A 60,948-nucleotide genomic window follows, 5' to 3' on the forward strand; every position below is an offset into this window, starting at 1 on the left:
ATGTATTTAACTGGATAGTTCACATACTGATAACAATAGGCTAATGTCTCATTACACTTCAGGGGATTATAAACACCTTTGGCTTTGTCGGAATCATTTGGTGGTGTATGAGACAGACAATGGGATAAAACTGTATTCTGATACCAGTTTTATGTGTTTGTGTGGTGTGGCAGGGTATGTGTGCTGGGATCTTGCATGGGGACACATGCCTCAAGTTTACTCCCTGTTGTGTCCCAAATCTCTGCTTGCAGCAACCTTACATCCTGCCAATTTTTATGCAAGGCAAGACTGGACTGACATGTAGGCTGAAGCCACTATCTAAAAGACAGCCTACACATCCCTTGTGTTTGTCATTAGTTTCACATTCAGAATGATAAAATCATCTACCTTACTCTTTGAGCAAACATCGGACCCACCTTGACCATCTGGAGCTGGTTTAGGTGGGGAGGTCTGCTTCCCGAATCACAACGGCTTCATGGCTGGTTTTGGAGGAAGACTGGCGGTTCCTCTGCTAGGTGCCTTGGCTTTGGATTTCTTTTTGGCCTGTAAGCCTGCCAATGCAGAAAATCTCAGTTGATATGGAGGACCCTATGTTTGATTCCTGAGACGCTGACTAGTCCTCAGTGAATGATTAACGCTCGCAAGAAGTAATTCTTCAGGAGCAGAGGGGGGACCTTGGCATGCCAGTGTGAAAACTCTCCAGTACGGTTGATCTGATGAAGCCTGGAAATGGCAGTGTCCTGAAGTCAGTGGTTGATTAAAGTTAAATATGGCAATAGCATGATGAAAACAAACTTACTCTTTGTAAATGGCCTTCTTCTTCTGGCTCTTCTCCATGAAACCAAAACAGCTACTGAAGGATAACTAGAGTTTGTGTTAATCTGTGGCATAATAGCTCTTTCCCAGGATGCACGTTGAGAGCGTCCGGGTTCATTCCTTTGTGGCACAAGAGATAAATTATCTGCTACGCCATTGATGTTTCAAAGTGTTGTTGCAAAATTAAATGTTTTAATTCCTTGGTGGTTGGGTTATCTGAAGATTCAGCCAGTGATTTGTGAAGGAAGGACCTGCCCATGTGCATGAGACTGAGGCACTGAAAGAACTCATGTCTCATTGGCACACACCATGAAGTCAGAAGAGTGATGAAGAGAGCACAAACATCCTTAGTGACATAGTTTGTGAAGAAGTCCAGAACTGTAAATGATGCTAGCTCTGAATGTCATGAGCTTTGTACCTGTCAAAAAAATTTGTTTGTCTACTGATATTTTGTGAGCCCTAAAGAGAAAAAACCCTCCTTTCGTTATTGTGTTTCTTTAATTTGCCTCTCCAGGTGGTACAGTTTTCTACACCTAAATTTTGCACGTCTGTTTTGGCTCTTAGGAAGTGTTTTGCCTTGTTTGTGGATGTTATACTTGATTAAAAGTAGTTCAAACCTATGTAGCTGAACTGAAGTACGCTTCTAGCATGGATCCACTTTTGTGGCCTCCATCTTCCCTGTAACTGGCTTAGCTTGCTAGCTTCTCGTGGCAGTTTTCCAAAGTGATTGGAAGGCAGGTGAGCCATCATAACTGGGCCTGCTTTAAGGGTTTGTGCATCTCTACATCCTCCTATGGGAATGGTATTCAGGCTGAAAAGGCCCTGGGGCTTGTTCTTGCTTCCGTATTGGGATTACTACTCTTCAGGATGTACTTGCAAAGCCATTCATATGAATATCCTTTACCTGTTTGGGCCACAACCAGATTGGTTGAGTGAACAGCATGAAACTGCCTTTGAAACAGTATAGGTAGTCATCACTTACACAGGTACCTGTGTGAGCAAGGGGTACCCTCCTGTAAGGAAGGGCAAACAGTTGATGGGGGGAGCAGGTAGTTGTCTCCTTAGTCAGCCCAGCTGCGGCTGTTGTATGAGTTGTATGAGTTGCACCTTTAGAGACACAAAGTCTGGTTTATTGTTACCTTGCTTTTTATTTAGCTTCTGGTAAGTGTGTACAGTAGTCATAGTATTCCGCCAGACCCAAGAAGCAAAGTGGTACATTTACTTCATGCTGTAGGTGGCATGGTCACCTCTGTGTTGGAGGTACATTGGGCAACAGTAAACCCAAAAAAAACCATTTTCCTTTAAGTCACTTTTTTTTTCCTTTCTTTCTTCCTTCTGCTGGACTAGAAACCAGAACTCTGAAGCTTTTCTGGGTTAATGTTGTCTCCCTGTCTTGTCTGACTAATCTAGTCCATTGACTAGATGGTGTGGTTCTTGGGTATTAGGAAATCAGCAGGCCTGACTCAAACACCTCCACTGGTGTTTGAGTAGAGATGATGCAAATCCTCAGAGGGAAAGTTGAAGTAGAGGGGAAAGGAGGGAGAAAAAGTTGTTCTGTTCTTTAATAGCTGCTAGCCCAGGATAAGTGTTTGCCTGTGCTCTCAGTCGCATCCAGTGCATTTCAAAGCAGGAAGGCATTTCCCATCCTTAAAGGGCAGCCAAAGGGGATCTGACTTGCAACTTGGACATGCGTGTAGAATTCTCTCACCCTCTTAAAATGCCGCATCCTCTGACTTTTCTGATTAATCTTAGTCCTAACATCTGGCACACTTCTCACTGATCACCACTTCATGAGGCTGCATGGGCCAGTTCACACAGAGTGAACTCACACAAGTTCTGAGGAGCTTCAAGAGTCACCCTGAAATGACTGTATACGAAAAAGAGAAGGAGGAGGGAGAAAATAAAATTGTCAGTCACACATTGGTTCAGATAACTGTACCACTACTCTTGGGATGGAAATCTGTTACTTTCAGGAAGGAGGCTGGGAAATGCAGGGGAGGATGGAAGCAGGTCAAAAAGCCCCACAGTTAGCTGAGGTAAAAATACTTCTGTTATCTTCCAGCTCTACTTGGGCATGATCGTTAGCTCTAAAGTAGCTAAGTTAAAAGCTTATGGTTGGCACTTCGAGCTGATCGAGACTAGATTTAATTAATAGCCATTGAGCAGATTGACCGTTACTGTATTATGTGTCTCCAGAGTGCTCATCTCTCTTTGAAGGAGGGGGAATACACTCAAAGTATCTTTGCTAAAGTAGTTACTTGAATGGAACCTGATGGCGTAGTGGTTTGATAGTATCTGTGGAGCCTTTCATCTTTTAGTTGATCAGGGTAAACATCGTCTGGATAAATATAAATGAAATTTGCATTATCTAACAGTCCTCCAGGAAACAGACTAGACTGGTATTGCTGGTAGTTCTTTGGGGGCCAGGAGTTTGTAGGATTACAGTGGAAGCTGGGAACTAATGAGGTGTGGAAGCTGAATGTTTTGCCACCTGAAGCAGTGATCTTTCTCCGTCAGACTTGAGGCTCCCCAGGGAAGCTGTGGGATGAAATTTATCGGCCTGCTGCGAGGGCTCTTACTGCTTTGCAGCCAGGTGGAGGCTCTCATTTTTCAGTATTGTCAGGCTCCTGGGCATCTGTCTTTTTTAAAAGAAAAAAAGTTGACAGAGAAATGAACCTGTGTGATTCCTACCAATCAGATGACTTTGGAAGAGGGGGGCAGCTAAACGTACTTTCAGGGATCATAAAGAGGGAAGCAAAACGGCAGTTTTCTTCTCTTCATGCAGTTTGCCTTCCCAGTTGTTACAGTTTGCTGCTGCCGTAAAAGATGGGAAGGGGGAAAGACTGGTCTGGTGAGCAGTGGAATGGGATGGAGAAACCTGTGCTTTAATCCCACAGAGAGTCCAAGTGACCTAAGGCAAAGCACTTAAATATTTCTCATTTATTTAATAAATAAACATGGGGTAATATTGATTCTCTTTCCCTCTTTGTTGTCTCACACTCTGGCACAGCCTGTTTTCAGTGACAAACTCTCAGGTGGACTGCCTAAACCACTCAAAGGGAGAGGTTTATGGGGCAATTAGAGAAGAACCAGACTTGTTACATCATTCTCAGTGTGGACTATTATGTACTTTACCTCTTTGCGCATAGCTTTATGGATCCCTTGTGCATCCTTGAATCTAAAGCCTGTGCTTAGGTATCAAACCCTTCAGCATCCAGGGACTGTAGCTATGATAATGGGAAATGAACTTGCTGCAAAATCAGGTCCTAACACAGTGTTGTCTGTGTGTCAGCGTGGATTTTGAACCTGATGCTGAAAGGAGATCAGCATTCTCCATCCCCACTGAATTCATTATTGACGATATGTAGTATGTTCTTTGTTTGGCAGCCAGATTCATTCTGTGCTTGGCTGTTGGATTCATGCCTAAGCGCCTAACATTAGAATTAATCTCTTGTAAATATACTGTGCATACATTTTCTAAAGTGTTTGATGGTGCAAAGAAGTACAGTTGCATATGGGCCTTTAAGCTGTCACTGTTTGCTTCCTGATCTAATGTATCATTTTTTTCTCCCCAGTATGGAGTAGTCCTTGATGCTGGATCCTCTCGGACTACAGTCTATGTCTATGAATGGCCAGCAGAAAAAGAAAATGACACGGGAGTAGTAAGCCAAACCTTCAAGTGCAATGTGAAAGGTGAGCTCAAATGGAAGTTCCTTATTTCTTTCTAGCCTCCAGGAAGAGGTTATTGGGAAGCTTATACTGTTTTTTCCCCTCTGTGTTCCCTTTTCAGTGCTGGGGAGCAAGAACTGTTAAGGCTATGTCTATATCTGTCAGCGTCAGTCCTTCTACTGATACAGCAGAGTGCTCTAATCTGCAATGGAGAGAGGAAATTGTAGCTAAACTTGGTTTACTCCACTGCAGTGCATGATTGGTGGAGACAGAAAAAAGGAAAGTATAGAATATATTTAAAAATAGCTTGGAATAAAAAGTCTTTGAGGAGAATGGGGATCTAGCCCTTGTTAGACGTTAGCCATTAATTTTGATGGAGGCAAAAATGGGTGTCAGCTATGCTACAGGAGTTTGACAAATTAGTTTTTATTTTCCAGAAGTCTTAGTGAAGTTTAAAAAAAAATCTCTGCTGTTTGAGCCACGTTTCCTAGAGAAACAAGGCTTATGCAGTTCATCTGGAATTGTTCTGTAATTACTTGGAAAGAGGCAACCGAGGGGAAATTATGAAGGGCATGCAGAGGATGAACAGGAAAAGCTTCTCCATACTACAGAACTAGGAAGTATGTAATAAAACTATCAAGTAAAGTAGCTAAATTGCAGAACTGTTTCTGATGGGATGTCATAGTCGTATCAAATATGCAGGTCTGCCCTTTGGCTCAGGAAGACCTGTAGTTGTGCACAGCTAGAAGGTGTCCCACAACACGTACCACTGCCTACATGCCTTGTGTTTTGTCTGAGGTTTTGCATTGATTCTTCTCAGAGAGAGGATGCTAGACTAGACTGACTTTTGCTCACACTCTGGTATGGTTAAGTGTATGTTCTAATAGCTTGTTGTGGATTCCTTCATAACAGCTTTTGAATCTCTTAGTCAACTTCAGTGACATTTGACTAAACTTTCAAAGATACCAAAATTCCACACATTTTATGAAGACAGGTGGCCAGGCAGCAGAGAGAAATCCGCATTATTGAACAACAGCTAGTCCATAAGGGATTTCTGCAGGAAGCCAAACTTTGTAAATTGTGCTACTCTGAGTTAAATGAGCTTTAGATTATCCTCTAAGATACTGACTTCAGTTGTACTGCTTTGTTTAGTGTACTGGTTTGGGTTTGCAAGTTAGGTAAGAGGAGAAGGTAGGGCAACTCAGGAAGTCTCAGTGCAGATTTTGTTGATCTCTGATAATAACTGTGGCGTTCAAAGAGAATTTGTCCCTTTCCTTCTCTCTCATTCATGATCATGCAAAATCCTGCGTCCCTATTTGTCCCTCTCTGTGTCTGGAAATAGATGCTGGAGATGTAGCCATAGAGGTCCGTGAGTAACTAGCAGATGAGTAGAAGGCAATGGTTTCTTAACAGCACCAACATTTCTATCTTCAGCGTTAAATATATGTGTGGACATTCTTAGCAATTTTAAAACAAGGAAAGGAAAGCAAGTGTAACATGCACAGAAGTAATGTACTGTCATGTGCCTGATGGTGTGTCCTTACAGACTGCAGGAATGGAAGCCAGCCTGCCGAGGTGGGGGGTACACTCTGCTAGCTCGTGTGACTCATTAGGAATGTTGCCTTCAGGAATTCTACTGTAAGAAAAATGCACAGAGAAACTGCGTTATTCTTCTCCTCAAAAAATGGCAGAGGAGTACTTTGTGAATATTTTTAAGTGGTTTAGATTTTGTTTTACCTCCCTGGAATACAAAAAATTGCAAAACGGAGGAGTCCAAATTGTTGTGAACTGTTCAGGTCCAGAGGGGCCTTAACCACGGTCAACCAAAGTACTTCTCATCTTCCAGTGTACGAAATGACCAGGGTTCACTGCTCCAGTCCTGGGTGACTCTGCACTGGAGGAGATAGAGGGCTCATGGGAGAGGTCCCCAACTAAGCCGTGGGGGGCAATGGTGAACACATCTGTCAGTGTTTCTTTAGTGACCCTCTAACCATAGTCTTAAGCACTTAAATTGGGGAGGGTTCTGGGCATACTGAGACGCAGACTTTCATGTACCTACTGAACTTGAAAGTCAAATGATCAACAGCACTATAAGTTCCATGGTGGTTTTGTGATTTCATTTCTGCCTTTATTAGGTATCTCTGCCCCTGTGTGTAGGAGCCAGCTGCAAATCAAAACCCTTTCTATATAGCGCAGTTAATCTGTCCTGGTCAGGCTCTAAGCATCGGCAAAGCAGGCTTTGTCCAGAACAAAATGGTCACTGCCTTGTGACCTGCTCTGTCTGAACACGGGGAGATGGAGGTTGCTGCCACCAAGGGAGTGTGAGGCAACAGCAGCTGCTGAGGATGTAAAACAGCAGTTGCTGCTCTGTTTTCCTCTGGTAACAGCTTTCCTTCCAGCTTCAGGCCTGCCTGTGCTAGACTTAAGTCTTTTAGAAAATCTTATTCCAAAGCAGGGCTGTGAACATCTAATGATGACATGGTAATGTTTATGTTTAAGTTCATACTGTGGAAAAGGGAGTGGTGGAGTGTGGAGTCTGTAAAGTCTTACCTATTTTTTCTTCTGTTTTTATCAATGCAGTGTGGCTGAACATAAATGGTTTCTCATTTTAACTCTGTAAGAGCCACCTTTTGCTTAGCGTGGGATCAGGTTGTGAGAGACATGGCTGTTACAGGAGAACTAGATGGAGTTCTGGCAGAGTTGTTCTCTGTGGGGCAATGGCTTCATGGGAATGCCTGAATTTCTCCCTGTGCAACTTCCTCAGCTAGGGAATTTTAGTAAGGAATGTTTTTATTCACACCCAAGTTGAGCCTGAACAAGTTGCAATCCTGCTGGTCCTTGGAGTGTTGAGCAAGGGAGGAAAGACTTCGATGTTAATTGTTCAAATAGTTATGCCTTATTCAGCACGGTGTGACTCTCATTCCTGTTATTTGAAGGCTTTGGAAATTTGGAAAGCTGTGAAATACTTAGTAGTTCATGGACCAGCCTAGACTTGGACCTCTATGACTTCAAGAGCCATTTGTGTGCATCTTGAAATTTCACCAGCAATTCCTTGGAGAAGTTTCTTTATTTTATTTTCAGTTGAGAGCAGTGAGCTGTAGAGATGCCATGATGTCCACGACAGTTGTGGCAAACCAGGTTAGGAAATCTTTATCTTAGGTTGTGGAAAGAGGGATTTTGTATACTTTAGCAGATCAGAGAAATTTTACATCCATTAGACATGCTATTTTCTACAGCATCTGCCATGAGTAAACCTATTTTCCTCATGAATATAGAACTGCTGTCATTGTGTTGTTATATGGTTATACTGTATATCTTACTCTAGGTATGGTGCTATAGGTGTATATGTATACATACAGAAATACAGGTGAGCAGTTTGCAAGTATCTGCTCTGTCTCACACAGCTGATACAGTCACTACATTGTTTATTCCGTAAGCACTTGTAGTTTTCAGCCATTCTATCCTTGTTTGCAATTACAGGAGGGAAGGGGGAAATCTCTTTCTCATAACACCTGTTTGCTAATTGGGCTATTTGTAGTTGGCAAAGCAGAATTAAATCAATCTACTTGTTCTCTTTTAGGCCCTGGTATATCCAGCTATGAGAGTAACCCTGGAGCTCTTGCTAAACCCTTTGATGACTGTCTGAATAAAGTCAAGGAGAGAATCCCAGTTCATCTGCATAAAACCACTTCTGTTTATCTGGGGGCTACAGCTGGCATGAGACTCCTGAGGTATGGCAGAAAACTCGAACTCCTCTGTACGCGTACTAGCGTAGAAGTCTGTGAAAACAGAATGTGAAAAATGTACTGGATGCATTTTTATCCATTGGAAATTGGCTATCTCAAAAGGAAATGGAGCCCAGCCAATTTAATTTAATTAACTTTTTTGATAGGGATAGTGGGGCTGTAAAAAAATCCTCTGTTATGCCATATTGAAAAGAAATGCTTGCTTTATTCTGGAGAAGGCAAGAGTTTAGTTTTCTCTTCCATATCTGTCTTAAAATTCAGTGTTATGTAAACAGATAATGTTAATGTGGACAGCAAAGGCAGATTAAAGCTAGACACTGCAGAGTTTTCCAAGTGTGAATGTGGTGTGATGTGGCCATGTTTGTTCTGTGGCTAAACAGAGTGGGAAGAAAGGCTCCAGGACTGTTTTAAAGAGCAGCTGTCATATAAGCACTCAGTTCACTAAAAAGAAAAGTATATATAAGAAACAAAGCACCCACGAACTTATATGATAAAGAGTGAAGTTTGCACATAGTGGGAGAGTTGCTTGCTGAAACGATGCTGGATACTTGGCTGTTCCCTATCATAAGTTTCCCCTTTAGAAAAACAATGTCAATTTTTTATTAGGTGATTGTAGGAGTTTTCTTGAATTGCTAGTCAGTGAACAATACACATGAAATTGCCTTTCCAGATGCTCAGTGTCTCATGTTTTGTGAATTGCTTAGGTTGCAAAATGAAACGGCAGCCAATGAAGTCCTTGCAAGCATTCAAAACTACTTCAGAGCACAACCTTTTGAATTCAGGGGTGCGCAAATCATAACTGGGCCAGAGGAAGGTGTGTATGGATGGATAACAGCCAACTATTTAATGGGCAATTTCTTAGAGGTGTGTGGAAAAAACTGCATGCTTTTCTTTTCGCTGTTTCTTTCTTATAAATGATAAGTTTGAGAGGACATGCCTGTTAAAACATCATAGCTATAACTTCCATTTTCACTGAAATACATAACAGGGTCTTTTTGTGGCAGTAATAGGAAAAAACCAAACATAAATCAAAGAGTATAATGTTACAGGAATGTGATATGGCAAGGTAAAATTGTTCATCCACAAAACAGGGCCCTTCCCTAAAAGGCATCAGATGCCTTACCTAGAAACAGAAGTTGCATTGCTCTTAAATGCATTGGTATGTTAAGTGCGACAGGTGTTGATTGTCTTGACAGTGGTGCCAACTAAAGATGTTTTCTTCTGCTTTTCTGTGATTTCCTCAGGTGGTTGCTGTCCCTGCAGCTCTACTGGTGAAGGATCTGCACAGCTTAGGGGTCTCCAAATTGTTTGACAGTGTTGGCTCACTTGTCTTAAGCAGACAAGACGCTTTGAAGCAGTGAAGATGGTTAAGTTGATGTGGCCAAATGTGCCTCAGCTGAGCCAGAAATCACTCATATACAGTTCATTCCAATACTGCTGAAAAGCTGCAGGCTATGAGCAGTGGGCTGTGATACCAACTGCCTTGTGCAGACAAAGTGATACCAAGATAAAGATACTTATGCTGTTCTTGAACTCAGAATAGGATCAGGCAGGAGCCTTATAGCAGAGAGGGAGTCAAATATGTTGGAAGATCCCTTTTTATATATAGGGATTCAGTATAATATCATTCCCAATAAAAGCCGTACCAAGATGATCAGCAACTGCTCATCTGCATTCATGGCAGCAGTGTGCTGCCCTTAGCATTAACTGCACTTCTTCCAGATAGTCTCGCTAGGTTGAAAGAAATTTCAACCAAACCCCTGAGTATTGTTAGCTGTCCTGGTTGAATGGTTCCTGTTAGATCATGGCAATTAATAAGCAGGAATTGTTGGTGATCTGAGTTATAGCTCATGGTGAATGTGTTGTTGACTCTTGCAAAGTTAAGAAAAACGGTATTGGAATCACAATGTTCTGGAAGAGTTTTTCTCATTGTGTGCATTTCATGCAACAAAAATGACATCATGAGCTTCAGGGTGATGTCAGTCTTCTACCATATGAATGTTAATAATCCAAATACCAAATTCTATATGGCAGATTCATAAGGACTACTGAAGGGACTGCAAGACGCTATGAAGCCAGTTTAGTATAGAGAGTTGTGTGAAGACCTATGTGTGCAATATCACTAGCAGGAGAGAGAAATTTTCACCAGTCTTGTTCCAATGGGCTAAGTGTCAAATTCTGCTAGGGGCTGTTAATGGGAACCTTTCACTGTAGAATTTTCTTGTGAGTATATTTGCTAGCCCATAGTTTCTTTCCCTTCTTGTGTATAGATTCATACCATCATGCTCAGTAAATAATACTACAGTAAATATTGAGATAGATAATCATACAAAATCTATATTCTGCACTGTCACTGTGTAGTTCAAATACAGAATTTAAGGAATGTTTTGGCTAGTAGGGAAAAATGCCAGCTGAATGGATCAGATTTTTTGCCACTGCAGTTTCAATGAAAGAAATGTGCAGATTAAGGGACCTTGTTCTTTTGACTTTGATGGAGTTTTCATTTGACTTTTCTGTGTTTTTCACTCTATTTTCACTCTCTTTTTCTGTGTGATCTCTTAATATTCTATTCTTTTAATAATTCTCGTTGCCTTGAAACAAGCAACTCTTCATACTATTTCCCAGATTTGTTCAAGATCTCATGGGTGTCTAGACTTCAATTCCCTGCATTCTAATACAGATATTGATCTGGCTAATCCTGCGCTTTGATCATTGTGCCGTCCTCCGAGTTGAAAGCTACACTGCATTCCTTTTTCCATCTTCTGAGATCACTTCACTCTGTGAAAGTACATCCCTGTTAACGTAAAAAACATCTGCATGTTTTCATCAGAGCTAAGATTTTTTGGAAAAGGTGCAGGACAAAGGGGGAGAAATCTCAAAAAGTTAAGAGTAGAAAAGCTTGAAGGGAGAACAAGCAGGTGATATTTATAATTAGCCTTGTTTTTATTTTTACATGTAGAGAAACCTTTGGAGGACATGGGTTCATCCTTACAGAAAGGAGACTATGGGTGCACTGGATCTTGGAGGAGCTTCCACTCAAATTTCATTTATCCCAGAGGACTCTCAGGAGAACTTCAATAGCATCTTGCAAGTGAAGTTGTATGGTTACAACTACAATGTCTACACTCACAGCTTCCAGTGCTACGGGAGAGATGAAGCTGAGAAAAGGCTTTTAGCGTTGCTGCTCCAGGTCTGTTTAAGACCCTTTGCTATGTTGCTCTTGCAGGTGTTCAGTAGGTTGTCTGAGCAGGTTTTTAGGCTTGTGTTCGCTTCCCTTTGGTGGAGTTTGGAGACCCCATTAAGAGCTCTGTTGTGCTTAGTTGTGGACAAACACACTTAGGTTTCATACAAAGATCTTCATATTTGTTAAAAATTGGTGAGAATTTTGTACCATTTGACAAAAAGGCCCAACCAGTCCTGTAAGTGTTTTGCTGATATTGCCAATGATTTTTTGAGAAAGGAGTTTCTATGAATTACAATGATCAGCAATGTTGTACTGATCAGCCGTGACAGAGAAGAGAACAAAAATACATGCATATGTGGTTTAAAAAGATTCCCATAGTTAATATCAAATTAGGTCTTTCTTGCTTTTGAGTAGCCATTATTGTTTGGTTGTTTGTGGGTTTTTGTTTGTTTGTTTGTTTTTTCCAGAAATCAAACACCAGTTCCAATGTGGATAACCCGTGTTACCCTCAGAATTATAATACCACATTAATGATGAAGCACTTCTCTGGCAGCCTTTGTACACAGTCTCTGAGACCAGCAAATTACTACCCAAACCAGCTTGTGAACTTCCATGGAACAGCAGACCCAGGTCTGTGCCAGGAGATGGTTTCTTTGTTGTTTAACTTCACTGCTTGCAGAGACAGAGAAGACTGTCCATTTGATGGAATACATCAGCCAAAAGTTAAAGGGAATTTTGTGGTAGGTTTGCAAACACAGCATTTCTTTTTGAGCTTGCTTGCTTTTGATTTCTGTAGTTCTGAAAGTAACAGGCCTGTCATCTGCTCCTTTTCTATAGGCTTTCTCAGGATTCTACTATACAATTAATGCTTTGAATTTATCTGGGCACTTTTCCCTAGCTGACTTCAATTCAAGTATGTGGTTTTTCTGTTCACAGAGCTGGGCACAGGTAAGTGGGTTGTTGGGTTTTTTTGGGTGGGTTTTTTTTTTCTTTTGTATCTGTGAAAGGGAGATATAAAAAGAATATGGACTGGACAGGTATTCAGAACTTTTCAGAAGGTCTGTATCAACCTCAACATTTGTTTTCCCACTGTTTACTGGGGGAAAATGTTTGTTTACTTCAAACCATGTAGTATTTCTAGCATGCTTAAAACTTGGACTAGGTTCCGATATTTCATTTCACAGTTTTAACCATGCTGTAAAGATGACATGGAAAATGTAGGAACCATAATATCCTCAATCTTTTATGTGCAGTTTTATGTTTATTTTCATTTTTTACCACATAAGCTATATCACTGTCAGGGTCTTTCTTTTTCTAAATCTCCGTATCTAGTTGTCCACAATTTTACTTGGTGTTTCTGAGAAATGCTAATAAATTCTAATTAGAATCTAAAGTGTTCTCTAGTTATAAAAAACAAAAGCATTTGTTTTTCATAATGTACATGTTTTTAAAAAGCCTTTTGCTTTCAGCTCCAGTTTATGCTACCTAAATTTGAAGAAATATATGCTAGATCCTACTGTTTTTCAGCCAATTTCATTTATTACTTGCTTGTACATGGTTACAACTTTGATGCAGAAACTTGGCCACAGATACATTTTCAAAAGGAGGTGAGTAATAATCATTTCCTCTTACTGTTATATTAATCCAAAGAAGTTTAGAAGGAGGCAGAAGATGCAGTAGCCTACAAAAATATAACAGTCGTAAACAGCCTTTGTAAATGATTGTCAAATGTTTGGCATAAGACAAAGCCACTTTTCAAGCCTCAGTAGCAACTTAGCCTGGTTCCAGGGGTTGCAGCATTACTTGGAGATGCTGCTTAGATTCTTTTAAAGAGCTTTAAGAAAGGATCTAATAATTGTGTTTTAAACCTTGCCCCAGTTTGTTGAAGTCGTGGCTCGCTCTAGGCAGTGATCTGCCTGAAACACCTTGCCAGTCAAGGTCAGTTTGAACTAACCCTGCTGAGCTGGACAGGAGAACTCCCGCTTTTCTGTCTACTGGCAGAGCCTTGGGGGAACCAGCAGAGCTGGTTTGTAGTCAGTGAGTGGTGATGAAGCAACTAGAGCAGTTTTCATCCTCAGCTGGCACATCCATCTGTGCCGTAATCTGGTTCTCTGGAATAAGAATGTATATTGATGGGGTATTGGCTTTCAGTTGGCAGAGAGAGAAGGCTTACAATGTTTGTGTAATAGCTGCATTTCTCTCTTCCCTGACCTCAGTTTTTCTCCTAAAAAACAGAGTACTTTGAACGAACTTGTATGTATCCATTCTAAAGCTACTGCTAAGAAATCTTTGCTTCCAAATCAGAAGGCATGGCCACTATCTAAGCTTGGCTGTTAACTTGGTCCCCACAGTGCTCTGTGACTCCATCCTTTCCTCTCTGCTACTGTGCAGAGAGCCTTATTCTAAAACCTTGTCCAGACTGTCTCTTAGTGTCCATACAGTTTGAAAATGCTTCAGCAGTTGCATGCAAAACCAACAAAACAGTTTGTAGATCTTCATGGAGTATTCTTAAATGCGGGGTATGCTGGCAAGCTGTGAATGAGAAATCGTAAGCAATGTTTTCTGAACAGTCATATCTATTACCGGTGCATTAAGAAATCAAGTAGGATTTTCTTGCCTTATTTTGTCCTCTGGTGGACAACCATTAGCAGCTCTGGAGGCGTGTCCAGAGTTTAGCCCTTCTACCAGGAAATCAGAGTAGAGCTTACTTTGGGATCTTGATCTCAACCTGGGGGGAGTGGATCTGTCTCGCTATTTAAATATACCTTGTGTTGTCCCCAGCAGATGGGAGCAGCCAAACACAGCAATATTTTTGTGTATTTAGCCAAGACTATAAAAATACTGAGCAAAATAAAAACCCAAAAGGCTTATTTGAAATTAATACCTTTGTTACCCAGATTTTGCACTAGGGTAATCATGAAACTCCAAAAGGAAAAATTACATTCTCTTAATTAGATCTGCCCCTACTAAAATAATAAGATCTAACGTTAACTGATCAGCTAAGCTACCCCAGAGATAACAGCACAGTTTCTCCAAGAGTGGAGGGTGGGGTTTTTTGCCTATGCTAGGAGTATATTTCCTTTTAATTAGTGAACACAACCAATGAAAAGAACCTTAACCCAATGCTGAGATCTGGGTGAGATCTAGAGCTAGATGATTTGCAAAAGTTCTAAATCTCGTGAGAGTTTTTCCCCTCTCTCAGCAATGAAAGACCACCTTGATCCATCTTACCTCTTTGCTCGCCTTTCATATTCCAGTTCCTGTTGCTGTAGCTTTTTTTTTATCAGTTAAACAAAAGGTATTAGGATATACCCAACTACAAAAAGGACTAAATATTATAGGCCCTTATGGTCTTCTACAACCAGTAGCTGACTGCTTAAAACTGTTCATTAAAGACATTAAATCATTTATTAAAGGTCATCCCTCAACTTCATCATGATGCTTTTTATACAAGAATAACCAAAGAGGTTTGGTTTCCCAGATTTGCTTTCCCAAATTTAAGCAAACTACTTACAGGCAGCCATTCAGGCAAACTCATCTCTGTAGTTGCAGAGTGGGATGACCTGTAATAAAGATGGAAAGCCAAACGAGTTTGGGAGAGCTGGTTGGTTGTAGAGGAACGCAACTTCAGCTTTGTCTGTCCTGTAGTATACCCTAGAACTACCTGGAGTGATTTGAAGGTGGTGCAGGCCCTTTGAAAAAGAAAGCAACCTATGCTAGAGTGTAAACCAAATACATATCTTGTATCTGGCCCTCTAGGCTAGCCCTCGTTTAAGAAGTTCCACTAATTTCTCTTGAAATGCCCCCCCCCCTTTTTTTTTCACTCTGTTTAACAATAGATTTTTTTTTTTTTAAGTTGTGATAGGGTTTGTAGGAGGCACTGATGTGTACTTACATGTTTTATGTAAATAGGCAAACCATTATTGGAGCTTGGACATGTGGGAGGAGGACAAGGGACACTCTATCTTCACCCTTTGATCCTGTGCTTATCAAGTGGCAGGATGATGATTTAATGAAAAAGACAGTGGAAAACTGATAAACTCTGTTGCTCAAATTAGAAGTGGGGAGAGACACCAAAACAGGAGGACCATGGAATAAATACAAACATACCCCCTTTGCTTTTGTATCACCTGTTCCTAAGTAATTTTCCACTTATGTTTATTTTTTAAATGGAAGAGCCTAGTGCTGTTCATTTGCAGGCACAAAACCAACCATGGAACAAAAGATGATAAACAGAGTTCCAGCTTTGGGGACTTTACCCTGGCCTCCTCTCTGTCCCTGTTGGTGGGACTCTTTGTGGGGTTTTTTGTTTGGTTGAACTAAATAACATCCTAGGATTTGGCGAAAATGAGGGGCTAATTCTAGGAACTAGCACAGTAGTTCTGATTTTTTTTTTTTTAAAGAGTGTTTCTTGCACAGAAAATCCTATAACTGGCTGTCTGCATATATACCACACATCCTTGTACCCATCCATCTAATACCTATGTCTCACTTCTTTAGCGTAGTGACCAATTTTATTAGCATCCTCTGGAACTACAAAAAAAGGGTAATTTAAAATGGTTCTGTATCTTTGTATATTCCACTAAAGTTTTCTCCTTGCTAACTTAAAGGGCAATTGCCAGCATCAGCATCAGCTTTTGGAACCTCTTTTCTTTGACTGAAAAGTCCATGGGAATAAAATTCTTCTGTCTTTATTTCAGGTTGGTAACAGCAGTATAGCATGGTCACTTGGTTACATGTTAAGCCTCACGAACATGATTCCAGCAGAAGGCAAGCTGATCCAATTACCTCTGAAACCTTCTTTGTTTGCTGGGCTCCTCGTCTTCCTCACAGCTATGGCATTGTTGTGTCTTCTCTTCCTTGTTTACTTGTGTATTGTATCACGTAATCGGAAGAATATCAGTCGTGTTGAACATGTATTTATTCCAGAATGAATGAACTTTACTGAAGACAAAACAAAAATTTTACAGTGCTATTAAGTTAAGTAGGACTTTATTTTTGAAAAATGGAGGGTGAAATAAAGACAGGCAAAAAGACTTCAGGACCAGAAGCGTAGAGACACAAAGGAATCTGTGATATGGTGAATTGGAGTGCTTTTGAAATATTTTGGCAATTGTTTCTGTAAAACTAGTTTGTCCAGTGTGCAGCAGAGAAACGTGGGCAGGTATGTCACTTTGCTTGATAAGGGATTAATAGCTTTTCCTGCCAGGTACGGTTTTTTTTTTTGTTCATTAACTCTGCACTAACGGGTAAACTCAAGTGGTGATGGATTTGATCATGGTGGCGGTTGTTTAAGATAAAACTAAACAAGTCAGTAGGAATTGTGAGAGGCGGGAACATGGTAGCTGTTCTTGTGTGCAGTGCTGACACTAAAGGCCCCAAATAATCTAATTTCTGAAACTGGAACGAGCACTGGGTAATGACAGGAACTGAAAGGAACAGCTGGGATAGAATTGTTTTTATTGCTGTTCCAAACTGATTGATCCCCACCATATAAAGGTGTAATAAACTGCCAACACCTCTCAGAACTTTCAAGCCTGTCTTAAAACTGAGCTGTATCTTTTGATACCATGGAGATCTTGGAATGCCTCTGCTATGGTACATAAGATTTGCTTTGAAGGTGGAACAAAATGCTTTCACGCTTTAGTAACTGAACCTAAATTTAAATGTCTTATAGTTGCCTCCAGAAGCCACTAGAGTTTTCAGTGTCCTTTTCTCTAAGTTTCACAGAAATACTTTTTGTAGGTTCTCATACTGAAACACTGACCTGTGTGTTGTTGATCTCAGACAGTCGCAGTCCGTACTGACTTGTCATGTACATATTATTTCAACTGTCTGGAATAGAGGCTCAGACCTGGGACCTTCGGGAGCATTAACATGTTAAGCCCTTCATTCAAGGCCAAGAGGAATAGGAGCCAGTCTGCAGGCCAGCAGAACACCTTTTCTGTAGCGGGTTCGGGAACACATTGCTGGAGCGGCAATAGTGGCTGCAGTGCCTTGATCAGCCTTTCCACTGTCCTGGCCGCAGTGTTCCTTCAGCAGCACTGGGGTCTACCTAGCAGATACTTCTGTCCAATGCATTAACTCTAGAGCTTTCCTGGAAGTGCTGCTCCCTTCATGCTCCAAAGAGCGGACTTCCTGAAAACCCAGGTATTATTCACCAAACCCCTCATTTCATTAAGTCATACCCACTGCTTGAGGAGTTCTTCATTGCCAGTGCCCGTTTTACCTGCCTGTCTTTTTTATAGATTTGGTCTTCTTCAGCTGGCTTCTAAAATAACCCTCGAAAAAGCCTCCTGCTACATCATCTGCCATCTCTTCCCTTTGTACACTGTTTCTGTTAATTCCTTTTAATATTGCCGTCACGTGATCTGTGAAGCTGTAAGGGGAATGCATCTGAAGGGCCTTAGAGTTAGCAGAAGGGATTGTTGTACTCTTCAGGACCCGCAAGAGGAGAAAAGAGCATCTCTGCTTCACTTCCTTCCTCCCCTTCTACCATCTTGTTTCACCCAGATTCAGTACCTACGTGGAACTCCGTATTTCCCCAAATGTCCTACAAATAGCTGCTGTCAATCACTTTAATACATTCCTCCATCTTCTCAGGATTGCTTCCCTCTGTGTATAGTTTCCCTTGCTTGCATCGCTTCTCTCTGAAGGGATGGTTACTCCTTTCATGCACAGAGCTTTTTGGTGTGAGAAAGTAAAAACTAAAAGGGAGATTACCGTATTCAACACCTATTGCTAACAAGCTAAAGCCTGTGAGGCCACGTGAGTAGTGGTTTCCACACAGGTGTGTTGCATATATGAGATCTAGTTGTTGATGCATACACTCAAAAGTCAAGTTAACATTGGATTATGAATTCCAATGGCACATAATGTGTTTTCTATCCCAACTTAATCTGCTTCCCGTATTGATTAGGTTGTGAGATAGGAGAAGAGTGGCCAGTATTTTTACCCATGAATAATATTTTCAGTTTCTGTCTTTTGTTTCTGTATCACCTCCTTACTTTCAGGTTTGGTTGTGGGGTTGGGGTTTTGTTTTTTACAGTCTGATAGCTGATTTGGAAGGAACTAAATATCTTTTTAAATGGAAAAAAGAAAAAAAAAAAGAAAAAAGCGATTTTTCAAGAGGATCAGCAGTGAGGGCTTTGTCCCTTCTCTGTTGGTATATTACTATGTCCTGTCAGTCTTACTTAAAATAAGGCAGAAGGTATTACAAGATAAAGTGCTCTGTAGCACCCAAGTCACATCTGATAAAACATAAAATTTACTTCAGAATGCATGGACATTACAGAGGTTGGCATGAGATAAAAGCTTTATCTTTTGTGCGATGGATCTGGAACTGCAGTTAAGGGTAAAAAAGACAGTTGCATGAGACCATTAAAGTGTTTTCTTCAGTTGCCAAATTTCTGTGGAAAATGGTGTTCTGGAATATTTACTTGCCCTACAAAACCTTTGCTTTGGTTTGTTTGTGAATGGCAGGGCCATTGAGACGTGGTTTTGCACAAATGGAACGTGCTTGAAAGTTAGTATTCTTAGAGTTGGCAGCTAAAGAACAAGTAAATTTGTTCAAAAATCGTTTGGACTTCCAGATGTACTTGGATAGAGCCAGTATCTGATCAAAGAATGCCTTCCCTTCATGAGCCACCTTCTGTTTTCCTTTTTCATAGTTCTCTCTTCTCCCTATGTATATAATCTCCCTCCTGTATCATTGGGATACCCACCTGCTCAGTCTGCTGTCTCCTGTCAGTTTCAGCTGGGACAAGCTGAAACTATTGAACTTCCAGCCAGGCAGCTGCAGTGCCATAGCTTACAGCTTCGTCCAAGCCAGCATCGTGGCTGCAGTTCAGTGTTACAGTAAAAAACCCATGTCTCAGACAGGCAGCCAGCTGGGCTACCCTGGGCTGGAGTGGTTGCTTCTGGAGGGGAGGTGGAGTGATGGGGATGGTAATGGCATCAGTAACCACAGCTAAATCTTCCCCCAAGTGTCAAGTCAACCAGATCAATGGGTGTAACGTTGTCCTGTCATCTAAGAACTGGTCTCTGGGAGAGCCAGTGAAGTTAACAGCATTTGGGAATGTGTACAAACTATAGGTTATTTATCTTTTTATACTCTTTACTGCCTGCTTATGAAGATGAATAAAATGTGAAGAGCTAAGCCAAGTGTACTTTTTATTTTTTATTTTTTTTTCTCAATACCAATATTTTTATCCTGGTAGACAAGTTATTCTTATCAGAGGCATAGAAAATCTCTGAAATGCTTTCCTGGGGGATGGAAAGTTGCATGCTGCAAAACTGATCCTGCAAAATTCTGGACTGGACAGTGCTCATCATCTCCAGAATCCATATTCTCAGCAAGGAAACCCTGGTGGTTAAAACCAAGCCACTCTTCTCGTTTTTTTTAAATATATACACAACACACATAAACACATATAAACAGCTTCTACTTTTATACACCGTTAACATTTCACTCAGGGGCACCGACACCTTCTAGGGCTTCTTTCAGGTTCACTGCCATAATGTAGATCTAAAAGCTTATGTGCCAAAGAGAAGCAGCAATTCCCAGTTATCGAAGAAAGTCGATCGAGATACAGATCAATTACAAAAAGAACTGTTGGGCATTGGGAGTATGGACAGGATTATGTAATACGAAAAGCCTCTTCTATGGAGAAGCAGCAAGAAATTAATCCACCAGAAGAGATGAGAAATGAAATGCATATGGATGTTTCTGAAGGCGGGGGGAAGTGACAAACTTCTCATAAAGCAATACGCAAACTTGGCAGAAGAAAGCAGTAACTTGTACTGCATGGCATAATTCAGCATTGGTAAGCTCAGTTAAGAGGACAGAAAAGTAAACAACGCTGAGCATGATAGTTGCTCATACCCCAATTTGGGGAGTTTCTATTCGATTTTTAAATTCAATTATTATTTTGGGAACAATGTATGTTCACTCGGATGGCAATGAAGACTGTGTATCACAAAAAGTGCTCACCTGTACTTCATTTATGAATGTTTTTCGGTGTAGTAAGAGGAATGCAGTATCTAGTTACTTGCTCAGCAACATTTATGCAGGCCTAGTGTTATGTTTTTAAAAGCGTATTCATAGGAGAAAATGTTTTTAAGCTTTAAGCCCTGAATTGTTTTCAGTGTTTGATGTTAAGGCACAGCCCAAGTTTGGTGTTTTTTATGATGCCTCTTCCAGTCGTTTATGATCTTAAGAGACGCAGAAATGCACGCATGCAAGTTACAGTTAGGTAGAATAGATGCAACCCTCACATACTCTCTGAGTCATCAATGCAGTCACCAGTGACATTTGAGTATCTCTGCCATAAAAACCGCAAAGGTCATTAAAAAGACCAAGATTTTAGGTAACCTCCCTTCCTTCCTCTTTAGTACTGGAGAGTAATGTTAGATCAAATGAAGAAAATGAAAAATACTGGTTTTCCAAATCACTGCAAAATGGAAGAATCCAAAAGCCATCATCTTCTACTGACGTGACCTAGCACGTGTTTTTTAAAAATAACTGGTTTAATACATGTATTAATATATTACTGTTGTAAAGCACAGTAAAATAATACTGCTATAATGGTATTCTGGTTAGGACTTTCAAAAATACCTGATGGAGTTAAGTGCTCATTAACATTTTAACGATCCATTCCCTGGGCACTTGCATAAAATATCTGCACCATTTGAAATTGCTTAAGTGCATTTTATACTTGCTCTCTTTTATTATAAAAGCAAGACTGTACAAACGATAAACATTCTGCTTTAAACAAGTAAATTGGGATGTTTCATTCCACTGTTGACAGAAGAGGCAAAAGAATGAAGGTCAGACCTATGTTCCAGCAGTGCTGTGCAGTACGTTTTGCTTGCACTTTGCTACCCTCAAAGCTCCTCTTCTCATAGCAAATGTTTTGGCTGACGTTTATGCGAGTACAAATCCTGCAAAACACGATCCGCACGCATGTCAGTATCTTGATGCACGTACATCAAAGCCAGCGCAGTGAGCTGACGGTCGCCCAGGGAGCTGTTCTGCCATGCCCTGATGGTCCGCAGGGCCCCTAACCGCCCGCCTTCCCTCGGCAGCAGCGCTGCCTGGCAGAGCGGCAGGAACAGCGAGGGCTGCGGCGAGCTCCGGGTAAAACGCCGGGCTGGGCTCCCGCAGCGCTGTGAGGACGCTCTTTGGCCGGTCGTCCCGTGGAACGACTCCAGCCGGCACGCCGCCTCTGCACCTCTGCTCGAGGTTGGAAAGGTCCCTCCTGCATGCCCTGCAGAGAGCCCTCTAGGAAATGCCATTCATGGGGCAGTAGCTACCGAGCGATAACGTAAGAGCGGTCCGGCGCTTGTCTCTGAAGCTCGGAGGTAACACGGCCCAAGAACGGAACGAACACCTTCTTCCGGCAGCGTGCGCGTGCAGCGGTGACGCCAGCGCTAGCGCGATGCCTTCTGCCGCAGGCAGTAGGAAGTGACCCGGCACTAGCAGCACGGCCCAGGCGCTCGGCTGCCGCAGGAGGCGCGGTGCCTCTCCCTCCGTACTGCCGTGCGTGCGACGCGGAGTCAATTAAATGTTCCTTTTGTTCGCTTGTTTTCAAACCACAAACTTTTCACCATCAGGCGACATCACCTACTAAGCTGAATCGTAATGCTGGTTTTACCCTAAAAGTTTGTTCCGAACGCGTGCTCCTGTCTCCTTCCCAAGCCCATTTTGCATTTGTTCTGTTGCACCCAGAGTACTGCCCTGCCTACTGCCGAGCTGCTCCTTCGCATCGGGCCAGTTCTGCACCGCCGTACGAAAAACCATGCGCAATCCCCCTCTATTTTTTACTCATCCCCTCATTAAAACGTTCTGCCTTTCGAAAAGGCGGGCCACTTTCACAAACCACCTCAGGGCGTGTTGGTTGTGCTCTGCCAACTTTCTCCTGAGCTCGAACACGAACAGCTCGCCGCCTCCGACACGGCCCCGGGATTTGCTCGCCTCCCCACCGGGCCACTCTCTCACGGAGGCTGGAACCAACCCCGCTCCCTTGCCCGCAGCACGCTGCCGGCCGCCGGGTGGGAGCACCGAGGCTGTCCGCACCCCCCCGAGCTGGGGAGGAGCCGCAGTTCGCTGACTCCAGAGAGCGGGATGGGACGCCCTCACCCACCGGCAGCGGCGCCTCCCGCCCGCTACCACGCATGCGCTCGGCGGAGACGACGCCGACTGCAACGTCCCATCGCCAATACGCATGCGCTTAGGGAAGCACGCCCGCCGCCTCCGTGCCCCCGCCTTGGAGCGCATGCGTACTGGCACGCCGCCGGGCCCCTGTCGCCGCCGCACGGGGAAGGCGCCCTGCGCACGCGCACTCCGCCAGGCGGCAGGCGGGCGCCGCCTCCGCCCATGCGCAGTCGCGGCTCAGAGGCGGTTTCCGGCCGCCGCCGGGGCCGTCCCTCCCTTTCTGCTCGCGGGCGGCCATCATGGTACGTGCGGGCGGCCGCGGCCTCCGCGGCCCGGCGCCCCGGGGGTCTCCCCGCGCCCTGCCTCCCTGCCTGTGCCGTCCCGCGTGTGTCTCCCTGCGCCTGGCCGGGCGGCGGGGGGAAGGCCGCGGCCGCCTCACCCGTGCTGGGCTGGACTGGGCCGGGCCGGGACCGGGCCCCGCGTGCGGCCGTTGGGCGGGCGCGGCTGGGGTTCGGGAAGGGCCGTGTTCGGAGGACAGCGCCTGGCACGGTCGGAGCCGGCGCGTCCGCCCCTGGTTCTTTGCGGCTTGCGGGGCTCACTGCTTCTCCCCGGCGGCTCTTCCTCCGCCTGCTTGCGGCTTCCACGCGGGGCCAGGGCCGGCAAAAAGTAGTTGAGGGCGTTACCGTGGGCCCTGTGGTCAAGCGAAAGGATTTTGTGTAGTTCGAAAGCTTGGGAAGCTGTTTTAAAGGCTGTGAGAGCCTTGAGTCTCGCAATGGCGTTGGGTATATTCTCGCCTAAGTTCTGTCAATTCTTGCTGCTCCCAGGTGTTCAAACGCTTCGTCGAGATTGGCAGAGTTGCCTTCATTTCCTTCGGGCCACATGCTGGCAAGCTGGTGGCCATTGTGGATGTTATTGACCAAAATAGGGTAAGCTATGAGTACTGTACCTTTATTTTCTCCTTTCTGCCTTAAGAGAAGCCTGTACAGTCAGAATGTATCGATTTTGAAGGAATTTTCTGTGAATAGGTTTTTCAAAGAAATAAGCAATTGACAAAAAGATGGGATTTAACAGCTGTTGTTGTATTTGAAACTTTCAGTAGCAAGCTTTTTTCACTGGCAAGTGATATATTCCCCTCTCTGCTATGTTTCCTAGGAGTAGAAGTGGACAAGTGATGTCAGTTGGAGTCTAAAACTTATGAATGGAATGGCATTAATGTATGTTTAAAGCAAATGTTTGGGCTAGGGGACTCTTTTCGCTTAATGTTCCTGAAAAAGATGGAAAACAAAGAAAGATGAAGTACGTCATCTTAGTTCTGTGTGGTTTTTTTAAAGTTCAGTTTGTTTTTTTTCCAAAGACAAAGATGGGCCTTTAAAATTCTTCCTGTAAAGCTTGGGTTGTATATGCAAGACTAAACAATCTCGGGTTTTGTCTGCATAACATTTATTTCAATTTTGGACTATTGTTGTCAAGATACTGTTCATATGTTATTAGGAAGCTGCTGTCTAAATCAAGTATGATGGAAAAACTGCTACAAAACCCCCACATTCGTTTTCCTTTTGCAGGCACTAGTTGATGGCCCCTGCAGTGGTGTCAGAAGGCAGGCTATGCCCTTCAAGTGCATGCAGCTGACTGACTTTGTTCTCAAGTTCCCACACAGGTGAGTTGTTGGCATTTTTTTGACCTGTGTGAAAAAACATGCTGTCACTTGGTGACTGAATTACGTGATCTGATGCTTGCTAAATCTAGAAAGTTCATACAACGTTAAGTCACTGGATTAACGTGTGCACAGTAAAAATTTGGCAGACTGTGTTATCACAGTTGAATACATTTAAGTTTTCATTACCAATATTGGCTGATAACCGCTGCTCAGGAGCAAAGGAAATAGCACACTGGGCTAGGCAACTTGCAGGTAGTTGTGGGGTGGATGGTGTGGGGGGAAGCAGTTGCAGTAAATACTGTGCAGCTTTGCTTTTGCTACTGCTTAGGTCACCTTCAGACATTAAATACGTTCCCTACCTACAGAACTACACTGAAATTGAAGGAGGCTGAACTCATTCTGTTCTTTTTAGCTTAGTTACTATATGAGTTTCTGTAATTTAGAAACAAAAATTGCTGCATTTCTGATTCTGAAGCAGTCCTAGGAATAGTGTGTGAGTATGCCTCTTGGAGTCCCTCATCTGTCAGTGTTAGCAAAGCATTTACATAACAAAATGTTAATTAGCCCACAGAGATGTATGTGGCATTGACTTCAAGTAAATGTCTGAAGTAATGTAGAAGGGCTATCTTCCCTTGTATGAAATTTGATGGGCCAGCATCAGAGAGAACCTTTTTTTATAAAGACTGTGAATATAATTTTGTGACTGTTCTAATGCAGTGCTCGTCAGAAGTGTGTGCGACTTGCTTGGGAGAAGGAAAATATAAACGAAAAATGGGCAGCGACAAGATGGGCAAAGAAGATTGAAGCCCGAGAAAAGGTACAGTTTTTCACTGGATGGGTAATACGTGTTATATTGCTTCTGCTTATTAAAATTAGGTGCAATCTAATAAACTATGTGTTTTCAGTTGCAGGCTAAGAGTAAAGATAGACAAGGCATAGATTTTTAAAAGTTGCTACCAATCAGCTTCAGCTTCTTGTATTTTAACAGTAAACGTGGTTTTGTTCAGTCATTTCTATAACCACCTCTTTTCCTGCACCATCACTTCCCAGCAAAGGCCTTAAATAGTGAACTAGTTCCAGATGTGCAGCTAAATCTAATTTGGAGATGATCAGAGTTAGTTGTGGAGTGCTCTGAAACAGAGTTTTACTACTTGCATATGTATATATGAGAGCTTCATGACTGATTCTTTTCAAACAGAAAGCCAAAATGACTGACTTTGATCGCTACAAGGTTATGAAAGCAAAGAAAATGGTAAGTGTTTGAGTGTCGCTTCTTTATGGGGTTAATGCTTGTAGCTTTCACTTTAGAGCCACATACAGATGTTAGTAGCCTTACTTTTATAGCTGGCTTGGGTTCTGGGGTGACACAAAGGATGTGAAAGCCTTGAATTTTTCATGCTTCTTTAGCCACCACTTTCTCTTCAGTAGTTGATTAAACTTGAACCCACATGATCTGTGTGTCAGTCCTCCCAAGTTATAGCTGAGGAAGGAATTACCTGCTGGTGAAATCAGGTATTCTTGATGGGTTACTGTTAGTATTTCATTCTGTAATGAAAGTCATTACACATATTGAAATATTGGGGTGCCCAAGTAACCAGCCAGAATGATGTCCACTTGGTAGATCAGAACAGTTTTAGGTGGAATTTGACATTTTAAAGGTAATACGTGGTAAATCTTGTGACTATATAATATAAATATAATTGGTTAGGGAAGGGCAGAATCTGGAAGCTTAGAATTTAAATTAAGGCATAATATTTGAGCTGTTGCTGTTTTCATTCTAATGAATAGTAAACATTTACCTTTTTTACAGAGAAATCGAATCATCAAGCACGAAATGAAGAAGCTCCAGAAGATGTCTTCTAAAAAAGGCAAGAAGCCAGAGAAGTCAGAGAAGGCGCAGAAGTCAGAGAAGGTGCAGAAGGCACCGAAGGCGCAGAAATAAAATGAACTTCTAGTTATGTATGACTTTGTGTCCTTGTTCTGATTCTTTAAAATTAACAAATGGTTAAACATCTGATTTAAATTGTAATCGTAAGTTCACTTTTGCTTCTGACCAAGAATTGTTGTCTGTCTCATTTATTAACGTCCGAGTGTTGGGGTTCTGGTGTTTCCCAGGAACATGCAGAAATGTTTTTGTCACGTTCTGTGAAGTCGACCATACAGACTATGCTCAGTACTCTATACCCGATGCCAGCTGAAATATTTGCATACCCAGCTATTTGAAGTAGGTGTCTGCTATTGAAATGTTTGGGAATGAACAAAATCACTTGCATAGTCTTGAGTGTGAAAAATGAGAAATAATCACTTACACTAATTTTTCTGCATAAATTAAGGCATAACCTGAAAGTATGTGTTCTGGTTAGAATATAAGCATGTCAGTGTTTGAAAGACTGACAAATTGCTATTCAAACACTTCAAATTACTCTGTTTTCTAAAAAACTTCCACCATTCTTGTGACCTGGAATACTTACGTACTTCAGATGTCTAACACCACAGTTGTCCTGTAAGCGCAGTTACAACAACTGGTGACATATTAACAGGATGGAAATTGGTGACTCGTGTTTAACCATGCTTGCTTTTCAGAATGTTTAAAGTTAAGAGTTCATGTCAAGACCTGAGCCTAATTACAGTTTCTTAAACTATGCGGCATATAATTCCCACTTTTTAATCAAAACCACTAAGTAAGAGGCATGACCTAAAAATTACTCAATCCATCTGAAGCACTGAAGTGCTCGATTTAGTCTTTGCACTATAAAATAACATTTATGTATCTCAAATGTCAACATCCATCTTTTCCTGTGTTTTCTCCTGTGTAGCTTGTTGGCAGGGGATATATTTTCTTCATATTGAATGAAGAAATTGTGGAAGTCTGAGATCTCTGGTAATTGAAAAGCAAATTATTTCTACAGTCAAATATAAAATGCAGGAGGGAGAATATATATTTTAAAAAATGAAGGTTGTAGGACCTTTAAATATATTGTCAAATATAAACTCAAATATATATTGTCAAATACACGGATAAGCATGTGTTTTCACAAATGTGTGCTTTTAAGTAGTTAATGGCTAGTGTTGCTTATTTCAGCCAGAATTGGGCATCTGCATGCTCAAACACGTAAAATTATACAATGTCTTGAGCTATTTATATGCCCTTGGAAATTGAGTTCAAGCACGTGGTTGATATGAATGGATATAATAGCTAAGGGAAAAAAAAACCAGAAGTGATGCAAACTGGGATTAAAACCCATGTTCAAGCATCTGGAGATCTTGATTTTAAATTGGATTTTAAAGTGATTAAATCCACCTGCTCTGAAACTCCTAACTTGAAAGTAGCTTGAAAGGTATATCAATCTGGAGGTCCTTTAAGGTGAAAGAGTTATTCCTTGGGGTTGTCTTGAGTTTTTTATGTACTACTGTTAAGCTCAGTTAAATAACACTGGGGGAAAATTACTAAAACTGCCTGTAGAGAAAATAGATGTGCCTTCAGTCATAATGAGCTCACAAATGCTTTTTCTACATTATTTGCTCGTTTCTAAAGGTGCTTGCTTCCAAAGAATAACTTTGCCTGTGACTGCAGCAATTGATCAAGTGTTTTCATTCCTACCAGTACCACTCGGCAGCTACTGAGGTATCTGAAAAATTTCCACGGTACGAAGTGTACTGTAACCTGCCAAGCTGCCTAGCAGCTGTCATCTTCCTGAAGAGGAACCTTGTAAGGGTACAGAACATGCCCAGAGGGAGGGCTGCCTACCTGCGGGGCGGTTGTGTCTGCCCTAGCTCTGCACCATGGAAAGGGGTGTGCTGGGGGAGCTGGCCCTAAAGATTAAGGCGCTGTTAGGGAGAGAGAGGGTTACGTGCCTTAGAAGAAAACTTGGTTCTGTAATACCATGTCTGCCATCAAGTGCTTCTGTGAAAGTACCATTTTTTTACAGTTCAGAGGAAAGGGGAGAAGAAAAATAATGGAATATACCGGTCTTTGGTACCTGCGCTGTGTCTTTCTGAAGAACATGTTCCATGTGAGAACATCTGGTGCTCCTTTTAGCAACTCGTGAAACCTCTCTGAAACCTGCAGCTCTGTGTCGTTGGTAGTCCACCTTCCTTTCAATCCATGTGCCATCTGTGCTGGTTTGTCCTTTTTTTAAAGCTACGGGGTTACAGAAAACTGCAGAAGTACACTTTTCTTTCCGAAGGTTACCACACGGTGGCAACGTTAGCTCTTTACAAGGTTGTTCCTAACCCAAACCAGGCAACCGTGCTGCCTTTCCGTGCAAGGAACAGTGCCAAACAAAGGGGATGGCACAAACATTTGAGAGCAATGGACGTGCTTATCCAATTCTTTATTTTGCCTTTATACTTGACTAAAATGTACTTTGCTGGACGAAGGATATACTTCTTTAATTTACTTTGTGGAGCTGAGTGTAAAGAAATAGGACCTGCTGTTTAGAAAAAGCCTAAAGTGAAGTCCCAGTATTTATTTTCTCAGCTTATGTCATGCAGAAGATGTAGGGGGCTTGCTGGGGGCAGAGGGGGGAATGTGCCCTATCCCAGCTTACTCTTGAGATCAGCAGATAATTGCTGTATTTCTAAACCGATACCAATGGTTGGCAAACCCAGTCCTAATCTCCATGCTGCAAAGTCTGGGAGACGTGCAATTCTAGGAGTAGGATTGGACCCCTTAGCGTAAGCTGTAGTTAAAAGGTGTAAAATCTGATGTCACTGTGAACCAGCTGCCGTTCTGGACCGAGTGATTTGCTGGTGATGCATATTTCTTCTTCTTCTTCTTCAAAAAAGGCTGTATTTAAGTGCTTTTGGTTCTTGTCTAAACATGTCTGTTGCTGTGTTTGGTATCTGAACGTGTTTCAATTTTTTTTTGAGATGTAATAGACCTGAAAGAGGAATCTCTGGATGTACTGATCTTCCTGGTTTTCAAATACTAGTATTCAGACTGTCCTTCAGTCGAGGTTTGCTTGGTGACCATGACATTTTCAAATCATTTGGTCTTGTAGTTACCTATATGTTAATAGTAGATAATATTGTCTGTTCTGAACTACTTCTGTGCCACTGATGCTGACCGTGGACTTGTGGCAAATCTGGTCTGGTTTACAGCTGGATTTCCTCTATTTATTTTGTCTTACTTCGCTTGTAGTGTCCCTTTGAGGTTTCCAGCCTATATGTTTCTCTCCTTTCCCCCTGCCCACGTTGATAAGGTGTCTCTGAAAACTCCACGTGCCTGCCTTTCATCGAGATGAAAAGGTGCCAATTTCTATTCACAGCATTATTGGTATATGAGTAAGTACAGCTTACAAGCAAGAAGTAGTAAGAGGAGCTAATTACGGAGATGGCTGTGTGGTCTGGGCTCTACTCATTTCAGGTCTTCAGCTTTTGGTTCTTCCTTTGTATAATTTCTGTTCTGTTTTGTTTTTCTTAATTTGGAAATAGTTTTTAATGTTGTTTTGAGCTTGAAGTTGCATATATTATTGTCGCACTCAGGTACTTTTGAGTTTATACTGGGATTTCCTTCTCTGAAGCAGAAAGATCTGCTTTTACCTGTTTAAGCACTGCATCCGTAGTTGTGCTGAAGTACTGCAGTCCTTGTCCCTGCCTTGACACAGGCAGTGGCCCTGTGGATACTGGTGATGTACCCACACCCTCTCTTTTTCCCTGAACTGGTAACAGGCTTCATTCTTGGATGCTGTGCAACCTCCAGTTCATAGTGTCCTTAATTGGGAATTTGGCCCAACCTTCACTATATGCAGCTGACCCCAGTGTCATATTCTTGTTTTAAATAAACGAACAGTGGGTCATTTTTTCCGCACCTCACTTTCAGCGATCATAAGCCAGTCTGAGCGATCTCCAAGTAAGTCTTTGTAGCAAACTCTCCCTCCTCCCCCAAAAGCTTTCAGACCACTATGTGCATCCGAACTAGAGAAGTCTTCCACCTGCAGTCAGCTATTTGTGCTGATCACCAGCCTAGAAATTACGCCATTGCCACCGGCACAGAGCCACTTCCTCCTTCCTAAGATGCATTGACCTAGTTCTTATTACAGAGGAAGTACTTTTTAACATTTCCCCAGTGGTCTCCTGGTATGAGGGTATTTTTCAGGATATTTTGTTCTGCAACTGTTTGGGAGCATCGTTCCTTGCATATTGTGAGGAGAGGCCCTGACCTGCCCATCATGGCCCACAGCAGAGCTCTTCCCTCGCGTCTCCTTTGGGCTGCTTGTGGAGCGTGGGTGGTTTTTCGGGGCACTGTGCCGCTGATAAAGGTTTATATGGCAGGTTCTCATCAGGAAGCTCTGCTTTGATGAAAATGATAGATGCTTTGAAAAAGTAATAGTGTTCATATTTAAGTAGCATTAAAGAATATTATCTTTGAGATCAGCTGGAGCTTTACCTAAGGACACCCAGTGGGAGGGCACAACTTCTGAATATTTGTCACAATAACTCAACAGCCGAGACTTTTCAGAGCCACCATTTGAACCTCATATTTACAAAAGCCATTAAACAAAAGAAGGGGCCATTGCTAGCTGTGTTATTGCAGTCAGATGCTGTGTAAAGATGATCTAAAGAAAGGATGGGAAATACGCTTGTGGGCTTTTTCCTTTCCTTCTTCCTTCTCTTCCTCCCTGGAGCCCCTGAATAACTTTAGAGGGATTTTTTGTTTGTTTGTTTGTTTTTCTTTTATTTCTACTGCTTGTCTCATTCGCATTGCACATGTGAGTCTTAGCTCATCCTGGAAGTCTCTGTGGATAATGGAAAAAAATCAGAGAGTTTATGGCATAATGAAGTAAATTAAGTCTGACTAGCTGAAAGTGGCATCATTTTTGCTCTGGTTGCTTGAAGCATATTTCAAGGTCCAGAGGGAGGCTGGCAAGCTGCTGCTGTTGGCGATGCATGCAGGTCCTCATCCCAGATGTGAACAGGCTGCCTCAACTCCCAGCCACATCAACGTGACCTTGGAAGGAAAGATGTTCACGCAGTGGATATGCCTGGCCTCTGCTGGCAGTGCCACAGTTCTGCTGGAGTGGGAGGCCAGGGGCACATGGGATAGAAACCAGGAGATGTGAGGGTTGGTGTGCTTCTCCAACCCATAGCTTCACAAGAAGCAGGGCACGGTCCCTGTCATGGCACAGTGGCGTGGTCCTCTGGCTCCTTTCGTTCTCCCCAATCCCCCCCTGCTCACCGTGCGGTTTCAGGTTGCTCTTCAGAAGGCAAAGGTGTGCATAAATCAGTTTACAGGTAGGAATGACCACTTGGTTGTGGCTGCACTAACCTTTCTCACTGGCACTGAACTGCGCTAGGCTTTGCTGGCAGCCCCGTTGGGAGCATAAGCAGTGCTCTGCTGGGTCAGACCAGCGGGGTCCGTCTAGCCCCAGCCCGGGTCTCTGTCGCTGCCGATGGGAGATGCTGTATAGGGAGAGGACGTAAGTTTAGTCCCTCCCCTTGCAGTCCCCCAGCATCTACAATAGCAGGATTAGGGGTGCTAGAGGTTACACCCCTGCCCATTCCCCTTAGTATTTCTTTTAGATCTACTGCCTGTGAATTTGTTCAATCTTTTGCCTCTGCTTACAATACCTCCCTCCACAATCCTGTGGTAACATATTCCAGAAATTCACTGCCGCTACATAGAAAACTGCTATTTAGTGTTTTAAACCAGTCTCCTACTATGAGGACTAACCAGTGTTTGAGACGGGAGCTACTAACCAGCCCCATCATACTGCGTGGCAGACATCCTTGCCAGCTGTAAGCTTGGACATAATGGTGAGAAAATGTTATTTCACAGAGTCGTCCACGGAAAGGAGGTGAGGTACAATGTGTCCTCATTCAGAGTGCCATGACTTGGTATTTGAAGGACCATCAGAGTCGCCGTTAGAATCGTCAACATGGGCAATTGTTCATAGGACAATTATTCCAATGGGAGACTTAAAAGCATTCACACGCTGCATGGTGCAAAAAGCTTTCTAGCATCCTGTAACAAATTTGAGATTGTGGGCAGAAGAAAGTCCCAATGCCATGCCACAGGATGAGAGTGCCCAGGGTCACAGGCACTGCCAACAGCCCTGGGTCACGGCTTAGGCAGGAAATCTGGTGTCTTTATGGTCCTTGGAAGGGGACCTACAGCTTGGAGCAAGGTAGCCCCTGACAATATGGCCTTTCTTTCTGACCACCTGGGGCTTGTTTTTACTCAAAGCCTGTGAAGAGCTCAGCTCCAGGGCTATTGCTTTGTATCATTAGGAGATGATGCAAAGCAATCCCTGGGGGCGTGGACAGGACTAATGCTCCAAACCTTCAAGATCCCCCCTCTCCTCTCCCACACTGCTCTACTGGGGTGCAACAGAGGTTCCCAGCCCACTCCCTCTCCTGTCTGAAAGTTTCCAGAACTTAATTCCTCTGATTATTAGAAACTTTCTAATTGCCAACCTAAATTTATTCATGACAAATTTATAACCAGGAGGCTCCACTCCTTGGTTCTGTAACTGCAGGGCTGTCAGGAAAGATTCATGAGCCCATATGTTGGTCAGGCCCTATTTTCAGCAGCCACAATTCAAGCTTTTTGGATTAAATATTGCCTGATTACTCCATGTGTTAATGCATACATTTTCCCCCATCCCACCATCATGGTGACTGAGGACTTTCCCTAATGCAAAGGTATATAAACACAGCATCTTTGTGGACCCAACTCAAGCATATGCCAATAACTCCTTCCAGGAAAAGAAACAGATTGCTTCTGTCTTGTTTTCTCTCTCTTTTTTTTTTGGGGGGGAAATGTTCTGTGCATCAGCTTGTGTTCATTTTTTCCTTGTTTCTATCCGATCCCGCAGGTTGGAGCTGGAGGTTTGCTGAGATGCTCTGAGGGAAACAAAGTCATATTTTAGCTTGATGCCCGCCAGGCTTGGGACACTGGTACATCCGCAGTGAATGCAGGAGGGCAGGCTGTGCCCTCAGCGTCTGGCCTGTTCACGTGCAGAGGTAGGAAGAGAGTTTTCCGCCTCTGGAAATGTCACGGAGAGAGCCACAGTCACGCTCTGCGGGGAGCCAGGGCACGCAGCACCCATGCAAACCGCACCATGCAAACCACTGAATCGCAGGCAGCACCGGTCTGTGCTCCTGCCTGGCACCATCCGCGCTCCCTTTCAGGCTTCCTAAAAGTTGTCCGACTGCAGTTTTAAGCCACGCACGGAGCTGTGGATGGCGTGGGAAAACCTGCGTTCACCCTGGCTCTGCCTGCGAGGTGCGAGAGCAGGCGGGGAGGAGCTGGGCTGTCCCCTGCAAAGCCCCATCACAGCTCCTTGCCTCTCCCAAAGCACATCCCAAGTAAGATAAGCTTGGACAACTGCTCAAGAGGCCAAGGGAGTGAGCCGAGCAGCTCTCTGAACCGCCGACGCTAATTCTTAGCCCCTCTAAGCCCAAATAATTTTGCAACTTTTCAGGATTTTTTTCTGTGATGCTACACACAGTTTCCAGTGGAGTTTTCCCAGGCCTGTCTGTGGCTTTTCCTAGCCACCTTCTATGAATGTGGTAGCACGGGTGGATGGCTAAACAAAGTCTCCCTCAAGAAGGAGCGAGGCGCGAAGAGTGTAACGATCGCCAGCTAACGTGGTTTCATGGTCAGACAAACTCGTTACCTTCCTGAGGAGACCACGGCATCTGTGCTGGCAGGGCACATTTGGGTGTCTCCAAGGCAACGGGCGCAGCACCATATGCCATTTTGATTTTGAAAATGGTATCATTTAGAGGGACTGCTTTACATATTAGATGAGAAACTGTCTCAACAACAGATCTCAAAATGAGACATCAGTGCTAAAGCTTTTTTACGTTGTGGGGTGGAGTTGTTCTTCATCCAGCATCCAGTATTTTTAAACAATGACCAAGTTAAGGATACACAGACACACACATGCGTTTATTTGCTAGTGAAGTTTGCAGATGGTGCAGGATTAGTGGGATAGTAGAGGTCTGAATCCCTTGATTTACATGGTGACAGTCCAAGAAAATGGTGTTTCTTATTCATCCAAGTGCTGGGGTTTGTATCTAGAAAGGAGAAAGAGAGAGGAAGAAAAGATAAGGCTTGTATTGAGAGAGGGAGGGTCTCTGCCTTGGGAAGGACAGACTCTGTAGAGGACAGAGGTGTTTAGGGTGAGATACAGGTAGAAACTCAGTGTCGAAGTTCAAGTTGCTATACCAGCTGCTGGGATCGAGGGAACCCAGGGGGATGGGTGTCCTATGGGGCACCCATGTCGTGCCGCCCTGGTGGGTTCGCCTTCTCCCATGGGCTTGGGTTGTCATGACACGGGTGGGCTCTCAGTGACTGTCTGCTTTCACACAGGGCTGAAGTTCAGTCATTTCCAAAAGCTGGTGGAGGACAGAGGCCGACAGACCCTTGGTGATGCAGAGCAATCACAAAAGCTGCCTTTTTTGGGGGGAGCAGGCTAGGAAACAGTTGCTTCTCTAATAACACAGTAAATGTCTGGGACACGAGACATGGGTGGTAAGAACTATTTCTGGCTGAAGGTGGGAGAGCTTTAAAAATAGCCCTGAGAAATTAAAAAATGAAAAGAAAAGCCTAACTCATTTGAATAATCACAGTTCATGTCCTGCAAAAACAATGCTGTGGTCTGACAAGCAATCCAGAGTTTCTAGTGTTTATCTAAAATGTAAGCTGGAGGAATGAGTAATCACCTCTGAAGGACTTAATAACATTTTGTCCCTTCCTCCATATACTTGTGTTTGAGTCATGATAGCAAGGAGGATACAATAGGTATTTGTGGGAGGCATAAAGCCCGTGTGCTCAGGGAACGTGTGGTTCCTCTGCAGATGTTACTGTTTTCTCTGGCATCTTAAACACTGCTTATAAAGGGTTTCTCTCCCTTCAGGATGTGACCCCCTGCCTTTTGTCTTGAGTCAGACAAATGGTGACAAAAGCATCCCAGCAGCATTAATTTACGGTAATTATTGGATTGGGGGTGTGCAGCTTCTTCAGCATATTTATGAAAATTCAGTGCGTTCCGTAAGTGACCTGGGTGGGCTTATTTCCATGTGAACAATGAGGAAAACCTGAGACACGAGAGTCTGTTCCCACACACAACACATTGCAAGAAATCACCCACGTCCAGCATTTTCTCTACATTAGGGTCTTGGGACTTGTCCCCTTTAGGGACAGTGGCTGGGGAAGTGGGGCACGGGTACGTGTCATGCTCCAAAACCAGATGCAAAACTCAATTTTGCAGCTCATCTGCTTCTCAGCATCTTCTGGGTCCCAGCACCAGACCCAGACCCACGGCGCTGAGCAGGAGCCCAGCTCTCTCCCCATTCTGCTGGATCCCTGTAGCCTTAATTTCCCACCTTTTTCACAGCTGCTGCAAAGGAAGGCTGAAATATCAGGATCTCCTCTATAGCCTATCCCTTAGTAAAGACTTGAGGCCCATTACCAACAGATATAAGAGATAGCGGGAGGAGGGGGAAGAAAAATTTGAAGGCTTTCCCAGTGGCTCGTTTGTAATCAGTGGTTGATAGGCAGTGATTTATCTGAGTGGGGTTTGGGTCTCAGAAATCCATTCAAGCTTATAATTATCTTGGCATATGTGGAAAGTCATATTCATTGTCCCTCAAACCCATTAGAGCCTCACACTTTTCTAAAAAGGAGAAAAAAACCCTTCAACTTTACTTTCTTAGAGGCAGAACAGCTTTTTGTTCCTTGTCAGCTCTTGAAATCTGTCCCCTCTCCGCTGCCTGTCTTTAGCTCCCAAGGGAGAAACGAATGCAGGTCCACTGGGACAGAAAGGGAAAGAAACAATATTTCTGGGGAAAAAAAATAAACAATCAGCCTATTTCCATCCTTCTGCAACAGGTGTTTCTTTATGAGGACAAGCGAGGGGAAAGGCGAGTCAGCCTATGAAATGGAGGCAGGTTTATACCAGAAGCTTTTGCTAATGTCTATAGTGGTGGCATTTTGGGGAGCACAGAGGTGCCTGTGCTGCTGTGGGTACACCAGCGCCCATGGCCGCCTTTCCTCTCCACCCGTTTCCTTGGGCTCTGCCCTGCTGCTGCTTTTCCCTCAGGGAGAGGTCTCAGCTCTCCGACTTCAAAGTACTTGCTGCTGGCTAAGCTGGATACCAGCAAATGGAGAAACCGTCTGTGTGGTCTAGCGGGAGCCTCAGGGGAGCCCCCCTTGCTGCTGCAACAGGGGCAAAACGGCTTTTCCTCTTGCCTAAGTGCGAGGTGAGATCTTTGATATTGGAAATGGTAGGTTATCTGGCCTGAGACCCTGGCACGAGCTGGGACTGTTTTGGAGGCTTGTATTTTGGAGGCTGTAAGCTGGGTGCTGTCCCACCTCCCTGCTCTCCTCTGTCTCCCTTTGCTGCCTACACCCCACGGGAGTTTCTCGGAGCGGGGACCGTCCCTCGTCCTGCAGAGCTGGCGTCGGTCTGATTGAAGGACCGGCCTCAGCTAAAATCAGGGAAACCTCAGGGAAATCTGCGTGTGGGTGAGCGAGCGACCTGTTTCGAGCTGTGGGCATGGCTGTGAGAACGTGAGCAGAGGTGGTCAGGGGATAGGAAAGAAAAAAGAGGGAGAAGAAAAGCAGTTTCCACTGTTCAGGTAATCACTGATTTTCCAGAACGAAGTAGCAGGGATGCTACCGACGGGGGCCGGGGCTGCGCCGATGGGCTCGGGACCACCCAGCTCGGGTACAACGTAGGCATGGCCCTGTGGATTTGGGGGGACCTCCTGGGCCTCCTCGGGAAACGGGTTCATAACGCACGTGGTTCTCAGGCCTTGCTGCCTTTTTAATCTGATTTTTGCACTGCGAACATCATTAAAGAACTTCTCCAGGGGAAGGAGGGCGGAAATAAAATGGAAATTTCAAAATGCTGAAATCGGAGCATTTGTTTCGAGGCTCAGTGGATTTATCATACCGGTTTGGCCACCGATCCCTTAAGTCTGGCTCCCACCGCAGCCATCCTCGCCTGTTTCTGATGGCAAATTCCTCAAATGTCAGGCGTGCATTTTAAGCGGTTATTTGTACGGAGGCGCAATCCAGAGAGACCAGCCGGAGCGCTTGGCCTGTCAGTCAAGGCTCTCAATGCCGCTGCACTGACAGGAATAATTTTGACAGAAAATTGCCTATAAATTGAATCATTTCAAAATTAAGAAAGGGAGATGAAAGCAGACGCTTCTGAAACGAAGTGCTGCCGCCGAGTCGTGGCGCGCAGGCTTCAGCCTTGGGAGCCCCGCAGATCCCTCCTCTGGCACTCGGCTGCCGCCTGCCCAGCAGCCACGGGCTCGGTCCGTGTCTGCGCCGATGCCAATACCGGGTTATTGCTAATTACCTGTTGTTACTAATTATATTAGAAATATTAGGTTATTAGCTGCCCCGGCCTCAAGGAAAATGGTTTAACATGTCCAACGCTGCAGTGCCCGGGACAGCCGGGGGGTCAGCGAGCTCGGCGGCAGCCATGGGGGGGATACAGGGCTTGGTTTCCATACCCCTTCCTCACGCCCAAGGGTGGTGTGGATGGGGGTGTGCTCAAGCCGAAATCAGACTCACTGCTTTTGTGTGTAACCTGCAATCCACTTCTTTCCTTACCTGTAGTTCTGAGTAGCAACGGAAGGTGTTGGGAGACATACCATATTAAAAATAAAATGCACTCGATGAACCAAGGGGGTGTGAAGGAACTGGGGCGCTGGGACTAGCAGAAGCCCACGCTGAGCAGAGCATCGTGTTGCCGTCGTTGCTTACACCCCCAACGCTTTGCACGGCCCTGTGAAATGTCACTGTGGGACTGTGCAGGGTCAGTGAGCTAGCGTGGGGCTCAGGGACGCAGGAGCCTCCTCCTGGGCTCTGCCACTGCCCTCCTGTGCTACCTTGGTCAAGTCACTTGGCCAACTTTACCTCAGCCTCATTGTCTTCTCTTTTTAGACCATCATGTCTTCAGTGTCCCTCACAATACTTTGTACTGTGCCTTTGTTGGACTTTTAAAAATGTAAATATCAGTAAAGAATAATGCTGATCAGCCCCGTTTGATTTACAGTTTCCTGGCTGAGGTAGTTGCACAAGTTGCAGAGCTGGAAGCCCCCCACGCCTGAGATGGAGGGTTTCCTCCTGTCCCCAAACCGGGCTGGCAGGGGCTGGAGCCGGCACGGGGCTGGGGCAGGTGACGGCATTGCCTGCCACAATGGGGGACTGATGGATTTTGCTTGGCCATAGCCCAGGGCTGGAAGGGGAAAGTTATATGAAGGAAAAAAAATGCTTTGCAGCCTGGCAGCTGCCAGTATGCCCTGCTTGGCCATTAAGGGCTGGTGAAACGTGTTGCTTTCCAAAGCCATTCCTCCAGCCCCTCTTCTCCCAGAGGTCTGAGGAAATGGCGTTTTGGATGCACCCTACACCCAGGTGCTGAGGGGAGCTGCATTGGCCGGGCACCATGGGGCTCACCGTGCCGCAGACCTGCCACGTGGTGCTGGTGGGTGTGAGGGTCTCCTTACCCTGGCCCCCCGGGGTCACTCCTCTCCTGGCTGCCCGCAGGCACTGCATGCCCCGGGTCCTCAGAAAAGCAGGCGCCTGAGCACCCTAAAAATGATTTTACCGCATTAATGCCTTCAAGTGGATAAGAAATCTCTCCAGGTACTGGTGTGGCTCTTTGCTGGGCTGTAACTGAAAGGCAAAGCAATGTTAATAAAAACCTGCAAAGGGCATTTTCTCGGGCACCCGTGAGTAGACCTGTGGTTTGCTTTCCCAGCTCTGGGGCCGATGTGGTCCCTGGGGCTCTGCCTGTCCCTCTGCTTGTCCGGCACCAGGGTCACTGGGAGCAGACGGGCTTGGGAAGAGCACGTGTGTCTCCAGCCTGCCTTACCTGTGCCTCCTGGCTCCAATCGGTCCTCGGTATTAAAAAAAAAAGAAAAAAAGCAGCAAGAAGGGCTTTTATTGTGAAAAAGAGACTCTTCAAATGCCTGTTCCCCCCTTCCCAGCCTCTCCGCTCCCCTCCCCACAGGGAGGTGGGTCTGGGATGAGGCAGAGTTTGAAAACTCGCAGCTGAAGTTTGAAGGGTGCCCTCCTGCCCGGGGGGGAACCGGAGGCGCCTGCCTGCGTGTCGTGGCAGGGACCCGGCAGCCCCCAGCAATGCCGAGTCAGCTGGCAGGGATTGCGGAGAGCCTGGAGGGGCACCCCTGGGTGACAGCCCCCCTGCCGTGGTTAACGGCCCGGGGAGAAGAGGCGGGTTGATAAGTTGCTGGAGGATTTTTTTTTATCATTGCAATTTTTTTTATTTTTGTATTTTCTGGTGTCGTATGGAAGTGCTGCAGGCGGCCGGTACCCAGCTCAGGAGGTGACTGCCTGCCGCGTTGCCCGCGGGTGGTGAAGCACACGAGGAGGAGTGCATCGGCCGGTGCTGCGAGACATGGTAAGATTTAGGGGTTTCCTTGCTGAGCTGGTGGCGGGAAGCGACATCGGGTCTGCTCAGGGACACTAACCCCATGGGACGAGGCATGAGGCCATGTCCCGTCTGTCTCCATCCTGAGGGCAAGTCCAGCGGGACCCTTTGGAGGGTCAGGGCATGGCGAGGCAAGCAAGGCATGGACCTGCTCCGGCATGTGTCTGTCCTTTGTAGCACTAGGGGTGGACAAAGCAGATTGTAAGGATGCCTGCAAAAGCAGTGCCTGGGGCTGCTGTAGCTAAAGGCACTGCTGTTGGCCAGGGAGGCAATTATGCTTCCTCAACCGAAACCCACCTTTTTTGAGAGCCCAGGTGGCATCACTTGAGGCAGGCAAAGAGTGTGGGGCAAAGTCAGTGAAGTGCAGATAGAGCACGAAGAGCTCCTTCGTGCTTTCTGTTTGGTCCCCACAAAGCACAGACTTTCATCAGAAAGTCACAAAAACGGCCAGTTTGGCAAGGGAAAACTTCCCCCCCCCACCCCGAGAAATAGTGTGTTTCCCCGGCATTAGCAGATTTCCCTGTATCCGCAGCACATTCCAAACCTCAGGGTGGTTTTTCATGTCGTCTAGTTTTAGCGCTCAAGTTTGGGCCATCCCTTGGCAACCGGTTTCCAGACCCATCTGAGCGAGCACGAGCCAGCTGAGCTGGGACAGGGTCTCCACCACTCCCCGTCACTGCCATCCCACCTGGGGAGAGCTGGGGCATCACGCTGGGGTGTTTGCACCGGGGCATCATGCCAGGGGGTTCGCATCGGGGTGGGGGCTCCATCTCTGCTCCGCCGCCTCAGCCTTTGCAAAGTTCATGTCAGGCAGGAATTGCAAACGTGTGATGGATGAGCTGAGGAGGTGCTTGGTGCTGCTGCCAGAAACTGGTACTTTGGTGTTACTTGTGTCGCTGAAATGTTTTTATGTCCTGGAGAGTGTGGTGATGACTCAGAGCATCTCTGGGAGCAGTGGGGCCGTGCCAGCCTTCACCAGAGTGTGTGAGTGTGTGTGTGTATGGGGGACACTGATGTCATGCTTTGTACTTTCCATCCTACAGTTTGCATAGGCTGTTTTGAGTTTCTTAATTAATGAACTTCAGAAGCTGGAAAAATAGACAAGACTGGGGCTCATGTCACCCATTTTGGGGTTGTCGATAACTCCTCCCTGTCAAAGAAAAAAGCAAGGCAGCTCTCCCCGCACCAGCCTTTCGTCTGCAGTAATGCTTTCCTGTACGAGCCTTCACTATGAAGCCTTTCAAAGAGTATATAGCCTGTGCCAGGTACCTGGTGTGGTCTCCCCTGCGAGAGCGGGGTATTCAGTTTTTGCCAGGATTTCCATTTTGCCTTGGCACAGGAAGGTCTGCTTCTGCAGTCCTTTCCCCTTTGTGAGGTCCTGTATTGATTGCTTTGATTTCACCCACAATCTGGGTTTGCTCTGGGCACCTGTCGGCAGGGCAGTGACGGTCGTGAGGAATAAATTCAGGCTGTGCCCTAGGCTGATCATCTTGTTGCTTCATTTGCAGCAAAACCCTAAGCAAAATATTCAAGATGATTTTTGACTTCTTTGAAAATCACCAGGAGGGTGACCACTTGCAGAAAGCCAGAGAGATCCCAACTGTAAGCTTTGCTGTTAGTACGGAGCGCCTGCTTGCAGCCGGCTGCTTGTCGGATCCGGCCGCTGTGCGTACCCGACCTGCTGGAGCAGTGAGGGCTGGGAGATGACTGCATTACAGAAACATCTTCTTTCTTCTGGTTTCAAAATCTGCCAGCGAGTAATTTCCAACTGCTCTGTTGTTCGCCTAGTATGAGGCAGTCTAAATAAAAGGGACTGATTACACTTTATTAATCCTCTGGCATAGACGCCAAATGCCTTAATTACCTCTTCTGTTTCAAACGCTCAATAACTCTGGTCCGCCTGCAGCTATTTGCCTTGTCCTGAAGGAAAAGCCCCTTCTTTGGGAGCTGGGCCGCACCAGTGTTCGTGCCGTGTTTGCTCTGCTCGCTTGCCCCGTGGGGTCCGCTGGGAGAAGGAGAAGCGGGCTGGTGGGCAGCTGCCGGCAGGCTTTGCCCAGGATGGAGTCTGCGGGATGAGCAGCTTTCTTCCCCTTTTTTTTTCTCTTTAAAAAGGGATGCCTTAAACAGAGGAGAAGGGGGTTACCTTTCTGCAGCTCAGGCCAGGGCTTGTATGAACAACTCTGTTTTGAAAAAAGCCCCCATGCCTGAAAGGCCCCGCTGTCCTCCTCCTCCCTCCCCTTTGGAATCCCACGAATGCGCTTTCCTGCTCTCCAGGAAGGGAAAAAAGCTGACAGCCAGCTCGGGGAAACCCAACCGGCCGACTTGGGCAACCTCCGCTGAAACGCCAACAAGGGAATCCGGCGCTGCCCCTCACCAGCACCCCGAAGCAGGTTTTGCAAGCCCCCGCCAGGCACTGAGGGAGCACTCCTGTTCCCCGGTGCTGGTCTACCGGTTAGAAATGAAAACTGAAAAGAAATGGATCAAAATTCCCCCTCCCCAAAATATAGAAAAAACGTGACCCCCAGTAAAAATAAATAAAATGGAACTGAGTGCCAAAATGTGTAAGAGAGTTTTAGCAGCTTTTCAGGCACTTGTCAGCAGGCTTGGTAAACTCATCAGGAGTGAGAAGGAAATAAAATTTGATTTGATTTTAATGTGTTCCTCCCCATAAATGCAGCCCAGAACAAAAAAGATGTGGCTTTCCAGCACTTCTGCTCTTCGCTGCTGCTATGCGTAGAGGAGCCGAAGCAGCACAGTCCCGCTGGGGATGCCAAGTCAAAGCTGGTGAGCGGCGAGAGAAGCTGTTTGGGGTGAGGGGGTTGTGAGGAAGGGGATCTGTGGTGGCTCCCAGGTTCCTGCTCTTACTTCCCTGGGTTTGGGAACCCCACAGGAATCATTAGCGTGAGCCACTCGCTGCAGCTGGAACCAAAGCGCTGAGGAGCAGGACTGTCAATTCCCAAATGCCGCGGGGAACAAAGCGTATTGTTTTTTTGCCAGAAGAAACCCAGGCGTTTCGAGGCAGTTTGTGTGTGGGACTCGAAGGGAAGGAGTCCAGCCCGCGGGCCGCAGGCTGCTGCCCTCCTCCAAAGCATCCCCTGCACGAGCCCTCAGGAACAAAGACAAGACTGTTCAAAATGAACGGGGGCATAAGGCACAGATGTTGCACAAAGGCAAGCCACATCTGTTTCGCTAGGGAAGGGGCCCCCTTCTTGCTGTTTCAGCAGGCAGATGGGAAAGCTGCTCTGAAAACTTCTGGAGCTGAGTGCAACAGGCTGGCCGGGAAACTGGGACGAGGGGAGGGGGAAAAGGGAAACCGGGGGGATCCTGCACAACAGCGGGGGGGGCGAAGGAGCAACGACCGCCCAAAACCACTGCTCTCCCTCCTTGACGTCCCTGCCAGGATTTCTAGGTTGTGCTGCTCTCACGTAGGTGTGAGGGTTAGAGGAATGAGCAGACAGAGAGGAGGGAAGATGAGGAGGACCTCCCTTGTCCCGCGATGCTAGCAGGACAGTCGTGCATTCAGGGCTGCTCAGATCCTCGCTGTCTCCTGTGAATGTGAGGTGCTGTTTCGGGTCCGCAGTGACCTGGATGGCTTGGGTGCAGATTGATATCACTTAATACAAGGCTTTTAGTGGTGAAAAGTAATGGAGATGTGTCTCCAAGAAAAAGAAGATCCAGCTAAGTGCAAGAGTCTGCAGTAAAAGCCCTGACTCTGAACTTAAGTAGGAGAAGCAAACTTTTAGTTTGCTTACTTTAAGCAAAAGAAGTATGGCATCCTGGAGACTGTTTATTTTTGTGGTGCTTTGTATTGGCTTCTGGGATTAAACTGGAGGGGTCCTGAGCTGTGCTGTACACAGCATCGGGATGAAAAGCACCCTGTCCATCCCTCACAGAGCTGAATATTAGCTTCCTGCAAGCCAAAAGATTTACACAGTGGGATTGAGGAGAATTATGAATTTTCCCTTTTTCTCAATGAAAATCACACAATTTAGGGGTAAGGACAGTGTAGTCACAGGAAGAGTAAGTCCCCGCCAGTACCTTGCGGGGCTTTAGTCCATCCCAGGGGCAGGACGTGGCATGTGTCCTCTCCGAGTCCCCCCGAGTGGGAGCCCTGCCCTTGACTGCAGCAGCTGCACCCCGTAGTGTGGTATCCACCACCCAGGGTGATGGCCATCCATCTCCTCCATGGTATCCTCCATCTCCTGCCCCAGGTCCTCTGTAAAGATGTTGAACAGGACTTTTGGATGTTGGGAGCCTTGCTGCTCTTGCAGGCTACTCCCGGGGGTTTTACGAGCCCGTGTTCTGGCTGTACTTGTTTGGTCTCTAAGTCAACTGGGACCAGTCAGTGCAATGGGAACGGCACTATTAGATACAAGTGCTGGGATTTTCTCTTTACACAGAGCAGTTTCCAGGACTGACTGAAGATTTTGTTTGAAACGATCTTTTGGATTGTGAGGTGTGTGAGAAGAGGCGCTGCTCAGCCCGTGGCCAGGCAGAGAAGCACCTCCAGGGTGAAGGCCCTCCTGAAAACAGAAATGGTGGGTCTGGGGGCGGGGGGGATTGAGCAAGAAGCAGGACTTGTCACCCCTGAGAAGCAAAAAGCTCAAGGGGCTGATGCAGGGCCTGGAGCCAAAGACACGCCAGGTTATTACTCGAGAGAGGCTCTGGAGCTCGAGGGTTTCCAGGTTTTTATAGTTTGCTGCCCCAAGGTTGTAGCAATAACTGGGAAGAACTGTGAAGGCAACATTATTTTAGAAGTTAAAAGCAGCATGTTGGCACCATCCCTTTAAAGTCAATGCTCAGAGTGAACGGTATCAACACCATTTCACCTCTTTGTGCTGCTGCTGGAGTGTTGTCCTATGCTAGTGCAAAGCACGCTTGTCTTGCTTTTAGACTATAAATTATCCCCTTGAGGCAGAAGCTTTGCAGACTGTCCAAAATTTAGCAAAAAGTACAGCATGTTTTAAAGTCTCATCCTGGGCAATTTAACTTGGTCATTTTCTGGTTTGGTTTTGGACATGCTGGTGGGAAGGCTTGTGTGCCAGCTATGAGGACTTTGCTGACTCTGCAGGGAAGGACCCAGCACCATGTGGTGATGTATCAGGTTTCCATCTCCTGGCCTTCAGCCGACCCAGCATTTGCTGTGCATACAGTTTGTGGGAGCACAGTCCCCCTTCCCACCTCTGCCTGGCTTGAGCTTCCCCAGCCACTCGTAAGGAGCAACGTATGGAAGCGGGTCTGCAGGAGCACCTTGAGCCGACATGCAATGCCTGCGTGCCGCATCCCTGGTGTGGCACTGAGCAGAGTGGCCTTCAGGGTGTCTGCAGGATGCTGAAATGCAGGGGGGTCATGGTCCTCCCCTCCTCGAAGGGCATTTTGGAGGAAAAAAAACGCATCTCTGGCGGAAACAACCCCAGACACACAGCTGGTGCAGATCTGGTAGGAATTACGGCCACTTTGGTGGATCATGAGGCTGCGTGAAGGGACGTCCTTTCTTCGCGCCCTGCAGCGGTGCAGGTGCAGGCGGGTGGTGGTGGGACCCATGTGTGGGGGCAACATAGTGGTCCCCCCGGGGCCGGCTGTGCGGGGTGAGCCCAGCCCGCTGCTATGAGCCGGAGCTACCTTCAAGGCTGGCGGACATGATTTAATAGCTGCCGTTAGTAAACTCCCGCTCTGCAAGCCGTCTATCTTCCCCGAGCAGGGTGATATAGGAAGGCACTTAAGCACTTGAATGATGGGCAACGAACGCTGCCAAGAATTTCCTTCTGCTCAGGCTTGCCCCTCACTCTGGAGGTGGAGGGGTTTTCTCTCCTTCCATGTCCTCAGCACGGTTATGGGTCCCCTGCAGTAAGCTTAGCCCAAGTGCCATCCCCTTACAAGCCTAAAAACTCCTGGTCAAAACCAAAAGGAAAGGGCTGTTCCCCTCCCAGATCTGGTTGACGTACCTGCTCTCAGCCTCTCTCCCCGACGCGCCGGGAGCTGCCGCGAGCACCACGTGTTGGGCGCAAGGCTTTGGAGATGTTCCCGGAGGCAGTGGGCAGCCAGAGAAGGTTTCCCAGTTGCTTTTCAAGCAGTCTTTGTTAAAATTGGTCACGATGGGCTGCGTCTCCTGCTGCCCACATGGTTTTGCGGTTCATCGGGCGGGCAGCGAGCATGGTGCTGGGAGGGTAAGTACAGCTCTGTGTGTTGCACTCTCTCTGCGAAAAACACCCTGCACGGTGTGCATCCAGATAAATGCACGTAACTGCTTTTAACCTGCTCACTGCTGGCCTGGGGCAAAATCCTCTGAGCTCGGGAGCCTAGGGCAGGCAGGCAGGCAGCCGAGAGGGACATGGCCATGGCCGAGCCATCCCGGCTCCCTCGGGCACCTCTTTGGGATGATGGGATTTGCTGCTGGAGGGGTCTGGCGATGCCGGTGCAGGGGCAAGAGCACTGTTTTGGATGCCAGAGGAAAGGCGGGATCAATCCCGCTCTTAAAGGCCACGTATTTCCATGGCATCTTTCTAGTTTTAGGGCTGTTTCTTACATTCTTGGATAATGAAGTTTGGAGTTTGTTTTTCTTTTCTTTCAAGCTCAACAAAGCCAATTTGATGCACTTTGAAAAGAAATTGAAAACAGGCTTCTCTGCTTCAAATTCTGCCAAAGGTTCAAGCGTCCCGGGAATAAAATGTCAAGGATAAAACCCTCCCAACCACACTTAGAAAGTTTTATCCCCGAGTGGCCAGGCTGCACAGGCCCTCCACCATGCCTTCGGGAGCCCAGCCTGTGCCGTATGTCCCTCTGATGAGCGAGTATATATATTATTTACTTATTGGCATCCTGGACAAGCAGTACCTCTCTTAAGCCTTTTTATGGGTTTTGCCTGTAGCTTGTCCGCTGGGAAATGGACCTAACTTCTAACGAAGACGTGCTGTACTGTCAGTATGTCAGACTGGCAAAGCAGAGCTGTACGTATGGTTTGCATTTCAGGCTGAATCGAAGCCATAGCTTAAACTGCAGCATTTTTTTTACAGCATGGGCTCAGAGAAAGTCTCTTTGGAAAAGTATTTACCCTGGGCTTGTAAATAGAGTATTATTTCTGCAATGTTTTATCATCTAGATTCTTATTAAATTTGCAATATTGACTGCCAGAAATAACACAGTGACTGTACTTGCACTTTGTTGTTGTTGTTGTTGTTGTTGTTGATGTGGCAGGGAAACCCTGAGCGGGGCTGGGGGAACCTGCGGTGTCCCTCGCCCAGCTTCACGGCGCAGGATTTCAAGCTTGGGGTGGGAAAGAAATGAAGCTCTAACTTGCGGTGCCCGAACCCAAGCTTGCTGGCAGAGAAGACAAAGTGGGTTTGGACAGTAATGATGCTTTAACCACTTGGACTGTAAACTGACTTGACATTAAAAACCCGGCAATCATTGCCATCCATTTGGCATCCACTGCTTTCCAGCTGTGGATTAAAAAGGATTTTTCCTGCAGTATTTCCAAGGTTCTCCAAATGGTTCCTGCATGCACCTCCCCCAGATAGTTGGATTTTTGGCAGCCAGGCTCTTTGCATGCCCAGAGATGGTGTAAACAACCAAAGGATTATTACTGGGGGGCTAACAAAAACGATCACCCTGCAAATCCTCTGTGCAGAAGAAGAGGGTTACAGGGGGTTTTGGCGAGGGTGGGGTAGGCTGTGTCTCTCCAGAGGGGTGGGACTGGGGAAGCGCTGGGACAAGTGCCTGGGGAAGCACAGATTGGGGAGGGAACTCGGCTGGATGCAGATGGGAGTTAACTGAGATTTACAGTTAATCCTGTCCATCAGGGTTAATTCCATAGGTGTTGTTGCAGTTAATTCAGCATACTTTGAGGTTGGAGAGACAGATTGTGAAGCAGTTATGGTGATGAATTGGAAGGAGTAAGGATATCAGGATCTGGCCTTTTTATGCTACAGCCTTATTTTACTATGGTTAAACTGTGATTTAGACATTGCACCCCCCCTAAACTCTTGCTTAGGATGCCAGACCTGGGTTGCGGGTCCTTGGCAATAAGTGTGCATCTGCACTCTGCAGAACTTGCTTGAAATCCAGGGCATGAACATTTTGGGTAGCTGAGGTTGGGTGCTGCCTCTTAGTTAGCATTGGCTATGGGTCCGCACCAAATCATTATCCCATGGAGGAGGGAGCTGGGGAGGCAGGAGGGAGCTGGGGAGGCATCGTAACCAGCCACTTGCCAGAAGTCCTGCTGCCCCTTGGGGCTGCTTGGGGGTATTCATGCTCATCCCCTGCCCAGAAAGGGGCCTAAGGCAATAATTTAATCATGTAGTATGGTGCCTGGAACAGTTAATACCAAGCCTTGAATAACCCCACCTGTGATCTAGGACAGGACATCACTCGCTGAACAGTCTCACCCTGGAATAGCTCCTTTTGCACTCCGGGGCTTTAAGGGACAGCTAACATGGGGACTCCCCCAGCAGCTCCTGAAACCCCGCACCAGAGAGCTCCAGCTCCCGGCAGAGGCAGGTGTAAGCCATGTGTGAGCAAAGAATTTGGCCCAGCAGATATATTTTGCTGCACTACATTTTATTTCTAAGAGAGAAACAATTAAACAAGAGCTCTAAAGCTGAATCACTCCGAATGCACCATTGCTACCTCTTGTAAGATGCATTAAATCTGCTCAGTCCTTGAGCGGGGGACCTCGAAGGAAAACCCCCATGGCTACTGCCAGTGAGTTGGTGGCTTTGCAGCTCCTCTCATCCACCTTGGCCGTGTAGTGTCCTTGGGAGAGATATGGCTCCTCACCACGGGGCTGTCTGAAGCAGCCTCCCTTCAGTGAGGGCACGAGGCCCGATGGATTTCAGAATAGTGCTGGTTCAGCTTATGAAGGGGCTCACGTGCTGGGGTCACCTGGGGCAGCTCCTCTCGGGGCTGGAGTCATGCTGGTCGTGGGTCCCTGGAGCCGGCTAGAGCCTGCGGTCCTAAAAGCCATGCGGCTGGAAAAGTTTCTGCTCACCCAGCTGCCTTCTGGAAGTCATTCTGGCTGCTGTCTTTCACCCCTCCAGCTTTTTAACTCTTTTTTTTCAAGCTTTTCCTCTTATAAACAATCTCTTATGCCTTCTTTGGCAATATATTGTCCCGCTGTGTCTGCCATGGATATACTTGTGCTTCCAAAATAAATAATTGCAAAAAAATGTATGCACTTGAACATTGCCTTGACTTCCAATGTGGGTTCGAGCCACTTGGAAATGCCTGTTGTAAAGCAGAGAAGCAGCGCCAAGGTGCCTTTCGCCGCTCCAGCCCCCCAAAGCGTGTTAGACTGCCCGAGCCAGAGTGAACGTGGCACGGGTGCAGTGTGGCCCGGGGATGGGGTGGGCTGGGAGGATCTCCCAGCGCCGCCCCTCGCTTCCCTCCACCTCACTGCTCAGGGCAGCCCCGGCGCTGTACGCGTGGGATTGCTTTAGGCCAAAGGGGAGATATGAGCTTAGCAATGCGGGGAGACTTGCACAGTATTTGCTCATAACTGCCTTTCCAGCCTATATAATTTTTATAATTCCCTTCAGAGTAGAAAATATGACTAAAAGTGTGGAGGGGAAAAAGCTATGTGTATAAAGATATATACACCAACCCTTGGTAGTACCCGTCTAAAGGCAGTTCCTTGGTGCCGAGAATCAGAATATTTTAGGTTTCAGATATAGCAGTTTGCACCCTTTTTAAATATAGGCTGCCACAGCCTGGCACTTGGAGCTGCCTTGCTTTTGCCAGACGCAGCGATGGGCAGAGCTCCAGAGCCGTGTCTCAGCATGTGTTGAGATGTCCTCCGAACAAGGGTGCGGGGATCCGGGTTATGGGCTGAGTGCGCACCCGGGGTAGGAGCCACCAAGGGTGTCCGGAATAAGGTCTGAAGATAAAAACCTCTTAGGAACTGGAAAGCATTCGCATCCAGACAGGAATTTGCCCTGGTTTGGTCTATTTTTTATTTTCTTTTTTATTTCTTGAGTCTTTAAAGCAAAATATTTGACCGTGAAGAATTCATCACCCATAAGGTGATCCTGTACATCAGTGCTGCAGACATGGCAGCGTCTGTGGTGGGTCAGCCCTTGCTCTGACCGGCTTCTGAAGTGACTGCAGCTAATTTCTGGCACAAGTCCTGCCACCAGCCATATCTCTCCTGCTACAGGGCCGCGAGGCAGCAAGCGCTGGGGAACACCTTTCCCAGGGAGCACACAAGCAGAGGGGCTTGCTCCTCCAAAGCAAACCCCTTTAAGCTTATTGAGACCTCTGCCTGGGGTGGGGGGCACACAGGTCTGGGGGATCCCTGGGCCATAGCACCTCGGGGGGACCCCCGGTAATGCTCTCCCTTTCCCTCCCCACAGGCCCAGCGACCGTGGCGAAGGACGGGGCTGAAGCCCCCCGCCCCAGCAGCCCTCGGGGTGCTGCTGGCCCTGGCCCTGCTGGCCCTGGCCCGCCTGCCCCCATCGCCGCACCGCTCCCCCCAACTGCCGCCAGCATCGTCCCCCCCAGGCTCCCGGTGGGAGGTGGCCGCCCCCCTATTTGGGGGACGAGCCCACAACAAAAGGCCCCCTGCGCCGCCCGCTCACCTACGGCGGGACCAGTCCCCTGGCCGGGGCAGGAGGCGGCGGCGGGGGGTGGCGGGGGATGCTCCCCTGTGGCTCTCTGACGATGACCTCCAGAAGATGCAGCTGCTGGCCAGCGGGCAGGTGGTCTTCAAAACCCGCGTCCCAGCCCACGGGCAAGTCCTGCGAGTAGGGCTGCGGGCCGTGGGGGACGCCGAGGGGCATGCCAAGGGGGATGCCTCACCAGCCGGCCCGGAGGGGGACTGTCAGGACGGGCGCTGCGGGCTCATCAAGCGCCCTGGGGACCTCTACGAGGTGCTGGCCTTCCACCTGGACAGGGTGCTGGGACTGAACCGCAGCCTGCCCGCCGTGGCCCGGCGCTTCACCAGCCACCTCCTGCCCTACAGCTACACTGACGGCTCCCTGCGACCCATCATCTGGTGGGTGCCCGATCTCCGGCACCTGGAGGACACCAACAATGACCAGAACTCCTGCGCGCTGGGGTGGCTGCAGTACCAGGAGATGCTGCAGCCCCGCGGACCAACACTGGGGGCCGGGGATGCTCCCTGCTCCGGCATTCCACGCAGCGAGTGGAGTCGCCTGGCTCTCTTCGACTTTCTCCTCCAGGTAGGGCTGGGGTGATGGAGACCACCTGTCCCACCGGCTGTGCCGCCCGGGTCCCCCTGTGCCAGCACCTGCCTTGTCTGACTGTGGTCTCCTTCTCTTCCGCGGGGTCGCATAGGCTGAGGTTTCTTGGGATGTTTTTCACTCGTTAGCTAACGGGGAGCAGGGGAGTTTTGTGCAAAGGAAGTTTGATCCGAGCACGGTCCGTGCTTGGGACTTGCAGGGAAACGCAGGCAGGTTTTGGATGCGCTCTCACATGGCCGAGCTTTCTCCCAGCGCGGCTCCGTTGGCTCCGCTTCGTGCAGATGCCAGCAGCGCCTCAGGACGGGGCAGCCCTAGGGACAAGCAGCGTGATCTGCATCAGCCTCATCAGATCCAACTCTGGGAATGCACTGCTGGCGCTGAAAATCAGGTGCCTTTCGTAAGGCACTGCTTTCCTCCCCCTCCTCCTCCTCCTCATCGGGATTAATAATGGTTAATCTCCTGTCTGGAAAATCATACCCTGCTGCTACGAGGGATTACGACAGCATCCCAGAGAGTTATTGTTTCTTAGAGGGCAGGTGTGAGGAGGCAAAAGTGGTTTCTATGGAAAAAAAAAGTCTGTTTAGGCACCTCAGGCCTGGAGCTTTGATTATCAAACAAGTGGAAACTGCCTGAAAGGGCAAGTATTAAAATAAAAAAAGAAAGAAAGAAAGAAAGGGAAAAAAAGACTATTAAAATACGTGTTCTCATTACTCTCTCTTTTTTTTTTTGGCAAAGCCTGACTATTAATCTTTACAGTCTCAAACTACAGCTGGCAGAGGCGGAGCAGTCCTGGCTGGGCTTGGAAATATTTTAGCTGAAACAGCCAGAGAAATGAGAAGATTAACCAACCCCCTTCCCCAGGCCAAAATGCCGTAGAGTGCAATGGAAAGGCTGAGTCTCCAGTATTTAGTTTTAAGGAGACTTTCCCTCGGAGGGCTGAAGCAGTACGATGATAAATCCAAGTGCAATCCACAGGTTTTCCTCACTAACTCCAGTGGGATCCTCCCATGCAGAAAAGTCACGTAAAGGTAAAGAGGCACCAAGTCAGCGGGATGTTATGGAAGTGAAATAGCATCCTTCAGAAGTGGCTTTAGCCTCTCACAGCCCTTGCTGGGGAAGGAGAAGCTGCGAGCTTTGAGCCCTGCTGTACATTGGCATTGAAATCTTGGTTGTTTTCTTCAATTAGCTTTAAAATTGGGCTGCTTTTATATTGATTTCTCTTGGTGTTTGCCATAAGGGAACACCCCTCTCGATGCGAAGCTTTATTGGGGGTAAAATGCCGAGCCTGGTGGAAAGGGGGCAGCTGCTGATGGCTTTGTCCTGCACTTTAAAAAGGGCCAAAAATAAATCAACTCCGAAACCCTGCGGTCGAATTCCTGCCCTGCGGCACCGCCTTCCCAGATGGGGGAAGCCTTCCCAGGTTGAGTCACGGCTGGAAAGCCCTGTCAGACCCAAGGGGATGCTCTGGGGCGGCCAAGCTTCATGTGGGACCAAAGAGGGGCTGAAGGGGAGCTTCTCACGAGTTTTGAGCTTGGATGGGAGAAGATGTGGCTCACGTATTTGTGTTCCAGCAGTAAGACCTACTGTCCTGTTCATTAGAGCCATTTAGGCTCTGGTGAGGAGAAATTAATATAAACGATCCGGGGAGGGCCAGGGGGAGGGAGGGTTCGTCAGCATGTCAGTGGCGGTCTCAGCATCTCCACAACCAGCTGGTCCATCTTCCGTGGCTCCACCTGGACAGGTCCAGCCTCCACCTCATACCTCTGCGCGTCCAGCACTGATCCGTCTTTGTTTCAAAGGCGCTTGCGGGCGGGTGAATGGAGGCTTGAGCACATTTAATGTCTCTATAAGTCATCTCAGGTTGTCTTCACCTTCTGTGCGGCTGGGACAACAACGTAGCAGGTGAGAGGAACTGGTGTGCTGAGCTTTCCAGGAGGTAGACTAAGGAGATGCGTGGAGGAAATGTGATGTTTGCTTTCATTTCAATGTGTTTTGTGTCAAAAGTCGCTCTAGGACTTCTAACCGGTGGGTCTCCTGATGCTGACCTGAGTGCTTCATTAAACCTCAGGAAACAGAGGGATTTGTCAAGGGGCTCCAGTGTGGGACTAATCTTGCTTCTCAAAGGGTTAGGAATATAATGGCCGTGGAAACCAAACTTCATGTTTCCTGCAGCATCTTCCCCAGTGCTTGATTAGTGTTTGGGTTCAGGCTGAACTCTCTCTCAAAGCACAGCCGGTAATTCTAAGTTTTGCTAATTATCAGGGTGAGGGAAACAGACAGCCACGGTGGGTCACTTGGTTTCCACCTAGTTATCACCTGTAGATCTCCCTGGGCTCACCTGAGACCTGCCTCAGCGTCCCAGCGGCTCCAGGAGCCTCTCTGCACCCCAAGCCTTGGCTCCCGGGTTGGCACCAGCAACCCTGAGCAAGTGAGCAAGTGGGATGCCTTTGTGCTCCAACTGGAAAATAAATTTATTTTATATATATTTATATATATTTAAAGGAGATTTTTATATACATGTATGGAGGGTTTTTTTTCTGTAATGTTTTAAACAGGCCTCCGGAGCTGGAGGCGGTGAGGCAGCTCTCCTGCATGGCCATGGTGGCACGCAGCCATGGGGAGGGCTGTCGACAGCCAGCGAGGTCCCATCTGCCCTACAGGCCACCACAGAGGATGTGCTGACTTCTTCTGACAAAGCTGAGGAAGCTTCATGAATACCAAGGCAGGGTTATTGAAGCTGGGTCTGACAGAGATTTATTTCTTTTAAATGTCCCTTGTCTCTCTGAAGGTGCGGGTGAAACACTGGAAGCTGCCAAGCAGCACCGGGGTTTCTGCAGGGATTTGGGGTGGGAAGGGGGGGGCTTAACAGCCTCGACAACATGGAGCCTTAGCAGTGCCTGCAAATAATTAAACACAAATGTAGTTAAAACAAGTCGCCATGGCCTAACTTAAATGTCAGGCATGCTCTGTGTAACGCACAGATCGCTTTTTTCCTTACAGATCCTTTTCCATTCATCTTCTTTCCATTGAGAGCTGGTTACTGGTAGGGATGGATGAAAGGGTGTATATGAGCCGGGAGGCAGATGAAACCATCATCCAGTGCACCAAGACTCAGCCTGAAGAAAAAAAATGTCTTTTTGGCATTCAAAATCTAGGTTTCCTTGGGTGCTTTTGGGTTTTTTTACATTCATCGCCATGTACATCTTCCCCTCGTTTCAGCTGGAAGCACGACCCTTTTGCTCTGTGCAAATATGGAGCATGGAAGTACCAGACGCAGGTATCCGAACTCCACCAGGAAAGCCTGTCACCGTCACCTTTGTTGATCTCTTCTCCAAGCCAAACACTTTTGCAAGTCAGCTCAGCTCTTGAATGCTTCCCTGCCTCTCTCTCACACGCCAGTGTATGCAGCTTTTCCATTTCATGCCTACTGAGGATCCTTAGAACATTTTTATTTTCCTCTGAGCAAGAAAAGTTTACAATTAGACCTTCCCGCCCCAGGCACCTCTCCCCGCTAAGGTCCCCAAATGTCTCCTGCAGGTTCACGACCGCCTGGACCGCTACTGCTGTGGGTTTCAGCCCGATCCCTCTGAGCCCTGCGTGGAGGAGATGCTCCACGAGAAGTGCCGAAACCCGGCGGAGCTGGTCCTGGTCCACATCCTGGTACGTCCCCCCCGCGCCCCAGGGGCTGCTCTGGGGCTCAAAGTGAAGGTGCCTGGGAGGCACCTGCAGGGCCGATGTTGCAGCAAGGGGGACATAGGTCCCATGGTGATGCGGGGTGCACGGTGGGAGGTGCGCCTCGGCACGGAGGGATCTGGGCTTTGGCAGCTGATGGCCCCCGGATGCTCTCAGGATTATTCAATGCATTAAAAAAGCAGCCTAAGCATCCAAACCGGTGACTCCCTGCAGTCAGTGAACTTCTCCCTCCCATCCCACTGGCAGGTCCGGAGGAGTGCGCCGTCCCGTCTGGTGTTCATCGACAATGCGGGCAGGCCACACCATCCCGAGGAGAAGCTCAACTTCAGGCTCCTGCAAGGCATAGACAGGTAGGAAGGGCGATGCGCACCCTCCTGGGGGCGTGTCCTGGGCGAGGGCTGAGCTTGCACACACGGGATGGACACCAGCCCTACTTGCACACCTTTGTGCCTTCCCTGGCCTCTCCCTTGGCACCCCTGTGAAATGGAGCCACCTCCCACCCAGTACAGGGCAGGTGGGTGGGCTCGCAAACCCATCACACATGCCCCTGCCCTGAAATTGGCTCTTCATCCTGCTCTGGGTGGCTGATGGCAGTCTCCAAAGCCTATTTTCCCCTCTCTAATTGGCAGCTGCACAAAAATAACGAATAATCAGGTATTTCAGCATTTCTTGCATCATTGCCCATCAGGCATTTGGCACGCTATTGGCTCCTTGATTTGGAGCTCGTTTGGATCCATTTCTGATGGAGCTGTCCTGCACAGAGTTTTAAGCAGGAGGCTCCTCATCCCGTGTTCATCTGGGTGGACATGCATTTCTTCTCAAAGCACTGGGGTGGCCTTTGCTCAGGTGCCCTGCTGCTGCCCTCCTCCCTGCTCGGCCTTCCATGGGTAACCCCTTCCCTCTCTTTTCTGCTCCTCCGCTGCAGCTTCCCGGCGACGGCGGTGGCCACGCTGCGGTCGGGCAGGTTGCAGAGCCTGCTGCTGGAGTCGCTGCGCATGGACCGGGAGCTCTGGGAGAGCCAGGGCGGCGCCGAGGGCCTGAGACCCCTGCTTCGGACCATCGACAGGCGGGCACGCATCCTGCTGCGGTACATCCAGGAGCGCAACCTGACGGTGTTCGGGGACTCGCCCCGCTGAACCGGCCTCTGGCCGGCACGGTGCGCCTGCCTTGCAAATCCCGGCGGCGACGGATGTACCTCACTCCCTCGGCGTGGGCAATGTGAGACTGCGTGCGGGTGCTTACCTCTCCAAAAGGTGTACCCCCCCATTGTAGGATGCCCTGGAAAAGGAGACGGGATTGCAGGGAGTAGGAAAGAGAAGGAGGAGATGTCTCCTGAAACAACCCACAACTGCTTGAGAAAGGCGTTAAGCAACGTTTATCAAGCAATGGTCTCAGCGTGGATTTTCAAAGGGGGCACATCCATGAGAATTTTTGGGTGCCTTCACCTCTCACCCCCCCCCAGCAACTTTGAAAACTGGAGGCTTGGACTGCTGAACAGCCTACAGGGACCCTGGGAAGGGTTAAAGAAGCGGTGAGAGGCACTGCTCAAGGTTGGGGGAAGTCACTGGCAGCCTTTTCATGGCTTGCACTGGGCTTTTTGATGATGCCTTCACTGTTTCCAAAACATTACAGGCTGGAGCAGCGTGGGGGAAGGCAGAGGGGAGCTTTCTAAGTGGATTAAGCAGGGACAAGTCACCTGAGCCGAGCTCCATCTTACCCCCACGGAGGAGGTGATGCGTGCCTGGGAGCGGGTGTAAACCACTGCTGGGGCCAAGGCAGGACCCCGACCGACCGCAGGCAGCGCCTGGCAGCGGCTGCCATCACGGAGCCTGCGGTGCCATCCCCGTGTGCCATGCGCTGTGCCTCGGCAGGGCTGGGCTGCTGCCCAGGTGCATTTTGAATGTGGGATTTGAAGGTTTCAATCTCTCGCTCGCTCTTTCCCTTCGCTGTCAGGGGATTAAAAAGCAAACCTACCCCGAGCTCTGCCGCTTGTGAAAAGTGCTCCTGCCTGCTCTCTTAGGCACGGCTGCACAAAACTCTTTCCAACGTTTGCAGAAAAATCTTGTAACAAAAACGCCAGGCTATTTCAGCAGAAGGCAATCGAGTGCAAAATGCTTTCTGAGCATGCTGGCACCTCCGGAGAGCCCGTGCCGCTCCTGTCACCTCCGTATGCTCTTGCCCAGCAGCCCACTGTGATGGGGCACAGTAGCATCCCAGCCAGGCAAGTCCTCAAGTGTCAGGGCTGAGAGAAAATTCAAAAGCAAAATGAACAGGAGGAAAAAAGATACAGGGATGGGCTCTGTCAGAGCCTCTCGCTCTCCACAGCGTGTTTCCCAGCTGAGGCACGCAGTCAGTGTTTGCTTGCCAGGAGCAGCCAGCTCCCAGCCTGTGGGCTAGTAGTTTGCCACCAGGAGAAGGCTTTTTAAAGGGGCTTCATGGAGCAATGCTCCTTTTCTCCAGCGCTACAGGTGGAGCCTCCATGCTTGAGGCACCCCAAGTCACTTGTGCCTTTGGAAAGCCTTGGTGAAACCGATGTGGGCACCCACGCTATGCTGCTGTCCCCTTGCCCGAGCTTTGGAGAACACGGCCACCTATGCATTGGGAAAGGCAGAAAAGGTGGGCGTTCATGCCTTCCCTGCTGTAGCCATTTTAGTGACTTGTCAGTTATAGAGCCTGCAAGGGGATTCTTTAATACCCATGCTGATAAGCACAAGCAATTACCTTTTTTTCCTTTTTCCTCTTGCTTAAGAGAAGATGAAGTGAGGCGTGGGTGACATGAATCAACAAGCGCGAGTGCTCTCAGAAAGTGTCAGCACTCAACATCACGGGCACATCAGCATCCAGAGCACCAGCAGCGTCTTCCTGGAGTCCTGCCCTCCAGTTAGCCAGGGAAAGCCTTTCCCCCATCACCCTCTCCACCCCATGAGTTATCACCTAGTTTGCCACGCTGTGGGATGGATGACTGTCAGGGAGGCCCCACTAAAGCCCAAATGATGGGGATTCATTATCGGGAGGTGAGCTTAGCCTTTAAGCATGGAGGAGAACAAAATAACTCATCCCAGGTCCTGTGAAAAGCTGTGCCCAAGCACAGCCTTATAGGAGTAAAGGAGACTAAATGTAACATAATTACATCCAGAAAATACGCTGTGAAAAGCTACGTGGTGACAAGAGCATTAGTTAGGATGTGTGGTATCAGTCATAGTCTTGTTTTTCTCATTAAAATGAGAAATTTCATTAAAAGAGCGGTTTTCATCCCGTGTAAGCCAAGTTCTCAGGGAGAAGTGAGAGGAAGGTGGGGCACTGCACGGTGGCCAAAGCTGTTGACTTGGCTGTACTGGAACAGAAGCTTTTGCCTTGCCTCTGGTTGCATCTCTTGCCTCAGGTTGCACCTGCTTGACCTTAACATTGCACAAGGTAGTGGGGATTTTTCTAGGGTTTTTTGCATTTCCTCAGTTGTAACACGTGAGTTTGCTGGCTAAACATGTGTGGGAACATCTGTAAACACTTACGCATGTGAATAAAAATCGCTCTTGAATTAACAAGGAGCCTTGTATGGATAAATGAGAGAAGCAAAAGCCATGACCTTGCTGAGACTGATCATTAGTCTCCTCTAATTAGTCATTTTTTCCACGGGCTTGTCTGTGTAGCCAGCAAAGCGCACAGGCTCTGAGCTGTGGTCCCAGCCGTTCGGAGACATCCCATGGACTGCTCTGGCCCTATCAGCATTTACCACATAGTGTCAGGTTCGGTTTGCTCCAGCTATGAATGTGTCATATTTCCTATGATAAACCTATTTTTATGGGTTTATAACGTAGTTACAAAAACTCACTCAGGGCCGTGCTTGACAAACAAGATCTCATCTTGGGAGTGATCCTGTTTTAATCAAATTTCACCGGGCGTCATCACAGATCCTGTTGGGGTGGAGTAACAGAAAAAGGACACAGTACAAGCTGGCTGTGGAGCTGGGGCAGGACTGCTTTGGCTTTAAGAAGGCAGCAGTAGCTAAGCAAGGGAAAAAACAGTGGAGAAACAAGTTAAGGCACCTTCCCTGGGCTTGCGAGAGCTGAAGTGCAGGTGGCTCCCAGCGGGGGCAATTAAACACAACCCCCATCCTACCAAGGATGCTCTTGCTAGCATCACTGGTGACAGGACGGAGGAGAGCAGCAGCAAGGAGCCAAGACCATTGGGAAAGTGAAGCCGTCTGGGTGCGAGTGCCCCTGCGGGCCCAGCAGCATGGGCATGAGGTGCCGCTTGCTCCACATGTCACCCAAAAAGACCCAGGGCGAAAGCCCGATGCAGCCGTCCTCTGCTTTGTTCTTCCCTTTGTCCCTTCAAGAGCTGCTGGAAAAGCCCGTAAGGTTTTCCCCGTGGCACCAGGCAGCGCTCCCACTGGGACTCCTTGCAGGAGGGCATCTCCTGCGGCACCCTCGTGCTCACCCTTGGTACCGCGGGGATGTGCTGCTTGCTGCCAGCACTCGGGGAATAGGTTGAGAGCATGGGCACACACCCTCACGGGGCTTCACGAGGAGGAAACTGTTTCTTTTCACAGTGACCGAAGTGGCATGATCCGTGTTTAACACTCCTGTGGCCGCACACTGCCCTTCAGCTGGAAGAAAACAGGCCTGGGGGAAGGAAGGCAGGGGCCAAATTGGCTCCAACCAGCTGAACACATGCACACATGTGCATGCAGGTAAACACATGCACGCCACCCCACCCACGTGCATGCATGTACCCACACTTGCACCCACCCACCCCCACGCATGCATGCACCCGCACGTGCACACAGACATGCACACGTGTGCGCAAACACATGCATGTCCCCCTCATGCACGCGTGCACACAGATGCATGCACATCCCTCATGCGCACGGACACCCGCCCAGACCCCCCACAGGCACACACTACTCCTGTTCAGCCTGTTCTTAACCCCCCAAAAGCTGGTGACCCCCGAATGCCCCCCAGCAGCCTGCTCCAGTGCTTTGCTGGCCTCACCCTCAATGAACTAAATGCCTTTTTGCTGCATTTAAGGGCCACTTCTTGAGCTGCCCTTTGTGGCCACAGGACACTAAATAGCCTTTGCAGCAGCCCCGTACAGACCTCGCAGAGCAGCCCGAGCACCCACTGAAGCCACCCATTGCCTGGGGACGACACCAGTGGGGTGGCACTCAGGGGTGGCACTCGGAGACCCCACGAGATGCTCGGCAAAAGCTGCCCAAGCGGCTCTGTGCCCACACAGGTGGAGCACGGGCCAGCTGCTGCCTAAAGGCAAGAGCTAGCAAGTAAATCCAAATTTATTGTTAAATCACTGGATATAAAAATAATCTGGCTTTTAGAAAGCAATTTATTTATGCTTTCAGTACTTGCTTAAATATTTATACGGAAAAGGAAAAAAAATCCATTCTGACATAGGACTATCATTGTAGCGACGGCCTTTAAGATTAATGGAAGTAAATTAGCCTGACATTTTATTTACATCCAGCAAAGCAATAAATAAACTCTCCTTGTGATGGATTTTCTTCATTAGTTGGGCGAACGCCTAAGGTACAGCTTTTGACGTTGTTTCTTCCAAGCGGTTAGACAAACAGTTTATCAAGAGAGTATAAAATTGTCAGGAAACGAAGCAGATTAATGACCAGTAAAGGGAATATCATTGAATTTATGATATAACTAGCAGTATCACTGGAGCTTAAGAAATGGCTTATTAGATAACCGACATGTACACGCACACAGAAGCGCTGAGGCCCCCCAGATCTGCTGCCCCGGCAGCAGCTGCTCCCCAAATCGTCCCTTCGTGGGGGGGTCTCTGCACTGAGGCTTCACCTCCCTCCTCCTTCCCTCCCCTCAGTTCTGGGTTTATTCTGTAACTCTCTCATTAGAGCTTGGGAACATATTATTTCCTCCCAATTAAAAACCTCTTAGACTGGAACGGCTTCAGGGACGATAACCTTGTCTTCGAGTCTGCGCAGCAATAACGGTTGTCGCAACTTAATTTGGTGATTTTGGCTGCTGTTACAGCAGTGATAATCATACCAATAACAACAACAATAATATATAGGACTTCTCTGGTCTTTTGATTCTTTGGAAAAAATCCCCCAGCATTAGTGGTTTATGGATCCCATAAGGCTCCTCCAGTAATCACCTCTGGAATGATAATTAGCTGTCAGATAAGGTAAATGGGGGAAAAGAGACTGGGAACCTGGGGGAAAGGAAACGTTCCTTGCAAAGGCAGAGAGGCTGCACCTGTGGGCGTCCGAGGTCTCTGCCCCCCCAGGTATGGGCTCAGGTTTTCAAGCCTCAGAAGTGGGATTTTTGGGTGCAAGGATGACTAAGAAACATGGGTTTAACCGGTGCTGTGAATCTCAGTCTCCGAGCGCTGTCTCCAGCAGGTGGCATTGGCTCGACAGGCTGTCTTTTC

The 60,948-nt window shown here is 47.2% G+C and overlaps 3 protein-coding genes across 3 annotated transcripts in view; all 3 read left to right on the top strand.

The window, feature by feature from the left end:
• The window catches only part of ENTPD3 (ectonucleoside triphosphate diphosphohydrolase 3), a 23,109-nt gene extending 4,603 nt beyond the window's left edge, over positions 1–18,506 (top strand). The window contains exons 4-11 of the mRNA XM_075143337.1: positions 4,392–4,509; positions 8,066–8,216; positions 8,936–9,095; positions 11,191–11,421; positions 11,883–12,155; positions 12,253–12,363; positions 12,885–13,022; positions 16,116–18,506. Of these exons, the coding sequence (XP_074999438.1) occupies positions 4,392–4,509; positions 8,066–8,216; positions 8,936–9,095; positions 11,191–11,421; positions 11,883–12,155; positions 12,253–12,363; positions 12,885–13,022; positions 16,116–16,349 (1,416 nt within the window). The 3' untranslated portion in view covers positions 16,350–18,506. The remainder of the gene's footprint in view (positions 1–4,391; positions 4,510–8,065; positions 8,217–8,935; positions 9,096–11,190; positions 11,422–11,882; positions 12,156–12,252; positions 12,364–12,884; positions 13,023–16,115) is intronic.
• Positions 18,507–22,776: 4,270 nt separating this feature from the next.
• Positions 22,777–26,189, top strand: RPL14 (ribosomal protein L14). Its single transcript, XM_075143339.1, has 6 exons — positions 22,777–22,872; positions 23,395–23,496; positions 24,133–24,227; positions 24,945–25,044; positions 25,426–25,479; positions 26,038–26,189. The coding sequence occupies exons 1-6, from the start codon at positions 22,870–22,872 to the stop codon at positions 26,167–26,169; spliced, it is 486 nt and encodes a 161-aa protein (XP_074999440.1). The 5' UTR covers positions 22,777–22,869; the 3' UTR covers positions 26,170–26,189.
• Positions 26,190–27,327: 1,138 nt separating this feature from the next.
• GASK1A (golgi associated kinase 1A) lies at positions 27,328–58,056 on the top strand. The gene is made up of 6 exons (XM_075140853.1): positions 27,328–27,339; positions 27,802–27,852; positions 49,993–50,820; positions 54,379–54,501; positions 54,781–54,884; positions 55,460–58,056. The coding sequence occupies exons 1-6, from the start codon at positions 27,328–27,330 to the stop codon at positions 55,668–55,670; spliced, it is 1,329 nt and encodes a 442-aa protein (XP_074996954.1). The 3' UTR covers positions 55,671–58,056.
• The last annotated feature ends 2,892 nt before the right edge of the window (positions 58,057–60,948 follow it).

Source organism: Calonectris borealis, chromosome 2 (genome assembly GCF_964195595.1).
Source record: "Calonectris borealis chromosome 2, bCalBor7.hap1.2, whole genome shotgun sequence".
In the NCBI taxonomy this organism is placed as follows: domain Eukaryota; kingdom Metazoa; phylum Chordata; class Aves; order Procellariiformes; family Procellariidae; genus Calonectris; species Calonectris borealis.

Coding starts and splice junctions, on each gene's coding strand:
- RPL14 (XM_075143339.1), top strand. Junction 24,228..24,944: donor GTTCTCAAGTTCCCACACAG/GTGAGTTGTTGG, acceptor GTTCTAATGCAG/TGCTCGTCAGAAGTGTGTGC. Junction 25,480..26,037: donor TTATGAAAGCAAAGAAAATG/GTAAGTGTTTGA, acceptor CCTTTTTTACAG/AGAAATCGAATCATCAAGCA.
- GASK1A (XM_075140853.1), top strand. Junction 50,821..54,378: donor TCTTCGACTTTCTCCTCCAG/GTAGGGCTGGGG, acceptor TGTCTCCTGCAG/GTTCACGACCGCCTGGACCG. Junction 54,885..55,459: donor CTCCTGCAAGGCATAGACAG/GTAGGAAGGGCG, acceptor CCTCCGCTGCAG/CTTCCCGGCGACGGCGGTGG.